Source organism: Micromys minutus, assembly GCF_963924665.1.
Source record: "Micromys minutus genome assembly, chromosome: 10".
NCBI classification, from domain to species: domain Eukaryota; kingdom Metazoa; phylum Chordata; class Mammalia; order Rodentia; family Muridae; genus Micromys; species Micromys minutus.
The window spans coordinates 45,864,196-45,936,284 of NC_137979.1; the positions used below are offsets into that span (position 1 = coordinate 45,864,196).

At 42.5% G+C, this 72,089-nt stretch overlaps 2 protein-coding genes and 1 pseudogene across 3 annotated transcripts; all 3 read right to left on the reverse strand.

The window, feature by feature from the left end:
• Positions 1–17,082: 17,082 nt before the first annotated feature.
• SMARCE1 (SWI/SNF related BAF chromatin remodeling complex subunit E1) lies at positions 17,083–38,508 on the reverse strand. Its single transcript, XM_080922627.1, has 11 exons — positions 38,445–38,508; positions 36,566–36,617; positions 36,345–36,388; positions 33,081–33,185; positions 28,828–28,908; positions 27,941–28,072; positions 27,530–27,701; positions 21,836–22,008; positions 21,375–21,476; positions 20,525–20,738; positions 17,083–18,291 (listed from the first exon to the last, which is right to left on the reverse strand). Exons 2-11 carry the CDS (start codon positions 36,570–36,572, stop codon positions 18,083–18,085), a joined length of 1,239 nt encoding a protein of 412 aa, XP_080778753.1. The 5' UTR covers positions 36,573–36,617; positions 38,445–38,508; the 3' UTR covers positions 17,083–18,082.
• Positions 38,509–44,146: 5,638 nt separating this feature from the next.
• Positions 44,147–52,687, reverse strand: KRT222 (keratin 222; the record flags this gene model as incomplete). Its single annotated transcript, XM_080924416.1, has 6 exons — positions 44,147–44,375; positions 45,110–45,245; positions 45,439–45,515; positions 47,404–47,624; positions 49,414–49,542; positions 52,592–52,687. The coding sequence occupies 6 exons, from the start codon at positions 52,685–52,687 to the stop codon at positions 44,147–44,149; spliced, it is 888 nt and encodes a 295-aa protein (XP_080780542.1).
• Positions 52,688–61,973: 9,286 nt separating this feature from the next.
• On the reverse strand, positions 61,974–62,739 carry LOC308425216 (CD320 antigen-like; annotated as a pseudogene). The gene has a single exon. The product of its transcript is annotated as a CD320 antigen-like (transcript).
• Positions 62,740–72,089: the final 9,350 nt, after the last annotated feature.

Genomic DNA, 72,089 nt, shown 5'->3' on the forward strand with positions numbered 1-72,089 from the left:
ATGGCCAAAGTTAATGTTAAATGATGGAGCGAGAAGCAGACTGTGCTGGTGTGAAGGGAATGTTCCCCACAGCTAAATAGATCAGAATACTTGTTTACCAGGGTGTTGGTACTGTTTGAAAGGATTAGGAGGTATGTCCTTGTTGGAGGAAACATGTTAGTGGTGGGTGGGCTTCATGGTTTCAAAAAGCCTATTCCAAGCCCCCCCCCCCTTTCTGCTGTCTCCAGATCCAGATGTAGTGAGAGACCAAATCTCTTAAGTTCAGACTCCACTTTAGAGAACTTGACCTAAATTTGAACTCAGGTAAACTAACAGGCTGGTACCTAGCTTTAGTTTCCAAGTTGCCTCCCAACAAAACCTGATCCTAGCTCCAGTTTCTAGGCTGACCTCAACAAGTCCTACATCTCCAGGTTATAACCCCAACAAGCCTGACTCCTGCCTAACACCTACCAATTTAGGGAGAAACACACACACACACACACACACACACACACACACACACACACACCCCACCCTGACTTGGCCCGATAGATCCTCAGGGCTCCTCTCCACCAAAACTGTCCTGCGTGTTGGCGGTGGGCTGAGCCCGAGCTAGCCTGAATAAAGGCCCTAGTGTGATTTGCATCAGATGGGCTCCTGTCTGGTCTTTTAGGGTTCACTAACATTTCCTTGGCACTACAGTAGGACTCTTAGCTCCTTCTCCAGCACCATGTTCGCCTGTGTGCCACCATGCCCCGCACTGTGACAATAATGGACTAAACTGTAAGCAAGACCCCATGAAATGCTTTCCTTTTTAAGAGTTGCCATGGTCATAGTGGCCAAGACACAAAGGTACAATCTCAGCCAAAATTGAACCCTTTTGCCCCTCTACCTATAGTTCAGGGCACACTCATCTCACTGATTTTCTTTTTATTAGAACTCAGGGTCATGCAGCAGGCACTCTACTATTAAACCACTTCCTCCATCTCTAATTATTGAAGGTTCTCGAAAGAGAAGGTGATGAGGTTTTGCCTTTTACTGTCTATTGTAGCACTAAGTGCAGGCCCCCAAGACCCGGAGTCTGTGTGTAGCCCCTGAGACCCTGTCTCCAAGTTAATTCTGATTGGTGAATAAAGATGCCAACAGCCAATAGCTGGGCAGAAGAGACATAGGTGAGGTTGAGGGTTTGGAGGGGGCATGAAGAGGAGAAGGAAGAGGAGAAACCACTATGGAATAGAAGAAGAACATGCAGGACAAGAGGAGTGCCATCATGGGTTAGCTGACTCATAAAAACAGGGCCATGTGGGCTGGCCCATTGGAGCTGAGAGCAGCCCAGATGAAACATAATAGTATCAATAGAAAAGTAGATTCTAACAGCATGGAGGGTAAGCAGCTGCCCAGCTACTGTGCTACCTAAGGCATATTAAAAATATGAAGGCTGTGTATGTCTTTCATTTGGGAACATAAATGGTCTAAAGTGGGGAGGAAGCCCCGGGTCAGGATTTCTAATATTTTCTACTACAGCATCACTAAAACTTTAAAACTTAAAATCCTGGAGGTAAGTGGCTCAGGCCACTTGGTATCACCTATATCCTTCAATTCACCAACTCTCCACCCATCCTCCCTCCACCCAACCATTTATTCATCCACCTATCCCTCCACCAATCCATCCATTCACCCACCCATCCCTCCATCCACCCATGTGTCCATCCATCCATCCATCCATCCATCCATCCATCTATCTGTCCATCCATTCACCCATCTACCCATTTATCCACCCATCCATGTATCCACCCATCCATCCATTCATCCATCTATCCATCCACCCACCCATCTACCTATTCACCCGTCCATCTATCCATCTTTTTACCCTCCATCTGTCCATTCACCCATTCATCTATCTATCTATCTATCTATCTATCTATCTATCTATCTATCTATTCATCTATCCACCTACCTATCCACCCTTCCATTGGACATTTTTCTATATTCTGTTTTCTATTTTTTAAGATTTATTTATTTTATGTATGTGAGTACACTCTAGCTGTCTTCAGATACACCAGAAGAGGGCATCAGATCCCATTACACATAATTGTGAGTCACCATGTGGTTGCTGAGAATTGAACTCAGGACCTCTGGAAGAGCAGTCAGTGCTCTTAACTGCTGAGCCATCTCTCCGGCCCCCTGTTTTCTAATATGTGATGTGTATTCATTATTAGGGACATAAGGATAAAAAAAATGATCAAAAATTTCCCCATCCCTGCCATGAGTCAGGCTATGAGGACATGTATTGACTACATCTTTGGGTGGAGGACACAAATATGTAACATCTCTCTGTCGTTGGAAGTAGAGGTTTGACAAAGTGTTTGCATCAGGGTAGCCATTCATCAGCTTACTGTAGTTCCGATCCAGGAAGAGTGTCGGCAGGTGATGAGGCCCGGTGTCTCTCAACAGTGAGCCAGGGCCACTTTTCAGCCACAACACACGGCCTTCACACTTCCAAACCCCTTGGAACTTTGCTAACCCTGGAGGATGTGTATACAGCTTGACTGTCTTTCATGACTCTCAGTACATGGGGGGCTCTTCCCTCAGCTTAATGATCTCAGTGCCATGTTGCTGGAGGACCTTATTTTTTTCCTATTGGCTCCATAGTCTAGTTTCCCTGGGACCCTGTTGCAAAGGAAGCAGGCTGGAGGCATTCCTAGGTTCTCTGTGCAATTGCAATGTCACATTGAAAACCAGCGGATGGTAGGCATGGGTGGTTAGCATGACAGCGGGGCCAGTGTCTTCACCAGGGCTGCTGGAATAGGCTGTCACTCTCCCTTCCTGGGGGGCATCTGCACAGAGCTGTTTTTGCTTTTCAAGACAGGGTTTCTTTGTGTCACCCTGGCTGTCCTGGAGCTCCCTCTGTAGTCCAGGCTGGCTTTGAACTCACAGAAATCTACTTGCCTCTGCCTCCTGAGTGCTCAGATTAAAGGCTCTTGTCAACCACTGCCCAGTGATCCAGTGTTTTTTTGTTTGTTTGTTTGTTTATTTGTTTGTTTGTTTTTAATAGCATCATTAGAACCCAGTTTTGTAGAGGCTTTCAGAAAGTCCTGGGGAGATGTACTATACAAGTGTTGTCTTGGTTCTGTTATGTCAGCTGCTATTTTGTAGGATTTTCCCCTTCCTGGGCCTGAGGCAGAGAAGCGGAAGTGAGAGCAGGAGGGGAGAGTTCTCTTACAGTACCTCTCACCATACAGCAACAACCAAAACCCCCTTGGGTTTGAGGAGCACTTAGGTCTTTCCGGTAGCCTGCTCCCCCCATTCACAGCCCTTCTCATTCGGTCCTTAGAGTTCCCACGGGTGGGAGGTAGACTTCTGACTTAACCCCGGTTTTACTTTTTCCCTTTTCAGACAGGGACATTCCTTGGGATGCAGGAGAGGGTTCAGGTCTGGCCATTTGGGAAGGAGGGGATGATGTAGTCGTTCTGGGGAGATGCTGGAGTTTCTGAGACCCCTCGAAGGATTATAAACAAGAGGTAGCGTTCTCATGCCATTCAGATTGGGCCCAGATAACTAAGGAGGAAGAAAGGTCACCGGGACAGGTTCTCAACTGCACAGAGACCCAAGGCAGACTTAATGCCGAGAGTCAGCTCTACACCATAGCTCCCTCAGGGTGCTTTACAGAAGGCTTGAGAGCATTTGCATAAGGCCACAACCAACTGGATGCTTCTTGTCCATCTAGTCCCCTAGGACATCTAGAATGTCACTGTCTCAATTCTCCACTCGATGCCTATCACAGCTCTCGGAGGCTTCTCCCCAGAGAAGGCAGCCCTTAACAGAGAAGGAAAGAGAATAGTGGTGGAGTGCAGAGCATGCATTAGTTTCATCTACTTGGAAACAAGATGCTGGGGTCAGAGGTCATCATCTTCAAAGGTTACCCTTCCCCTACACCAACAGAGGCAGAAGTCACTGGCACAAACCTGTATAGAACCTTTTTGGTCTCACCCTAAAAACTAACCCTCCTCCCAACCCTGCATGCTTGGTTGATTTCTACAATGTCACGGCCCATTTATAAAGCTCTCTGTACTCCCACTACCTGCCCAGGCCAACAAACTGGCCTGTCATTCCTATGTGCCTTGGTTAAGGGTCCCCTGAGTCTAAAATCCTGACCCTGTAAGACTTTGGCCCTCCAGACCCTTAAGGAGAAGTTTGCAATGACGACTCTCTCCTACCTCTTCTTTTACCCCTCCCCCTTTTTCTTCCCCATCACGGGCTGTCATTCAAGATGGCCTTCGATTGTATGCATGCATCCAGGACTTGCTGTCAGTGCCACAGAGCCAGGTAAAGGGGGAGACTCCAAGCTGCAGGAGCCCTGGGCCCAGCTCCCAGGAGAATCTTGAAGACTGAAGAAGGAAATGGAAAATCTTGGGTGGCTCCCGCATGTGTGGTCCTGTGAGCCAGAGCAGGCAGTAGGAGGACCAGCATCCCTAAGCAGGATGGCTGGCAGAGATGCTCTTAGAACTGAGCCCTTCTGTCATAGAGAAGAGACAAGGAGACTGAACAAGGCTAAGCTGGAAAGGAAAGAGAAGCCGTGAAGGGGAGGAGCCTGGGAAGAGATCTGGTTCTCAGCCCAGACTGAATCCCACCCTTGGAGTAGTCATCCTGCCCAGGGGGCGCAGGGGGCCCAGGGACCCTGACCAGTGACAGGCAGCCCCACATTGATCTTTGTCCAGCAGAGTGTCTGTTACCTATGCTCTCTTAGCCACCTTGACTCCAACCTCCAACCAAGTCCAAGCCCACAGGAAGTAAGAGAGAGCCTCCATGATGTGTCCTTCCTAGCCAGTCCCACCTATAATCAATCCATGTCTCAGACCCATCTTCTCAATACAACCAGGCCACAGCGCAGGCTTTCCCAGGGACACTGGAATGTATAAAGACACTCTTGTCATTGAGTTGTCTCCAACCCCCAGCTCAGCCAGGCCTCCAGATCTTGGTTCAACGTGGTTCTGACTCCGAACCACTCTTTTCCAGTGCTAAGCAGAGGGCACTGCACTGTGAGAGGCTACCCTGGAGGTTGACCCTGACACTACAGTGTGGAACTCTGAGGCCAGCTTGTCATACGTTCCAATAGCTCTTCAACTAGACTAAGAGCAGGGACCATACCATACCGGATCTCATCCGTGCCAAGCAAGGCTCTTGACAACAACGTTGAATGGATGAAAGACGGATGATTAACGGCCCAAAGGAAACTTGTACATTGCCAGCCTCTCTGCCCAACCTGAGCTACCACAGCCGACACAGCGCTCTGTCCCAGTGACTGAGTCAGAAAGTTCCCATTCTGTCTCTTCTCATTTCAACCATAAAAATGAAGGTAGGAAGGCACGGGTCCCTGTCCGATTCCTACATACAGCTTAGGTTCACCTTTATTTAGCGAGATAACCAACTTGTTTCAGTTAGCCCAGGGACTTTCCCAAGGCTGTATGTGGTAAGTGCCCTTCCTCAATCTTAGGCTGAATGGAGTCAGATTTTGTCCAGCTTCCTGAAGCCAGTTCTTGACAAGCTCCTGTAGAGGGCGCTAGAGGCCAAGCAGAGGAGGCGGCTCTTAGCCTGCCTCTACTGACACTTCCAGGTAGGGCTGTGATAGCTTCACCGGCACTACCAGCCCTGGGATTGTTGCTTCTCTCCTTAGCATTTCCACCACGAAATGCTGTCAGAGAAAGGATGCTTGAGAAAGATGCAGTTCTGACGCTTATAAACGTCTCTGGTCCCTCTCTCCCTTGGCTCCTCCCTTCCTTCTTTTTTTGAGACAGGGTCTCACCGCGTAGACCATGATGGCCTGAAACTCATGTAGCCCACAGAGCAAGGTTGGCTTCAAACCCAACAGTTTTCCAGCCTCAGCTTCCAAGTGCTGAAATCGTTATGTATGAGCCACCAAGCTAGGCTCTCTTTCCTTTCTTGAACCGAATGAAGTAAATTGCTTGTAAACAAATTGGTTTTTGCAGGCTACTAGGCTTACACATGTTCTTGCGCTAACTACTGAGCATTTCAGCTGCACCTAGAACAACTTAGACCCAGAACAGGAGTGAGGAAAGTTGATTTTGTAAGCAAGGGAATCTCCTTCATCCAACCTTCTTTAACCCTTTGGGTTCTTGTCTGGATTTCTGTAATATAAAACAGAGACTAACGGAAAAATCATGCAAAAAAAAAAAAAAAAAAAAAAGTAAACGTTTTATAGGACAAAAGGACCTTATAAAGAATGAAAACTGTATAGGGGGGGGGTGCAGTAAAGTAACTGCCCACATGCCACTCCATTGACAGAAATGTTATTATTGTAAATAAGGGAGAGAAATTATCTAGAGAAGAGAGAAGGAGACGTTTGGATAGGGCTAGGGATAGAGAACACAGGGTAAGGAGCAGAGAGAGCAGTGGGGGAGGGGGAGGGCGACCTCACTGCTCTGTGGAGAGTGAGTGGGTGACTGGGGGAGGGAAAACCTGGGGAGAGAGACAGTCAGTCATCAGGGAGGCTTTGATGCATCTACAAATACCAGTAGCCAGGTCTGAGGGAGCCAGAAGGCCTAACAGGCTTCGATATGCTGTAAGTTCTATCAGTGGGGGAGCCATTTCCTTTGGCCAGAGGCCAGGGGATGACTGAGAAATGCTCGTTTTTACCCAACCACCCGAAATCCTTCCATTGTCCACTGTGAGCTCCTTTCTAGATACACTGGATGAGAGGCCTGACAAAGACCCCACGGAACAGGTGTGTGTGTGTGTGTGTGTGTGTGTGTGTGTGTGATAGACTAGTGGGGGTGCAAAGTCTTCCACATCCCACAGGATGGGGTGGCAGTGGGGACGGGAACATGAGAGCCAGGCTCTTGGGGACAAGGATGTTCCCTTCCTGAGCCATAGGGAGGCCTCCTCTTGGCACAGTCGCAAGACTTGGTTCAAGAGGAACGCAGAGTCTATTTCTCAAATTCTTTCCACTAAAATATTCAGTATTTGGAGGACACTATGTTTTAACAATCTTTTTCTTTTTCTTTCTTTCTTTCTTTCTTTCTTTCTTTTTTTTTAAATATAAATACACTGTAGCTGTCTTCAGACACACTCAGTGGCAGCTAAAACTTAAATTCTGTTCTGTATGAAGACCAACCGCTGTCCACAGTGATGCCATCGAGACCATGGGAGTCTAGGACAACCGTTGAGGTAGTGGTAAGTCTCTGTCAGTTTAACTAATGCATTACTTGGTTTCTATAATTTATTCTTCTCAGATTCCTGGGTGTTGACGGTTAACTGTAGCTTCATCAATGTAGCAGCAGCTGCCTGGTCGATGCATTTCATAGATGAAAACTATGACTTAACTTTTCTAGAGCTACTAGGTCACCCGATTAAAAAAGGCAACCCAACGGACCAGTTTGCCTACTGACATGGCAATTCAGCTTTCAACATAAGTCTTATGATTTTGGATAAGTTATTTGACCTGATTCAACCTTGATTTCTCTCTCCGCAGAATGGGAATGATATTTACAGTCCATAGCATGTTAAAGTATGAGGAGAGTTCCAACGGATAGCGCGTAGGAAGCACCCGTAGGGTCCAACAACCATGTGAAAGAGGCAACACTTCCTTTTTCTAACTCCAAGTCGACTGCCCGTCCTGCTAACCTGGTGTTGCTCAAAATTATGTCATAGTTGATTGAGTCCCAAGAGTTCGTTGGTGGCATTTAGCTACGTGAGTGCATGAGGAAGATGCTTCTTGGGTGTTCTCAGGAGCTCTGTGTTGAGCTGCCACCATCATCACTATTGTCCTTGTTTGCTTTTCAATTGCTGTGATAAAACACTCGGAGCAAAACAATTTAAGAGAGGAGAGGGTTTAATTTCATCTTACAGGTTAGGTAGTCTATCACTGAGGGAAGCCAAGGAGGCAAGAACTCTGGAAGAACACTGCTCATTGGCTTCCTCTCTGGCTTCCTCCCAGGTCCATGCTTAGTTAGCCTTTTTATACATTCCAGGGTCGGCCTGCCTAGGAATAGTGCCGCCCACTGTGGACTGAGCCCTTCCTCACCAATCATCACTTAAGACTGTGTCCCACTGTCCAATCTGACCAAGGTAATTCTTTCACTTAGGCTCTCTCTTCCCAGGCGACTTTAGATTGTGTCTAGTTGACAATAAAGATTAAAATAAAGCACAGTCATCATAATCCACAATAGTAGCAATTCCACCTAAAAGTCACCAAATCCTTTGTTTCAGGTAATGGACAAAGTGCTTTCTATACCAACTCATGTGTTTCTCACGGCCATGCTAAGAAACTGATGCAGTGGTTGGGAGTGACACATGCTTTTAATCCAAGCACTCAGGAGGCAGAGGCAGGTGGATCTCTGAATTTGAGGGCAGCCTGGTCTACAGAATGAGTCCCAGGACAGCCAGGGCTACACAAGAAAAACTCTGTCTTGAAAAACCGAAAACCAAAACGACTTCCACCACCCAAATAAACCCCTGACACTACAGTCATTTTCAGACATTTTTTCCCCTTCTCGTACACAGGAGAAAACTCAAACCTGAACTTAAACTAGATACCAAACTGAAATCTGTTCTGGACCTCAGCACTTCACTGCCTGCTCTTCTATAGCTGATAGTGGATTGAGGTTTTATCATTTCTGTTTTGGAAAGCTCAGAAAACTAGTTCCTGGGTGCTTGTTTCCATGGTTTTGATGTCTGTGGATGCTAGGGAGGGAAAGACCACTATCGATGTGGTCACCTGCTCCAGGAGAGTAGTAGGACGCTGTCATGGGGAGGAAACACTGAGAAGGTCCCACAGGTTGGAGGATGTCAGACTCTTGACAAGGATTAGGGCAGTGAGGTGTGAACATGTTCTTGCTTTGGAGGATCTCTTTGCTCCAGGAGGAACAAAAAGCCCTGTAGAACAATTTTAGTTTTTGTAGCTGGTCTTTGCTACTTTGTGGGTTCTTTGTCTCAACCTCTAACATCTCTCCCCCCTCACCCTGTTTCATTTAACACTAGATAAGAGAGAAAGAAGCAATGTGTGTGTGTGTGTGTGTGTGTGTGTGTGTGTGTGTGTGTGAGAGAGAGAGAGAGAGAGAGAGAGAGAGAGAGAGAGAGAGAGAGAGCTCTGAATCTGCTTTCTTTCCTTTTGTTTCTTCATTGACCATGGCTACTAACAAACTGCATTAGCCTGCCTGAATGACCACAACCCACCAACTTCTCAGGGGCCCGCCCCCAGAATTCCAAATATCACGCAATCATAGAAATTATCGCAGCTGGCAAAACCATGCTTCTGTGAGAGCATGAGGAAAATCACAGTCACCTGCTTCGGACAGTTCATGTCCCATGTGGGATTAAAACAAAAGCACATTCTTGTAATATTTCTATTTTTTAAAATAGAAACCAAAATTCCAGGATTCTGCAATTCTTGGCTCTGAAATAGTTGGATCTGAGAGGAATCATTCATATTTATTCCTTGGGTATTGATTTCTCCCTTGTTCAAATTAAAGAACTTTAGTGAAACCCATGTGCTAGATTCCTTGGTTCCATCCTGACCACCTGGGATTCCGTAGTTGAGGGCGGGTCCCAGGTGGGAACTTGCACAGAAACTGCCATCCACTGATATTTAATGGAGGGCTTTGAGGTGGTGCTTAAAGCCTGTCTCAAGAGATAAAGTTGGGGAGAGCTCAAGGAAGAAGCACACACAGATAGGAAAAAGTAGGTCATTTTTACTTCTTATGTTTCTGAGACAGAGTCTAACTATGCAGCCCAGGTTGACCTTAAACTCTAGATCCCCCTGTCTCAACCTCCCACGTGATAAGATTCTAGGCTTGTGACAGTCCAAGAGTGCTGATTTACAGGAAAACCACAATAAGGGTAAACACATAAACAAAACCCACATAAAAAACCTGTGTTACCTATCTTTAATTATCCTAGGCTTTCCGGAGCTGTTGGCTTTCAGTCTCTGTGTGTGCACACTTTAATTTTGGCAGTACAGACAGCCCTGAAGGGCATAGATGATTCAGAAGGGAGACGTTTCTACATGCTTTCCTTTGTGTAAGAAGCTGGTCTCTGGGTGGATTTGTCTGCCTTGAATCTTGTCTCTGGGTGGATGTTTGCCTTGAATCTTTTGAATTATTGACTCATATCTTATGTCAAACTTAGCACCTTGTGCTACAGCCGGAGGCCATGTTCCTCTTTCTCCAGGAAATGTGTTTAATGGGAGTGTATCAACTCAGGCCAAAGATCACAAACACAGATTGCCTTAGCAGAGTGATTCGTTTTAATATTCACTTTAGGATTTAGATATTGAGTCCAAAGGGCTGGGGAGATGGCACAGCTTGATACAGTGAGTCTAGTCGGTGTCTTCCAATATCAGTGTGTGTGAGCTGAGCGGACGAGAACATGTTAATGACATGGAGGCACATGAATATGAAAGCTCCTCCGTGAGTCGCTGTGACAGTTCCCTGAGGAGAAACTTGAAGAAGGAAGATTTTATTATGGTTCACAGCAAGTGTGGTAGGAAGACTTGGAGACAGGAGTGGGAGGGGCTAATCATTCTGCATTCACAGTCAGGAAGCCGTGAAGGATGCATAGCTCCAGTCTCCTATATATTCTGTCTAGGGTCCCTCCCTCAACCTAGAAACTCCCGTATAGACATGTTAGTGTTCAGAGGCTTGTTTCTATGGTGAGTCCAAATCGCATCAAACTGATAGAAATTAATACTAAAGAACAATTTTGTTTGCTGAGAGAGGTGTTTCATGTAGCCCAGACTGATCTTGAGTTGAGCTCACTAAGTAGCCAAGGATGACCTTGAACTTCTCAATTCTACCTCCCAAGTACTGGGATTATAGGATTTGTGCCACCAAATCCAAACCCAAACCCAAAACCCAATGTTATGCATTGGTGGAGATTGAACCCAGGACTTTTTCAGCACTTTTTTTTTTTTTTTTAAGATTTATTTATTATGTACACAGCATAGGCCAGAAGAGGGCACCAGGTCTCATTACAGATGGTTGTGAGGCACAATGTGGTTGCTGGGAACTGAACTCAGGACCTCTGGAAGAGCAGACAGTGCTCTTAACCTCTGAGCCATCTCTCCAGCCCCAACCCAGGACTTCTTGAATGCCAGGCAAACACTCTACTAACTGGGCTACATTCCGTGGTCCCCAAGGAACGATTTCTAAGCAGATAATGTTTCTGCAATCCTAGCAACTTTAAAATAGTATATCTACTTAAGTGTAAGTACACTTTGTAAAACATTTGTGGTTAAGATAGTTTTCTTTTACAAAGAGCAATAGTTTTATATTTGTGATAACTGGAAATTTCCTGGACTCAGAATAAACAAGGTGTGGCTTATTTCAAAATCCCAGCCCTGGAGAGGGGCAGGAGGAGAAGTTCAAAAGCATCCTCTGCTACATAGGGAGCTCAAAGCCAGCTTGAAATATATGGGGTATCTCATAAACCACACACACACACACACACACACACACACACACACACACAGAGAGAGAGAGAGAGAGAGAGAGAGCAGATGAAGACACACACAGAGGGAGGGAGGGAGAGAAGAAAGGAAGGAGAGAAATAAAAAGAAAGGGAGAAAGGAAAAAGTAAATATTGAGCTCTCCATTTTGTTACTTATGAACATCCCTGTCATTGGTTGATGGAAGCACACTCCTTTAATCCCCAGTACTCAGGAGATAGAAGCAGATCGATCTCTGTGAGTTTGAGGTCAGCCTGGTTTACACAGAGTTCTGTGATAGCCAGAACTACACAGAGAAACTATTTGTGATGGTTTGTATATGCTGGGACCAGGGAATGGCATTATTAGAAGGTGTGACCTTGTTGGAGTGGGTGTGTCACTGGGTGGGGGCTTTAAGACCCTCACCTTAGCTGCCTGGAAGCTTCTGCTAGCAGCCTTCAGATGAAGATGGAGAACTCTCAGGTCCTCCTGCACCATGCCTGCCTGGATGCTGCCATGCTCCCACCTTGATGATGGACTGAACCTCTGAACCTGTAAGCCAGCCCCCAATTAAATGTTGGTTGTTCTTATAAGAGTTGCCTTGATCATGGTGTCTGTTCACAGCCGTAAAACCCTAACAAAGACACCATGTCCCCAAAACCAAAACGGAATACAGTCAAAAAGATCTGTCAATATTCATGAAGGTTGGGTCTATTATACAATTAGAAAGCTTTGTGTTGGGGCTGGAGAGATGGTTCAGTGGTTAAGAGCACTTGAATTCAATCCCCAGCAATGACATGGTGCCTTATAACCATCTATATTGGAATCTGATGCTCTTTTTGGCCTACATGCAAGCAGAATACTGTATACATAATAAATTAATAAATCTTTTTTAAAAAACTGCTTTTGAGTCATATGGGACCCTGAGATCTGTATATGGTGCCCTGAGCCAGTTTATTGGATGATTCTAAGATGCTGTGATCTGATGCTTTGGTTGAGTGTCAAAACACTGAGAAGAATGGTTTTTCTATAGTAGAGAAAACCACTTTCAAGGGGCTGGACCTCAGATGTAGAAAAATCAGAGTCACAAGGCAGGAGAAGTAAGAGTATGGTGAGCTCAGGGTCTCACTGGACCTGTCCATTTGTCTTGAAGTTGTTCATCGTTTACTGGAAAGGACATTGCCTTGGTTGTACATCCCAGGTGTATTTGTAACAAGATTTCTTTTTCTTTTTTTCTTTTCTTTCTTCCTTCCTTCTTTCTCTTTCTTTCTTTTTCTTTCTTTCTTTCTGTCTTTCTTTCTTTCTTTCTTTCTTCCCATCTCTCTCTCCCTCCCTCCCTCCCTCCTTTGTTTCTTTTTGGAAGTAATGAGCTGCTTTAAGAGGATAGGTTGCCCTAGACTAGAAGTATTTATTTTAACAGGATGTGATGCCTTTGGGGACCTGTGCATCAAGTATTTGGTAGGAACTGGAAGTGGCTCATCTAAATTTACTCTCCCGAATGTCTTACAGCCTCTCTGGCTTTCAAATGACACACCAAAGGAAGTCGTTATCTGCAGATACTATCTGAGTTTTATGTAAAGAGCAAGCTACATTAGGGAATTTCCCCTCTGTACTTAACATTTTTATTCCTAAGTAAACATTATTGATAGTGAGAATGAAGAAAAACATCCTTTATAGTGAGACCATGTGAGCATAAAATAGGTGGTTTGATATATTGCTGCTGGGGTATGTGTACCAGCATATTGGGTCCGGAGAGAGAGCTCAGTGTTTAAGAGTCCTTGTACTTGTAGAAGACTCAAGTTCAGATCCTAGTACCTTCAGTTCCAGGCCTGATGTTCTCTTCTGGCCTCTGATAGTAACTGCACTCCCAATATTCGTCCCCCTACCCCCCTGTACACGGACACATTACACATAATGAAGATAAAAAGAAGTCTTTTAAAAAGTTAGGATTTTAAATATTGAGTGGGTTTCCTTGAACACCCCAACCACAAGAGAATGCAGGTTAGTCTGGAAAATTGCAATGTCATCTCACGCTCAAAGCTGTGACCAAGCCCTTGTTCTTGTAGAGTAAGATGTGAAATTGCTAGAAAGCAGGTGGGACCGTCATTCTGCAGATAAACAGTGGGGAAGTGGCTCAGCTGGCAAAGTGCTTTTTGTATAATTACATGGACTTGAGTTCGAATCCTTCATGTTCATGCAAAAAAATATGTACCCATGATCTTTTTTTTTTTTTTTTTTTAAAAAGATGGGGTTTCTCTATGTAACAGCCCTGGCTATCCTGGAACTCTCTGTACACCACACTAGCCTCAAACTCACAGAGATCTGCCTGCCTCTGCTTCCCAAGTGCTGGGATTAAAGGCTATGTATCTTTTTAAAAAGAATATTATTTATTTTATGTATATGAGTACACTGTAGCTGGACACACACCAGAAGAGGGCACCAGATCTTATTACAGATGGTTGTGAGCCACCATGTGGTTGCTGGGAATTGAACTCAGGACCCCTGGAAGAGTAATTAGTGTTCTTAACCACTGAGCCATCTCTCCAGCCTCTATTAGCTCATTCCTAATGCTCAGGGGTTGCAAACCCAGGGCCTTGCTGTCCAGCCAGTCTAGTCAAATCAGTGAACTCCAGATTCAGTAAAGGTCTGCTTCAGGAAAAATGTGGCGTGATAGAGGAAGGCATCTGTTGTCAACCTCTGGTCTCCACATGCATGTGTGTGCACACACATGCACACCCATGAACATGTAGACATATGTACACAATGACAAAAGCAAACAAAACCTCTATCGGCCATTTTATATAGTTCAAGATGACAATTAAGACTGCTATAAACAGCTTTAAAGATTATTAACATGCTAAGGTCATTTTGTACTAAACTGTTTTCCTTACCATACCAATGGAAGAAACATTCTCACAGCTTAAGCCAACTTATAATTCAGCATGGAGTTGTTTAAAAAGACTGAGTTCCTTCCAGCTTGATGCAGTAGTTTGCTTTTCATTTGAAAGGCATTAAGCCCTCTGCTAGTTGCCCCAGCAAGGCTGCCCCAGTGGTGAGGGGAAACAAAATCCTCACAGGAGGTGGAGCCAGGTGGAGACTCTCTAGGGTAGAGCTTTCGGGTAGAAGGGAACTGTTTCTAAAACGAGGATTTAACAAATTATGATCTCTGCTTCATTGCCTGTTCACATGAAAAACTCAAGCTTCAATTTACCTGCAGGCAATAGGAGTCTCACACTGTGGCACCAACTGTCTCTAGCACTGGCGTGGAAATGGAGAGGGTTACTAAAGATCTGGACTCAGATTGGCTACACTCAGTAGTTATTCATGACCTCAGCTTCCCTTTTTGGATAGCCCTTGAATCTGTATTTTCTATTTGGCCTTTTTATCATCACATTGAAATGAGATAGCTCTTTGCTTCTCCCCAGTGCACATCTTTAGGCCCAGTACTGGGGAGACAGAGACAAATGGATTTTTGAGTTCAAGGCCAGTCTAGTCTGTATACAAGCCCCAAGACTTGTCTCAAAAAACAAAATATAAATCCATGAATCATTTAGCAAAAGGTGTATCTTTACTTTAAAAAAATCTATCATTGGGTGATTTCTGTCAAGCAAACACCATGAACTACATGCATGTGCACAAGCCTATCCAGTCACACAGCTGGGCTACAGAAGATTGCTGTCAAGTCTGTGACGAGGGAGACACAGCTCTGTGATGCCCTCTCAAAGCCTGGGTTCTCTTTATCTTTCAGAGACGGGAGATCATTGGCTTGGCCATAGAAAATAATTTCAGGACTAGGTGGTACAAAGCAGGCTTTAATAATTCTTATTAAAGATACCTTTTTACATTTTTAAAATTTGTTTTGCCTACATATATGTTTGTGGACTACCTGTGTGCATGGTACCCTCAGGGGCCAGAAGAGGACACTGGACCCCTGTAGCTGGAGTTATAGGTTAAGCTGCCATTTGTGTGCTAGGAATAAAACCTGGATCTTCTAAAACAGTCAGTGTTCTTAACCACCGAGCTCTCTCTCCAGTCTTATAGATTTTATAAGCCATAGAGAAAGATGTTCAGAAAAAAGAAAAAAACCAAAAAACTGAGAATATGTCTCAGTCACACTTCATCATTTTTATAATAGTCATATAGAAAATTTTGGGTTTTTAAGTTATTAGCTTCAAAAGTATGCTAAGAAACCCAATGAATCACAGGGTGGTTCCTGCAGGGCACTGACAGGATTATAAACTGTCAAGGGTGAGAGACAGGAAGTCATGACTGTAACAAAGCTAGAGTGTTGAAGTTCCTAGAAAATGGGTGAAGGAGTTAAGTCCCACAAGGCCACACACTCCAGGGCTCTAGTCTGCTTCACTGCTGTCTTCATGACACAGCCATGTTGGAAAGAAAAGTCACGTCAGCCTGTGTCTTCGCCACAAACATCAACTGTTCTTTCCTTTTTGTCCTGCTCTGTAATTCAGTATAGTGTTACCATATTCAATAACAGAGGCAGCCATAATTCAACAGAAAGCCTTTGTACCTAAACATACAAGAGGTACAGTAAAAATTCTGAGCACCAGGCATTTCTCAGCCCAGGTGTGTGATGGGACCAGTCTCACACACCTGGCTACTCTGACCCAGCCAGAGTCATTTAGAGAAAGGCTTGTAGGTTGTGTAGGCAAGTTGCAGAATTTGACATTTCTACAAAATCGCATGATTGTGAATTCCCCCTTTGGTTTTCTTAGAACCTAGTAAGATTTAAACCTACAAATTTTATGCACTCATAAAGTAGATGCACTAGGAAGGAGAGTAGAGGCTTAAGATATTTCAGCTTATTTTATACTTTGAATAGACTCAGTCTCAGTTACTTGATAGCCTGCGAGGTGCTGGCTATCAGACTTGCTACCCTACGTACTCTCAAACTGAGACCCTTTTCATGTTTGTGTCTACATGTACTCCTTTAACTGAAAAGGTCATTTCAAGCCTTCCTCATGAGGTTGGTCCCATCTCAAACAGCTCCCTTTTGGGCCAGGGACAGAGGCATTCCTCTAGGCAGCCTTGCTCTAGGCCTCCTTTCTCAGCACTGTAGAGGCAGGGGTTGCTTCTGCACTCTTGAAACTGATGTCCCCAAGAACCTGAGCCCTTGAAAGTTTTCTGCTCTTATTTGGAAGCTTTTTTTGCCCCATCTCATGTTCCAGAGAATTCTATCTGTGGCTATTCAATTTGTCTGGGATGAGACATTTTGAAATCTTAGCACTACATGCTCAAAACCCCAAACAGACCCACAGATAGGAAAGTTCTTTGCCAGCATAGTCAAGGCTATACAGAGAAATCCTTAGGGAAACAAAACAACAAAAAATTGTTTGACTCTCAAGGAATTGTAGAATCATGGATAAACTGGCCCATGATGACACCACACATCAGGCTTCCACAACAAACGGGTCATTGCTGTATACAGACCTACAGATAATAAGTGGGGAGCTCAGGCTCTACTCACTTATTAGTCACACCACTCCAACACTGACTTCTTCAGTCCTATCAATACTGAAAGTCCATGAGTGACAGACATTTCACGACTGTGGGTCATTTGATGATGTCCCTGTATTATAGGGACCAAATTATGTCTGTTTTATCTTCTACAGGACAATAAAAACATTGAGACCTTTGTCTTAATTTCTTTATTATGCTTGGACCTTTAAGAAACATATACCACCATATATGCCACTATTCAGTAAAAATCTATCCTAGATTTTAGGAAGCAAACTCTACAAACGATCTTGTTTCTGGTTTCTAGGACCACTAAAGGGCTTATCAAAAAGGTAGGTTCAGTTCTGATCTATGGGATCTCAAGCCTTGAGGTTTTCATCACTGTGAAATATGCTCGAGTGGATGAATGTAATTCCTGTTTTCCTTTTGGAATGGGCCAATCGCTCTGAGGTCTGTAGTCCATTATAATATTCCATTCCTTAAGCTCTGTCGTCTATCATGTCTTTGGAAAACCAATCTGGTAAAAAATGTTTCTTTTCCCCTGTACAATAAGGATGGATTTCCCAGAACACATCCCATATTAACTGCACTGAAAAGCTCTACAATGTGCAGGTGCAGTGCTCACCAAATGAGAAATCCACAGCAGTAACTACTCCCCCTGCCCCCACTGGAGACATCTCTGCACCGTCTGACGTTGTCTCGATAGTTTCAGGCTACACCGTACCCTGTAAGAGAACTCCTGGTATCTGATATCAGGATTAAGGAGGAAATAAGGAGAGCAAGTGAACAGACACCTCATGCTGTCAGGAGAGTTCTCTGTACAAGCACACAAGGCTGGGGACTCGGAAAGCTGTTGTTAGGCTGGGGGGTGGGGGTTTAAAGCTATGGCTTTGGTGAGCACCCGAGTGAGCTGAAGGAAGGCATTTGTAAGAGCAGATCCTGCAGCATCCAAGGTAGTTCTCAAAGAGATGGTATCTTCTTGATTAATCTTAGTTCTGAGGTTTCAGAAGTTGAGAGCTAAGAAAGGTGAGCAGATGACATTAGGCTACGATATCAAAGACCTTCATAGTATAAATGGAAAAGGAATTAACACACACAGCACCTAACACCATTAAAACAAACAAACAAACAAAAAACCACTTTTTTTTTCATTTAAAAAAGTTTTAGGTCACATAAAACAAGGCAATATTACTCCTTTTTCTCGTCCTCTGGCACTGGGTCTGTGGGTGGCTCCTCCACTGTGGCGCTGTTGCTCTCTGAGCCGGTGTTACTGTCACTTGTCCCTTCCACCTCCATGCTGTCACCCCCCTCCTGCCCGCTCTCCTTGTCCTCAGGAGTAGACGTGCCTTCTTCACCATTCTGCTGGCTCTCTGCCGTGTCTTCAAGGTGTGTTTCCTCTGTAACCACACATTTGCCACCGTCAGTTCCAAGAAAAACATTCACTCTAACTATGCTGAAGGCACAAGGTGATCTGTTCAACATGACAGCCACTAGCCACACATGGATAAACACCTGAAATGAACCAGTATGATTCAGGAATACTTACGAATATTTGAAAACTCAGGGCACAAAAATCTATATTTTAACCTACAGTATTATGAAATTTACATACATACCAAACACCGTTGTGGTGAGAATTGAGCTTGTGAAATTAGGAAGTATACAAAGAGGCTGGAGAGGTGGCTCCATGGGTAAGAGCACTGGGCACTCTTCCATAGGACCAGAGTTCAGTTCCCAGCACTCACATGGCAGCTCACAACTATCTGTAACTTCTGTTCCAGGGACACCCTCACACAGACACACATGTATCAAATCACCAATGTACATAAAACAAACAAAAATTAAAATATATAAATACACACTGGATTTCAAAGAGTTGCAAAGATGGAAGTGACCAGGTAGTGTAGTCTGGCAGGCCAATGAGCCCTAGGAACCTGCCCATTTCTGTCTCCCAGCACTGGACCATGGGCATGTATTACCATGCCTGCTTTCTACATGTGAGCTCAGGTCCTATCTACTAAGCTTCCTGTCTGGCCTAGATTGTTAATTTTAAAAATGTTGACAGCATTTAAATTTTTTTTTGGAGACTTGGTTAAAATGTAACATTAAAAGGAAGCCAGAGCTTCAGCTGCTCAGAGGCTGGGGCTAAGTTTGCTTAGGAGTCTGAAGTCAGCCTCGATAACACAGCATAGCAAGGTCCCCCCTGAAATACACAAAACGAAGGCACAGAAAGATGCCGAGACGCTCTGTTTAAAGTTGTGATGGGCCACTTCCTTTAGGAAGCTAAACACAAGGATCTGACATCTCCAATTTTTTCCCTTCAGTTCCCCCTCCTCTTTCTTTTCCTTAAGCTAGAAGACAGACATCTGAGTAAACATCCTACACATCCAGACGCTGTCAGAGTGAGACAAACCTTATTTGGGACAAAACAGACTCAAGACTGAAGACATGGTCGGGTTGCAAAATGAGCAAAGAACCACACTCTGATTTGCAAGCATCTGCTGTAACCACAAAAATGTGCTTCAGCCCCAAATTTATGGTAAAAAAAAAAAAAAAAAACCAAAACAAAACCAAGAACCAAAACCGGGTTCATAAAACCAGAAAGAGGCCCAGACAATGAAGATTAAAACCAGACTGTCTGAAAAGAACCCCCTGAGTTAAGACACTGATGTCTCAGTAAACATGGTCAGGAGTTACTGCTGGAGTACGAAGTCTGCCCATGTCCCTCTTACCAGCAACCGCTAGCGTCCTCTAACTACCTTTGGCTTACTCCTGTTTATCCATTAGGCAGGGTCAATAGTGCCAAAAGGTGATCTCAAAAACTCCAAGATAACCAAGTTCATCAGTACTTGATGTCAATTTTACCTTTCTTTTCTTATATCCAAGCCACGAAGAATGCCTTCATTCAGGTACCCAAACCATCAAAAAGCATTGTTCTAGGCTGAGGTCGGTCAGCTGCCAACATGTAAGGCTTAGACAGTCATCACTTTAGGCTTTGTTGGCCAGGAAGTCTGTTTCAAGTCTCAAACTACAGATACACACACAGAGGTATAGATATGTATTATGCATACATGTACACGTGTACATATATATACATGTATATGTGCAAATATACATGTACATATTCATGTACACATACACAAGCACTCACACACACAGCTGCCATATACAGTGTGTCAACAAACAAGTCTGGCCATCTTCCAGTCAAACTGTAATTACAGAATTATGGAAGTAAGACTTGGCATATTGCTTTTACTTTGCCCAATGCCATCTTAGGACAAAGTCAACAAATCTTGGGACCAATAACACTTAAATAAATAGTAGCTGAGGTTAAAATGTTACTGCCTGTTAATCCTATGTCAAACCCAGCAGCAGAATACACTCATAGAGGCAGGTAGTTGTTCAAATGAGATGAGATGTCAGTGTCCGGAATGGGCAAACAGACAGGGCCCTGCACATCTGTCTGGAGGCCACACCGACCACCAAGAGCTCTGACAGCAAGACTGACACCAGCATGCTGCACTATGGAGCCAGCAACAGTAGCAGTGTGTCTACTATGGACAGAGACAGGGAAGGACTCAAGAGTGCAGTCTCAGGGTCCTCACATGTTCTGGGTGTAGAGGTGGTTACCTGTCTCCATCGGGATGTTCTCCTCATCCTTCTTCTCCTCAGCTTTGTTTGAGACTTGCTGCTCTTCCTCAGGGGCGATGCTGCCCTGACTGCGCTCAGCTTGCTCTGCCGCCTCCTTCTCCCTCTCCTCCTGCCTTCTGCGGGCCTGTTCCTCCGCCTGTGCGATCTCAGCGGCAATCTTCTCCATGTCTACTTCCACCTTCAGACCACACAGCTAGTTGTGAAGAACAGATCAGTGAGTTCTCAGCAATGTTTTCTTCTCAGAACCTTGGAATCAAGTAAGTTGTTTCCAGGCTTGTGTAATATTTATATGAGGGAGAAAAAGAAAGCAGTGCTTTGTCCTGAAGCTACGGGACAAAGAAAGCTCTAGTAGCAATCACACACACAGAGGCAGGGGCTGCTAACACATGACTTACTATTTACCTATCCATTTAATTTATGGCTTATTTTGCTTTCTTGAGCTAGGGTCTCTATGCAGCCTTCAAACTCACTATGTAGACCAGGCTGGCCTTGAGCTTGAATCCTACTTCCTCTGCTTGGGATTAAAGGTCTATGCCATCATGCCCAGCTGAGATTTTATTTTATACAAAATGCAACTGAACTACATCTAATGAAGACATCTATGAACAAATTACAATAAAATGAAAATAATTTAAAACCACAAAGAATTTTTAAAAGCACTGGAGGGTTCTATCCCCTGTGGGCCTAGTCTTTATATGTGTGCTGGTTTATTAAAGGTAGTACAGTTTGTGCTATGGTGTTAGCACTGCTTGACAATACCAATACTTAATAGAAATACTGAAAAACAAACTGGCACATGATAAAAGGAATCAGTGAATGGATCGGGTACCCTCTTAAGTTCATTGTTAAAGGAGTCTGTGCTTTCCAGGAACTTCCTCTTCTTTTCCTGGTGTCGTTCCTCTATCTGAAGAAGCTCAGCTTCTAGTTTCCGCTGTGGGTGTCAGACCAGATAAGTACAGTTAAAAGTTTTCTCTATGGCTCTTAACCACTGAACCATCTCTCCACTAATTTTGCATTTAAAAAAAATTAAATCTAGCTATGTTTTTAAAAATGTAACATAGAGGAATGGCTGTGATTAATAAGATGTTAATGAATAAATTTTGGGGAAAAACATTTTATAGTAATGCATCAAAAGGGCCCTTAAATTCTTCAGTTTGCATCCATCTCTTAACAGATATATTTGCCACCCAGGGTTCCATTACAGCCTCTTTCTCAGACCATGCCCAGGCGGCACTACTTCACAGGGGCACTTGTGACTGTAGCGGTCACATCAGTGGTTTCTGAACTCACCTGATGAACCATTAAAGACTGGACCTGTCGCTTGAGGACCTGCATTCTAGCTGTTGTGACAACCGACCGCACATCAGGTACCACACTCTCACTGAGGATCTCACTGATGAGGCGGTGGTTTCTCTGGAAACGGGCAGTGGCTGTATGTTTCATTGAAAAGCCATCATCATAATCTGGAATGAAGGAAATGTCCTGGAAATTAGGTGACCAGTTACCACAACTATGTTAACAAGTAGTCACTTAATAAGCGTGGTCCTCAGTGCCCTAGCAAGTGGGCTTGTCTAACATCAGGGGCATCTGGGCAGGCTACAGTAAGATCCACACAGAGACGGAAGATACAACCTACCCAAGTGTTGTTCTCATAAAGTTACTAAGGCGGTGATTCTCAACCTGTGGGTCTCAACCCCTTTAAGGAATTAAACAACCCTTTCACAGGGGGTGCAGGTTGCATATTGGATATCCAGAGTATTTATATTACAATTCATAACAGCAGAAAAATTAGTTATAAAGTAGGTACAAAAGTAGTTTTATGTTTGTGGGGCACCACACCATGAGGAACTGTATTAAAGGTTTGCAGCATTAGGTAGGTTGAGAAAATGTGTATTAAGGGATGATGTGTGCCTGATATTTGGTTAAAATACAAATAACGTATGCTCACATCTTTTTTAGACCTGGAATCCATGTAAAACTTGCATGTAATAGAACTTGAAATTCTGCCAAATGTCCTGGTAATTATCAAAGGCACTCAATATATGTTACACTGTAACTAGGAAGTATTTTTATCACAGTTGTTAAAATTAAGGAAAATATCCATTTGTAAAATTAACTTATTACCATCTTCTCTAGTAATATTTACTGTTTTCCAGGTTGTTTTTATGCTTTATCACATTAAAAAATGGTAAAGACCCAAACTAATCTTACAGAGAAAACACAATGTGATGTCAGGGCTGGGAGATAGTGTTTGCCAGGCAAGCATGAGGATAGGATCTAAATTTGGATCCTAGCCACAAGTATCCAGTAAAAGATGGGCATGGCAGATTCCAGAGACTCAGTGGTCACTTAGCTAAAACAGCAAGCTCTAGGTTCAGAGAGAGAAAGAGACAGACAGAGACAGAGAGATTCTGTCTAAAAATAGTGCAGAGAAGCAATTCAGGAAGTCATCTGAATGTCACCTCTACATTCCCCATGGACCTGGACAGGGAAGTATGAGTGCATACACCAGACCCAACCTTATCACAAAAAGAGATGAGGAACACACCCCTCCCCCATCATAGATACTTGATTCTAAACTTATTTTTAATTTTGCCAGTTTATACATGTACATGGATGTTATTAATGTGCAAAGATGCCATCCAAACTTAGGTACATACAGCACACATTTGGCTTATATGTTTTTATGTATGAAGGTTGTTATTTTTGGGTATGATACATGCATGTGGTCTTCGGGTGTACACACGTGTACACACATGTGGAGGTCAGAAAAGAATAACAAATGTCTTCTTATCTTTTTGCTTTATCCCTTTAAAGGCAATACCCCTCACTGAAGTAGAAGCTTACCATTTTGACTAGGTTAGCTGCCCATGGAAGTGGGGTGCCAGAATCAGCCTGTTTCAGCTCCCAGTGCTGGTGTTATGGGTATGTGCCAAGCCAAGCAATTTACATGGGCACTGGAGATCTGAACTTAAGTCCTTGTGTTCACAGGGAAAGAGCTCTGGAGTATGTGATATTTTTGATACAAAATTTCACTATGTAGCCCATTCTGGCTTGGAACTCAAGCACCCTTTCTGCCTTAGTTTCTCAAGAGTCATTTTAAAAGGTCTCACTATCTTGTGTGAATCAAGGTCGGTTTTGTGCTGGGATGACAAGTACGTACCACCACACCCAACATGGATGCTTATTTCTAGTAACCCCCGAGTGTTTCCTTTATCTTGTTACCTCCATATGCACAGCAGCAACCTGTATTAGTATTCGCTTAACAGCTTTCTTTGTATTAACTCATTAGACAAAACAAGTTTTTCTTCCAATATAGATCAAAACAAAGTTTGTCTCTGAACCACCTAATCCTCTTTTTAAAAAATGATTTGTTTCATGTATGAGTGCTCTATCTGCATGTACACCTACATGCCAGAAGAGGGCATCAGATCAGTTGTGAGCCACCATGTGGTTGCTGAGAATTGAACTCAGGACCTCTGGAAGAGCAGCTGGTGTATCAGACAGGTGCAGGGACCATGCTATAGGACAGAAATCCTTCTACAGAGGCCTGCATGCTACACATGATGGTCTCTGAAGAATCATTAACAAAGCCCCCGACTATCTTGTGTGAATCAAGGTCAGTCTTGTGGAACTTCTGACAGTCCTCTAAAAAGCCAGTGGATGCTGCCCTCATGGACGTGGCTTGTTTCTTGGTTTTCTGTACATTTTTATCTCTCAAGTCCTCCTAGTGGTGTACAACCCCATGTGTATGTGGAACAACCCTTTTACAGGGGTTACATAGCAGATGTCCTGCATATCAGATGTTTACATTACAATTCATAGCAGTAGCAAAGTTAGAGTTATGAGGTAGCAATTAAAAGAGTTGTATGGTCGGGAGTCACCACAACATGAGGAACTGTGTTGAAGGGTTGCAGTGTTAGAAAGGCTGAAAATTACTGTCTTAGAGGGTCATATTCTATTAGTATAGCTTCTTAATTATTACATTCCATGCTACTACTTATGTAAGAGCTACTTAGTTCCTGCTGTTATATTTTGATTAGGAGAATTTTAATTTTCTACATATGGCTTCTATGTTCTAACCTCCGTGTTTACTGTCTAGATCTTCATTCTTCCAGTCATTTGCAGCCTTGGTCTTTTACTGTTTTAGTCATGTTTTTCTTAGACCAGTCATTTTATCCGGGCTGCATAGTAACAGTGCTAATTCTGCTTAACACTCAATTTCTGTTTCTAGTACAGTTTTTATTATTCTATTGCATTTTTTGAAACTTTTGCCAGTAACTCCAATGAATCCCTTTGAAGCTCATTTTTTAAAAAAGATTTATTTATTCATTTTATGCATGAGTACACTGTCACTGCCATCAGACACACCAGAAGGCTTCAGATCCCACTAAAATGGTTGAGAGCCACTATGTGGTTGCTGGGAATTGAACTCAGAACCTCTGGAAACAGCCACTGCCCTTAATCGCTGAGTCACCTCTCCAGCCCTGAAGCTCATTTATTACCTCCCTACTCAGGTGTTTATTGATGTCTTCTGGTGTCATTACTCCTCCACTATCTCTAAAATTCTTCAGAACTTCCTCTGGTATTTTCCAAGTGGGATCTTAACATCCTTCTGTGTTTGTGGCTTGAAGTTACTTCTTCCAATTCTGTCCATGATCCAGCAGGACACAGAGCAAGGTAAACATTTACACAGCTGGGTATGTGGATGAGCACGCTCCTAGATGGAGGTGGCTATTTTGGGACCTCTTGCAGCTTCAGACTACTTGGCTGCTGAGGGCCATATGCACATAAGAGTCCTAATTCAAAGGTCTGGCCATCTGTGTAACGAGCACTCATGAGTGAGCTGATGAGTGGTACCCTGAAATTCATACTGGATTTTGAAATAATAAGGTTTTTATAATGCACACACTCATTAACTTTGCTCCTAAGAGCCTTTAATTCAGCAAATGTAGGTAATTGATACACCGGATAAGCTGATCAAGACCATGTACAGCTCTTCTAGAGGACCAGAGTGCAGTTCCCAGCACCCTTATTAGGCAGTTCACAACTCCCCGTAACTCTAGTTCCATAGGATGACACCCTCTCGTCGCATCTGCAGGCACTACACTCACAGGTACAAATCTTGCTGCACACATTAAAAAAAAAAGACTGGATGTAACTGAAAGGTATTTAACTTTTTAGAAAATAACCTGGGTGTGGTGGCACACACCTTTAATCCCCATATTTGAAGCAGAGGTGGCAGGAAGATCTGTGAGTTTAAGGCCAGCTTGAACTGCATAGGGAGCTCTAGGACAGCCAAGGCTATGTAGATACCATATCTAAAAACAAAAACAAAAACAAAACAAAAGCAAAAAAACAGAGCCAAATACTAACAAACAAAAAGGAAAGAAAACCCACCAAAAATACAGTAAATCATATATTTCATCAGGTTAGAGTGTGCTATGGTTTGTACATGTTTGCCCCAGGGAGTGGCACTATTAGAAGGTGTGGCCTTGCTGAAGTAGGTGTGTCACTGTGTGTGGGCTTAAAGACCCTCATCCTAGGTGCCTGGAAGCTGCAGGCAACCTGCAGATAAAGATGTAGAACTCGCAGCTACACCTACACCATGTCTGCCTGAATGCTGCCATATTCTCGTTTTGATGATAATGGACTGAATGTCTGAATCTGTAAGCCAGCCCCAATTTAAGAGTTGCCCTGGGGCTGGAGAGATAGCTCAGTGGTTAAGAGCACTGACTGCTCTTCCAGAAGTCTTGAGTTCAAATCCCAGCAGCCACATGGTGGCTCACAACCATCTTTAATGAAATCTGATGCCCCCTTCTGGTGTGTTGGAAGACAGCTACAGTGCACTCATAATAAATAAATAAATAAATAAATAAATAAATAAATAAATAAATAAATAAATAAATAATTCTTAAAAAAGAAAAGTTGCCCTGGTCATGGTATCTCTTGACAACACTGAAACTGTAACTAAGACAGAAGTTGGTACTGGGAACGGGGTATTGCTGTGATAAGCCTGACCATGTTTTTATTTGGAAGAATGTTGATTTTGGGACTTTGAAGGTAAAAAGACTTATATTAACTGCACTGACAAAGGAAGTCTCAAGAAAGCCCAGTAGAGATTTTGTTCTCTGGTTAAGTCTTATGAAGAGCATTTTGAACAAGCATAGAAAGGTTAGAAAGGAAAAATATAAAATATATGTTTCAAGTATTAAAGGGTACCAGGAAGTGAAATGGAGCTGAATCCTATATTCTAGGAGAAACAGAACAAAGAATTTGGTGTTAACCTCCCATTCAGCTAAATTTAGTCTCAGGCATGGTGGCACACACCTTTAATCCCAGAAGACAAAGCCAAACAGATCTCTGAGTTCAAAGCTAGCCTGTGACAAAGCAGGTTCTAGGTGAAGAAAGGCTTAAATCCAGGCATGGTGGTATAGACCTCTAATCCCACCAAACATTACAGGAGACAGAGCCATGCAGATCTCTGCCTTCAAGCTCAATCTAGAGAGCAAGCCAGTAAGCAGCACTCCTCCATGGCCTCTGCCTCCAAGCTCCTACCCTGTGAGTTCTTGTCCTGATGAACAGCAATGTGAAAGTGTAAAAATACACTCTGCTTCATGGTATTTTGTGCAAGAATAGAAACCATGACTAAGACAAGGCATGTCAGCAAAAACTTATCCCAGAATTTGGAAGCTGAGACAGGTAAATTTGGGCAACACAGTGAGACCCTGCCTTGAAAATTCAAATAAATCCTTTATTCTAATTATAAAGACTTTGAAAAGTAACAAATATAGCTTTTTTTCCCCTTGATAATTTGCCATCCTGTAAAGAGTGTATTTCCCCATGGGAAAGACACATACACAAAATCTTATTATTGAAAAGACTTAAAATTACGCTTTTCTATTTAAAAGAATAAAAGCCTTGAACTAAGATTTCTTTTCTAATTCAGAGAGCACACACACAAAGCCCCACTTTCCACCTTACCATCTGGATCCTCAGCAGGCTGAATGCTCATGTAAGGCTCTCCTTTCTCCATGCGAGACTGTCTCTGTCGACTTTCCTCCTCTAATGCAGCTTCCGCACGACTTTTTGCATTAATGTAGGCAAGGTAGGCAGGGGAATTGTGATAGGCCTTCATAGACTCGTTGTACTCGATCTGCAATGCAAAGGGGTTGGCTTATAGTGGACATTCCACTCCACAGGCCACCTGGGTGCCTGCAGTGTCACTTGACTGTCAGAGGACAAAGGTAAAACGGTGCTGGGACAGCCACCTCTCTTTCTAAAACAGATGTGCCACCCAGGTGAGTGAAGCTTGGTGGACAAAACTTCAGTGCTGCCTCAGCTGTCTGGTCACTCTGTTTCTTTTACAGATAACAAGCCAGGGCAGTCTCCTACCTTTTCTGCTTCGTATTCGTTTAGATACTCTTGCTTCTCTTCATCAGTGAGATCTCGCCACATGCCACCAATGATCTTGCCAATCTCCCACAGCTTCAGGTCAGGGTTGGAAGCCTTTACTTGGTCCCAGACCTTAAAAAGTCAACAGTTGAAAATTCAGTATTAGTGCCTAACATAGTCACTTAAAAATACTCTAATATGAGAACGTTTCAATACAAACAAAAGCAAAGAAGACACTATCAAACTTGTATATAGCAATCAGCCTGCTTCAAAACTGTCAACAGCTGGCTTACCTCATTTTGTCTTTACCTCACAGGATCTCACTCACCACTGTCATTTCCTCATAAATACTTCAAACTGATTAAGCTAAGGACATCTGTTCACACTGTATTGAATTAACTGAACAATTAACTCTGTCTCTAATTGTTCAAGTGAATTTATAGTTAATTTGTATCATACTATCAAACACATATGTAATAATTATGACCAATATTTTTACTATACTTATTAATTCATTTTGTACTCTTGGAATTGAATCTAAGGGGTCTTACAAGTGTTTTACCACTGAACTGCCTTCCAGATTTATTATTTTTAATAAAAATAAGACATTAATATATATAGTCTTACACTCTCCTTTCTACTTAACATTCTTCTCATGCCTTTCAATATTCTCAGAAAGATATCACTTTCATGGCTGTAGACTAATCTGTTTACAAAAATCTTAGTTTATTTAACCATGCTCCTGAGTTCTGGAATTCTGAAATGAGAATGAGCTACTTAAAAAAATTACAAGTTATTACATTTTCCCCTCAAATATGTATAAGGAAGACTTCAAGCCAGCCTGAAATTGCATGTAAGGCCAGTAGGAGAAGCTCTCTGGCACCCACCTTTCTGCTGTACCTCATGTAGGGCATCAGCGGCTTATCTGGTGGCTTTGGAGGCTTTGGAATTGTAATGCCAGAGGATGCCTGTAAAAGAGTGAAATGCATTCATTACTCAGCTCTAAGGACTTCACTGCCACCTGTAAAGAAAGTCCCTTAAAAATTCTAATGCGCCTTTCTTCTACTCGTCCATGGATACAAGATTCTTATATTTCCTCCAAAGAAAATAGATATCACTGCAAATTCAGAAATGTTTATATCAGAAGAAAATAACTTTAAACACATGATATTTAATGTTTTACTTATTAGTTTATTGCCACTGTTTTGACAAGCTGGCTGCAAGAATAAAATATTATATAATCATCCATCCATATACTGAAAATAGAGCTATATGCCAAACACCTCACATTTAGGACATTACCTGGTATCCTTTTATTTTGCTTAGTACCATTACACATACAGTTAATCCTGGTTTTTCTGTAGACTCTGAGCCCTTAGCACTTACCATACACACACTGCCTACAGGGGCTCTTGGTATCATGTCAGGAATGTACCCTCATACAAATAACACAGACTATCTCCCAGGTTTTAAAAAAAAAAAAATCACCAATAAGAAACAGATAACTAAAAATCTAGCAAATTAAAAAAAAAAAGAAAGAAAGAAAAAATTCCTTTAGAAATAGAGATTTACTTCTGTTAAATTTTTAGTCTCATGGTTTTGTTTAATATTTTTGCAGTCTTGGGACCTATTTTCTTACAGGACCAGGTTGTGTGAACTCAAGTCATACTTTTCTTGTCTTCAATGCTATGGCCACAGAAATAAAGAACTGACTTAAGCACTTAGCACTGGGGCTCTGGGCCTTGCTATGCTACTTCTGAGGCCCAGTCCTCAACACTGCTTCTGTGGAAAAACAACAAGGACAAGGAAAGGCAGGCCATATGGAAAAAGAAAACTACAAGGGACTAACATTTTTTCAGAAAGGTAGTGAGGAATTTGTTGGTGAGAGAAAAAGTACAAAAGGAAGCACCTGGACTGTTACGTACTAGGTCCTGTCTGTGTGAGGAAACACAGGCAAAGAGACAGCAGGTGACTGCAGCAGAGGCCTCCATTTAAAGCTGCTACTCCAATGGCAACTGGTTTTGAACGTTTCATCTCCTCGTTTTATCAGTGCTTTGATGGAGGAGCCTATCTCACTTAGCTCTGACATCACTAGGGGAGGACTGCTTTGTTCTGATCAGCAAAACACACACTGGCAGAGCCTTGCTGCTCTGACTCACAGTTGGATCTGGTCTTACCCAGCAGTGGGCAATGGAATAGATGAAACCTGGAGGCAGAAACTGCCACAGTGGTTAGAGCAGCCACCAGGGAAGCAGGCACCAGGTTCGCAGAAAATTTCCAAAGAAATCAGTCATTGGTAACTTTACACCACGAAATGCCTGCTTCTCAACACAGGAAATGCTTAGAAAATATTTTCAATCCAGACTCCATACAAACTTTTGGAACACAAAATGGGTTAAAAAAAAAAAGTTGTGTCAATATTTGAAGGTGTCAAAACATTGTTAACAGTTAAAAATTCTAATGTGTACTTTTTAAGTCTTAAGCATAAATTAAAACATTTAAAAAACAAAGTTTAGTAATATTTCCTCATATGTTCCAAAGAACATTAATAGATTTGCTAATTCACCCCCTTTCCCAATGTACCCAAATACTGAATTCATATTACACTATCATTTACAAATAAAAAAACAAAACAACACAAAACAATGCCCCCCCCCCATTCCCTAAGAATAAATTCCAGTTGGTTTGAGGATCTTTATCACTACACAGGAGCAGTTTGCTTAACATCTCAGACATCTAACTGCCTCAAACATTTCTCCGAGCACCTTGTTAAATCCTTTCTTGTTAAGGCTCAACTAGCTTCTGTTGTGTGTGCTGTGCTACTGAGTTTGAAAAACTGCATTGGCTCATTCACTAAGTGGCCCAGGAACAAGATTTTACAGAGTTCAACTTTACTTTGTTGATAAGGATCTTTTCCTAGTTGCTATCAGGAGACCCACCCGAAGTACCACTTCTCCAGCCATTGGATTTCTGTCTTCCCATTTCTATGAATTGGAAGTGGGGAAGCAAATACTTATGCTTGTTAAAACTGTTCTTATCTAAGAATTAGATCCTAGGCGATCTGTGGATAAAGACCACGATCTTATTGGTTCATCTTGAATAGCACAAAAGGGATTTTTGTTGTTGTTTCTTTCTCAATTCTTAGCTGTTTCTCTGGTAAGGTCTTATTTAATAATTTTCTACTAGCAAGAAATAGTTGCTTTTAACATTCTGTCTCAATCTGTTTACAAACCTGTGTGTCAGAGAACATGAAACATCACCTGAACAGAATGATCAGGTGTGGGCTACACTCAAAGCCTCTTAAATCCTCCAAAGGTCTCAATCTTGTACCTACAATCTTGTGCTTTATTTTCTGAAAACTACCCATGTGGAATGCTCTTGCTTAGGGTTGCACAGAATTATTCTGCCAAATCATGGTGGCTATTTATAGACAACAACTTATTCAAGAGGAACATTACCCACTTGGGATCATTCTCTATAAACAACTTTTATAAGCTAGTAGTCCCAAAACAGTAAGTCAGGATAAAAGAGAATGCAAACCCCTAGGCTTCTAGCAGTTTGCTCAGATGTCAGTCTGGTGATCAGAGGACAAAATACCAAACTTCTCAGCCTAACCTATAGTGAAGGCTTGAGCTCACTCTCAAAATTTTCTGAGTTCTTCTGTTCCCAAGGAAGGAAAGGGTTGAAAACAGATAACCAATCTAGGCCCAGACAAAGAGTGTCTCCTTTTTTTTAGTTTCCACTGTATGATCTAATTTTGTATCAACAGAGAAGTCTCATAGCTACATATAAATTAAGAGCTGGCTGTACATACAAACCCCAAAGTTACTCTAAGATCACACTGACTACTCCTGTTCCACTAGCATGGCCACCAAGAGCTTTAAAACCACATAGAGCCATCTTCTAACTCACTACCCATATCTAAATGTCTGCGTTAACACAAATGATCCAAAACTCACTGTGCCTACTGTGTGAACTATAATGTTCTTTATCATCTGATCACCTTGCCTCTCATCCCACTTGGGAAACAACACATTTAGACCAGGGAAAAACATGTACTGCTGCACACAGAAACTGTGTGCATTGCACAATGCACACATAAACACATTTTGTCAGAACCCTTTTTAGATACTGTGAAATACGTATGGCACATAGAACTTGATATGCTTATGAGGTACAAATTATGCAGAAACAATGAAAAAAATTAGACAAACAAAACCTATCCAGCTAAGCAATATGCTTACCAGGACAGACACACAGTTTGATAGTGACGAGTTTTCAGCTCTAGCTTTACTACAGGGTGAGAGGGCTTTTTTATTTATACAGAAAATGAAAACCAGATACTAAAAAGTTAGTTTACAGCCATCTGTTTTGTATATATTCTCACCAATACCACATTCTAATGGAGGTATTTGACTTTTGGATTTATTACCTTAATTTCCTTTGCGTTTAAGATAATTTAAAATAAAAGTTTTGAAGTATATCATCCAACCTTGATTATCTTAGTTGAGTCACTGAAATGAAACTCCCCAAGCTTTACGAATCATCTGTCTTCGATGGTTGGAAAGCTGTCTTATCTAAGGCCTGGAGTTAAGACTAGTCAAGTGTTATTCCAAAGTTCCCTGAGGTGACAGTAAAATCTTTTTCTGTATTAAACTGAAAAGAAATGAGTCTCAGATATGCCAATTACTAAATCCAAAAGACAAACAACTAAGTGTAGAAGGTTGACAGGCAGGTCTGCCAAAAGCTTTCTAGTCCAGACAAAGCCATGCCTTCAAAGTCCTAGAGTTCCTTATGAGACTATATCCTTGAGAATAACGCCAATTACCTTCAACAAAGAAAGATACTCTTCAAGTCATAAAGTATTTTAACCAAAAGAATTCTACATTTGTTTACATATATAATATGAGCATTAAGTGTTCAAGGCTTTATCTCTACTGATCACCGAGTAGAATGGGATTTCTTTTCTTCCAGGTACATATCCAGACTGCGCTTTCTTTTTCAGTGTAAGACTGTACAAAATAGTTGAAAAGTCAGGTTAAATTTTTGAAATGGCTGCACTTCAAAAGAACCTAGCTCTGGAGGCATTTCTGGTCAATTCCAGTTGTTTGCCGGAGGCTGTAATAGTTGATTCTCCTACCGTGACCCGGCTGTTGGTGCCCGGGTTCCCTCCCAGCCTGTAGTTGTTGTAGGCGAGATGACTGTATGGATTGTATCCCACAAACCCTGGTGTGCTGGGCATTTGCTGATGGAAACAAATGAGACAAAAACACGAATGAGAAATGAGCTCAAACGAGGGAAACACAGAAATGAAAAATGATCTGCATATGGCATGCAAAAGCAACCTGAATTTAAACAAGCAATGATGTGTTGTAATTGGTTTTTTATTGATACTGTTTTTTTTTTTCCACTGAGAAACCAGTCTGCAAGTATGCATGTGCATGCGTGTATGCATGTTTCTTCTCTTTCCTACTTTTCCTTGGTTGGGGTTAGGGATGCTTGAGAGATTGAGTATGTTGTGTTTTGCTCTGAGGAAAGCATCACACTGAAGCTGCAAACATCTACAACTATTTCATGGTCAACAGTATGAGATAATTTAGCAATCTGTAATGCTCGACAGGAAAGCTTCAAGTATGATAAACTTTAAAGTCTGAAAACACTGCATGCAAACAAAACATGACTTATTTGACAGTTATGTGGGTGCCACCAATGCACTCATTTACTAAAAACAAAACGAGAAATGGACCTGCTTTTCCAAGACAGCTTCAAATACTTTTAAATGTGACAAATGAAAAGAGACTCAGATCAGGAAGCCAGGAATTGCCAATAGGATAGAGTATGTCAATGGATGTCACATGCATGATTTCAAAACAAGGACTTGTAAGAAATGCATAGATTTCATACTGGGGTGCTATCTGATCTTTAACCCAGTCATTCTTTCATAGACTTTCTCTTCCATCTCTTCTTTGATCCATCTTCCATAGGTAATCATGAACAGTTTATGCATTTAATTTTAATGGGAACTACTTTTTTTTAGTTGATAGACTTGAACTTTCTTTTTCATCTGATTCCCTGAAGTCTCTCAGTCTTTCCAAATACAACTGCTCACTGCAGCAACAAAATTCTTGATATATATATATATATATATATATATATATATATATATATATATATATATATATATTTTTTTTTTTTTTTTTTTTGGTGAGTTACATGTTGATATAATCACAAACAGGTTCTTGTGTAATTGTGGCCTTGTGGTTAATACAATGACATCCAGTGTTCATAAAATCAAGGCAAAATGCATAAAAAGAATGTGGTAAAGAAGAGACCAAAAGTGTAGTTGATTTAGTGACACTCAGTCATAACAAGTGATAGCAATGCCATTTTTACATGCAATTAGCATAACTCCTCAAGTCTACAAAAGTACACTTGACACACCCCCACTACTTTAGTTGTCACAAAATAATTGCCATTTCCTAAAACATGCCCTTGTATATATCCTTAGTATCCAAAGACATTCAAGCAGGCAGCACATGTGATACTTTTTAGAAGAAAACAAAGTGATCAATTTATAGCCCAGATAGTTAGGAGAGACGCTGATTAAGCATATTTAAGTAGCAAAACACAGATGAAATCATAAAGGCACAAGAGAAGGGCGTGTTCCAAGTGGAGTGGTCCGAGCGGTGGCAGTAGAAGGGGTGAGTGGTGGTAATGGTGGCAAAAGCAATGACATTTAAGAAGAAAAGACTAACTCATCTCAAATCCATTCTGCAGGATGTCATAATGCCTAGTTTCTGAATTTTGTGTATAAATGTGAAATTATGATGGGGGTTTAAAAACAGATCCCTTCCTCTGTATAAAAACTTAGAAGGGGATCTTGGTTTTTAAAATATTTTTATTTAAAAAATAATAGCAAGCTTGTTTACTATACACTACTGGAGGTAGTAGTATTTATATAAAAATGACACCTCCAAACACTGATTAAAAATAATATAAGCAAATAGGGGAACTTTAAAAAAATGAAACTAGTATATTGCAATCACACCATTTCTAAAGTTGAGGGGCCTGCTTATACTATTGAGGTAAGACTTTTAATTGCTCAACTCAACCTGTACACAACCATGAGTATAATGTGATGGAGATGGTGGTAAGAAATGTTTTTTAAGAAAGAAAAATAATGAAGCACAAGACTTTACAGTCTACTGGAAGCAATTTTACAGACTGTATATTACATGAAGTGAACTTAAGAATGTATGATATGCTCTTTAAAAGGAGCATCTAAGAAAAACAAATTGTTGATAAATGTAACTAAAACATTCACCTATGCGTTAGTAAATCAGACTAGTTACCTAGCAGAGAAAACAAAAAAGACACAGGAACTCATTAGTAATAAAAGCAGACTAGCCTGACATTAGTTGGTTGAGGGAATGGGAAAAGCTAGCAGATATTAAAGAATTAGTTTTGGCTGGGCATGTTGATAATCCCAGCATTTGGGAGGTCAAGGTAGAAGGATCACCATTTGGAAGCCAGCCTAGGCTACATAAAGACCCCGTCTCAAAACAAAACAAAATAAATCAAAATAATCCTGATTGAGATTTTGTAGGATATGGTTATGTTAAGTGGTCTTTTGTTGTTTTAAAATGGTAGGAAAGACATTTCAGCCTTTCAACAAGGGCCTGTACAGTTTGCTGTTAAATTGGAATTGTGGATTGGACAATTATTTTACATGCTGTTCAAGCTGGGCAAGAGCTTGCTGGGTAAAAACAGTTCACAACCATTAGACACCTTTAAGCAGATCAGTTGACAAACCAACTAGAACAAAATTTAGGAGCAAGATCTGACCCAGGGGTAATGAAAGCCTTACTTGAGCAGCTGAAAATAAGGTTTATGAGTGTAGTTATCCTTAGAATAAGAAACTTTATTTAATGTGAAATTTTTATATAGATAAGAAAGTTTAATTTAAAAAATCTGTGCTGCTGGGGTTTCAACTTAGGGCCTTGCACATGCCTGGTGAGTGCTGCCACACCCCAGTCCTTACAGTGAGAGAAAAATGTAACCAGTTGAAGGTTAGGTTTAAAAAAAAAATGCCAGGATGAGCACCGATTCACTGTCAACTGAGTGGCCCTTTACCAGGGGAAAGGCAAGAAAGGAGTGTCTCACTGACTTCCTGCTAGGAAAAAAGAGCACAGGAGGTTGGAAGCTCACAGTATGTACTTTTAAATGTTGGGTTTGGTTCAAGGTAGGATGAAAGGAGTTATTTTATTTACTAGGAAGTGCTGATTTTTAGCTGAATTTTCTATCCTGTGGCTGTGATGACTGAGTGACTGTCAGTGGAAGACATCTGGGTTTTTCTATCAAGGCCAGACTTGGCTATCACATTAACAAGAAAATTAAAACTTACTGTTGCAGGAGCTGGGGTGGGAGGTGGGGCATAAGATGGTCTTTCTGTTTGAAAGAAAATAAATAACTTCTTGTAAACAACTGAGATATAATACTATGCAACAAAACTACCAATGGTCCTGCTTTGAAGAAAAAAAAAATGAGAGTATTTTGGAATTCCCATTTGCTAGGGCATTAGTCTCGTATTAACACAGATTGATAAATATAAAAATTGAAACTTACTTGACATTTTGGAAGATTAAGTTCTCAGTTCCTTAAGAATGAATCTGAGACACTAAAATAAAAAAAAAGAAAAAAAAGAAAAAAAAAGAGAATCAAAACTCAGCAAGCATAAGAGAATGTTTTCCTAAAGAATAGGGTAGTTTGGTATTTCTGAACAAAATTACTTCACTATTAATTGCTAGTAATCAAGCCTTTTGCATATTTTTAACTAGTTCTTAGAGCCATTTGATTGATCAGAATTAAATGATGAAAATAAATTACTGGGAAATTTAGAGTTATATTAGAGATGGATTTTTAGGTTTTTGCTTATGATAGAGAGCCACGTCTTGTATGGAAAACATTTTGCTGATGCCATGCAAACGATTACTTAGACTGATTAAAAAAAAAATAATGACAATAGAATGTGATGTATTATCAGGGTGACCCCAACAAGGCCTACCAGACAAATAACCCTGGTCAGAAGCTCTGCCTTATTTAGGGGACGTCTTTTATTGAAACAGAGCAATGTCTTATTCCTAGAGACAGTGTGAAAGATAACTCACTATGATAACAAACTTTACATTCTATTTTGTTGGTTAATAGTTTCATTAAGGAGCTGGAACAATTTCCTGAGGCCACTTAACAGGACACCTGTTGTTCCTTTACAGCCCATTTCAGAAATTATCTCAGGTAACCGTTCGATAAATTATCTGGACAGAATTAACTGCACAGTCTTTGTGTTCCTACATGGCTTACAAAGATCAGTGGCATTTCCCCTCACACGACATGTGAATGTGGCTAGGTTTTGTCTTGCAAGAGAGGGTGGTCTAATTAATTACGGTATTACTCAAATGTAGCTCAGTTCTTCATAAATTTGGTCCTAGTATTACCAGCTCAAAACATGGACATTATCTGAGCTAGCTTCATTACTTAACACATACCACAAATGGTAATGCATAAAGAGATGAAAATTCATTTTTTAGAAAGACGGTGAATACACTTTCTTTTCTCTTCTAGTTTTCATTTTAAGGAAGTGCCTCAAACCATCAAGTTAAAGAGTTTCTGATGTAGGAATAGCTAATTTTCTTTCAACCCATCTCTCCTTTCTTTCCATCAACACCTAGTAGGCCTTGCTGTGGGGAGCCCCGACAGAAACTGTGACAGGGTCCTCGGCATCTTACCCTTCACTGCTAATACTTACAAATAATTGCTCTTCCGGGCTAAGAATATCAACTCTAGTAGTGAGTGGATCTAACCATAGTGCCTGGCACGGAGCTCAGTATCTGTTGAATTAATTACCTTAAGGGTCAGGCTTTTAACAAAGTCTTGCTCACTAGTCACAACGACCCTACTAGATACGTATGGCTTGTCCCCATTTCACAAAGGAAGAAAACAGTCTCGGGGCTATTATATGTCTAAGACCATAGGCCCAGAACTGCCAGAGATGGGTTTAAACCCAACCCACACCGTCTCACGCTTCACCCCAGGCCACCCGGGTAGTCTTTAGGTTGCTACCTGAACACCCCCCCTCAAAGGGAGCCACCTTCCTGGTGGGTGAGGACCCCCGCTAGCCTTGCCCAGAGGGCTCCCCGAGGTCCTTTGAGTTTGTGGCGGGCAGAGGGTGTGCTTTCCTGGAAGCTCCCCCGCAGGGGGTTGTGCACTGGTCCTCGGCCAGCATCGGGAGTCCATCGTAAAGAGACTAGAGGCGCCTCGGAGGAACTGTCCTGTATGGGGCTCCCCCGCCGCCGCTAGGCCTCACGGAGGCCGCACAGGCTCTAGCTCCCGCCTCGCAGCCGAGGCCGAACCCCAGCACCCCGCGGGAACTCCGGGTCCCGCCAAGCCGAAACACCACAGCTCGCCACCCTCCCCGACCGGGTCGGGCCCACTGGGAAACACTCACCCGCGGGCCGAGAAGGCGCCCGCAGCTCCGGCTTCGCTTCCCTTTGTCCCGCGCTCGCCCCGCCCCTCGCGCCGGAGCTTCCGCGCTCGCACTTTCCACACGCTCCGGGAATTTTTTTATTCTGCCGGCCGCGGCGGGCTCTCCTCAGACGAGCAGCCCTTCCAGTGAGGACGCGGCAAGGCTCAGTGCGCCAAAGTTTATTTTTTTCAGGCCCCTCGGTTTCCCCAGAAGTCTTCCAATTTGGATCCTGTCCCAGCCGGGCGCCGATTCGTCACGGCGAGGAGGGCGGAGAAGGTTGGGCCGCGTTGCGGGCCCTGGTTCGCGGCCCGGCGGCAGGAACTGCGCAGAGTGCACGCCGGGGCTTCACCGAGGCGTTGGGCGCCGCTGCGCGAGGCGGCCGCCGGGGGAAGGCTCTCCGGAGCCTCTCCCGAGAGAGGGCGGGACGCAGCTCCCGCACACCCCACACCCTGGCGTTTCCCTTCGCTTTGAGCCTCTGTATTCCGCTGATGGACGTATGGATGGAGGATGGGAGGACCCAGGTCGCCGCGTTTAGGTCCTTGCTGGCGCCCAGCAGGGCTCCCTGCCTCCGCCTAAGCGAAAAGCAACACGGGAGTTTTGTAGTTTTCCAGATGCTTCTAGAGGTTGAGTGATGGCGACGGGTTTCTGAGCCTAGGGTCCTCAGATGTCAGCTCACTCCTTCCAGCTCTCAGACTTGTGACAATTTGCATCCCTTGCCAGGAGGGACAATTCTACTCACCCTCCCTTGTCTTTCAATAGTCAGCTCAGTGTTTCGTTGTGATGCCCTCCTGGAACTTTCCCAGGCCCGTCATGCGGCTGATACCCTCTCTATGGGATTGGCCCATCTGCAATCTTGGAAAGTCTTGAAAATGAATTTTCAGGCATCTGGACTGGACAATGTCATGGTTACCAATGATTTCTAAGGGCTAGACTTAGGTGTTCAGTGAGTGTGTTCAGCCTCCTTTTTTTTTTTTTTTTTTTTACAAATTACAAGTATTTTGGCCGGCCATACGAAGTAGAGAACACTTAGCTAATGTGGGGGGGGGGGTGTCACATCACGGTGGAAGAAAAATGAGCAGACCATCTGTGGTTAATCTAAGGACAATGTTAGCAACTAGAGAAACTGGCTGAATGCTGGGATTACCTGTTGGCCCTGATCCTGGTTGTGACAACAGGAAGTCAGGTATCTTTAGAAATCTGCAGAGCCAGGGATAAGTGATGTCCATTTCTTCCATCGTCCAATATTTTCATACTCATGAGGTGAAGTTAATGAAATGAAAGAGCATATTGAAAGGAAAGACTAAAGAAGAGTTTTTTTTTTCTTTCTGATGAATGCATAGCATAAGGGAATGTATCTGAAAATGGTGTTTAACACAAAAGGCGTAGAGGAGACGAATGTAGGATCCACACAGTTACATCAGGGATCCAGTGTCTTCTGTCTGCCCAGTAATTTCCCTGCCTCAGTAACTGTGGGATTATGGAATGGTAGAAACGGGTACAGTGCTCTGGGGCATGTGTGCACACACATGCGTGCTACAAGGTACCATCCCCAGCCAGGCAGTTCTCTGAAACTCAACGGTGTTGGCATGCTGTGGTGGGACAGGGCTGGTGCAGAGGTGGTTTAAAAAAAGAGCGGATGGAGTTGTAAGTGGACAGCACTATGGGTGTTCTTTCTTGTTCTTTTCACTTGTGTGGTGCTGGGGACTGAATCCAGGGTCCTGAACATGCTAAGCATATGAGTTACACCCTCAGTCCTCTGGTGTGTCTTTTATTCCAAGGGAACCTTAATAGGTTTTCTGACCCAAAATCAGACCTGTTTCCCAACCCTTGCTTCCTCTTGATGGCCTGTTTTTCATTGGTTTGGTTTTTTTCCCCCCTTCTAGCTTATATGTTATCTGTAGATACCTCTTTTATTTCTTCTTTTTGGCCTCCTGTTGGAGTGAAAGCTTCTTTGTAATGGGGACATTCGATATGTTTTTTAAAATTATTTTTTGAAATTAAAATATAATTATATTATTCTCCTCTTCCTCTTTCTTCCAGCCCCTCCCATATTCCTTTCCCTACTTCCTATCAAATTCACGGCCTCGTTTTCTTTGTTTTATATGTATATAATATAAAATATAACACACACGTGTGTATGTGTATATCGCATAGCATAACTATGTGATATATGAATACAATCTGTTCAGTTCATTTAATATGGTTTCAGAGCTGAACATTCAGTACTGAACAATCAATTAAGGGGTTCATCCTTGGAGAAGACTTTCTCCTGCTCTCAGAATTCCCTGGCTGCCTGTGGTTCTCCGTCTAGGGGTGAGGATATTTGATATCCTGAACGGTGGTTGATATACTTAGGTACTTATTATTACCCGTAAAATTAATGGATGTTTATCTCAGTATCCTCATCTGGTCCTTAAGATTTCAAAAATGTATAAAGGGGACTGTTAAAATGGCTGAACTGATAAAGGTACTTGCTTTATAGCTTGACATCTGAGTTTGATCCTCAGGACTCCTATGGTAGAAGGACAGAACCAATTCCTGCAAGTTCCTCTGACAGCCACATGATCCTTGGTCCACGTGAACATATACATACAAAATAAGTAAATAATAACAAGCCATATACATACAGTAGATAAATCATATTTCTAAAATAAATTATTTTAAACTTTAGTATAAAAATTGTTTCTCTTTCTTTAGACATTACTTGTACTTCAAAGACCATCATCTCTCATACAGAACAGTCCACATTGGTAATTTTCCAAGAAGGAGTCATTTTTTTTCAATAATTGAATTTAAAATAGCTATTGTACTTTGAGCTATTGCTTAATCATTGTCAGCTATAATTTTCCTCACGCATCCATTGCTCCCAGAGACAGTTTTCATTTAAGTTGAATTGTACATTTGAGTAGTGCCTTGCTAGACATGTCCATATGCATAGTACTTCCAGCAACTGTGAGGCAGGGAAGGCAGGAACTAGAAGCATGCATGGCCTCCACGTTGTCGTCAGAGATGGCTGTGAAGCCTAGGAGACATAGCACGGCCTCTCCTGGCTCATTACTGGCAGAGCCAGAGCCACAGTCCTCCAACTGTCGTAATTGGAATTCATCCTTATTTTTGTATTTTGTTCTGAGCTCATACATTTGAAATATTTCCAGGAGATGAAGGAGTATTCATTTCTATTCCTCTCTAAGAGAGAATAGTGATTTGCAGACTTTCTGTGAAGATCACAAAAATTCTGCTGACTGTAGGGCAGTCAGTCCTGCAGCACTTGGCAAATAATGTTGTCTCCTATTATATTTTCCCCAGAATTATAGGCTTTTATAGTTATGGTTATGGTGTGTGTGTGTCTGTGTGTGTCTGTGTGTCTGTGTGGTCTGTGTGCAGAATCTTACTACGTAGTTCAGGATGGCCTGGAACTCAAAATCTCTCCTCTGCTCTCCAAATGCTAGAATTGCAGTTTTCTTCCTTCCAAAGGTGAGCTAGCTTTGTTTGGCTCAACTGTGCACAGACACCTTTGAAGTACGAGAGCTCAGATACAAGGAAGCCTTAGAGTTCGTGTTTAATGTTTTTATTATTATTATTATTATTATTATTATTATTATTATGGTCGTATCATTTACTTTGGTAAATCCATATTCTGATTTTAAAATGCCACAAAGCAAACAAAACGTATTTACAAATTCAAGCACTGCATGTTACACACATGAGAGCTGTACAGTAGAGTTTCTCTAGCAAGCTGTTAATTCACAATGCCTGGCACTAACACTGCAGTAGGTTTCACTCAATGTATCACTTTATTATAACTGTTGTGTGCAGTAACCAGCACAACAGCTTTTATGATTGCAGTCAAAGCTTTTAACAAAGTTGCAGCATTTAATGATGAATAAAACTCCCCCCCCTTTTTTTTTTCCTGAGGTCCAAACCCAGTACCTCCTGTGTGCTAGGTGAAGCTCTGCCACCCTGCCATACCCCTAGCCCTAAAGAAACATTTTATGCATAGAGTGCAATTATAGGTCAGATGCTTATTCAAGAATAAGCACTGAATATACTGTTGTAACCTTGACGAACAACAGCATTCCTTTTTACTAAGAGCCAGGCTGAAAGCAACCTGGAGTACTGAAAAAGGCGAACATTAAACCCCTGGGTTATATTTCAGTTAATTAACGAAAGTTCCTGGTGGCTAAAGCATATTTACTAGTCAACATATGTGTGCATATATACACACATGTAGAGAGAGAGGGAGGAGGAGAGTGTGTTTTGAAGGCCCCACTCAAATGCTAGTATAACTGTAGCCCTTAGATGATACTTCAGCAGCAAACAAACAACAGTGGGGAATGGTTTGTATTCCCTTTTTGTTATTTAGGGGAAAAAAAAGCCTATAAATGTTTTAATGTGTAAAACAGGTATTTATTATTTAAGGTCTCAAAGTAAATGTACCTGCATTAAACAAATTTAGATTTGTTTAAAAACATTGCAACAGGGCTAGGAAGATGGCTCAGAAGTTAAGAGCACTGACTGCTCTTCCAGAGGTCCTGAGTTCAATTCTTAGCAACCACATGGTGGCTCACAACCATCTCTAACAGGATCTGGTGCCCTCTTCTGGTGTGTCTGAAAACACATACAGTAAATAAATAATTTACAAAACAAAAATGGGGAAAAAAAAACCCTTCGCAACAAATTTTCACTTATTCACAAATATATGTTACTTCTTTAGTACAGTTTGAACAATTTAAAAGAAAGTTCTGCAGACACTCTTAGCTCAGAGAGCAATACTCTGCTGTTAGTTCAGCGATGACTGCAAGAACTATTTCTCCGAGTTCATAGAATCTCTCCTCACAAGTAGCAAATGCTACTCACGCTTCATTTTACAGCTGGAAGAACAGATGTGAGCAGTTGGGTAATTGTTCTAGTAACTGGAGTCACCACCTTTTCAGTGTGCTTTACAAGGTTTGTACAGCTGGAGTGTGTGTGTGTGTGTGTGTGTGTGTGTGTGTGTCTATGTATGTATACAACCTTTATCTTTCAACAAACTGACTCTCCTTATACTGATTTCTTAAAAGCCTTAAGATACAGAGGAACCCAATTTTATTAGTCATCAAAACAGCCTCGGGGTGTGTTCATTACTCCACTCAGAATTGCTCATGGGTGGAACACTTCATAATTCCCAGGGTTCTAATGATTGTCTCAAAAGGAAAAGGCCTAAGTGAATGTCGAGTCCCCTCCTTAAACATTCGTTCCTAACTGCAGCCTTTTTAGAAGTAGAACGATCTAGGTTCGGCTGGTCCACAGAGAGTAACTCACTGTAGCTCTTTAGTTTTCAAACAAGCAATTCTATTTTCCTTAGGATGTTCTGCCTTTGGGGAAAATTACAGACTTACTGAAGCCACCTTAACACTTAAAGTCTCTGATAAAACTTGCCAGAATAAAGACTATTTAGATGACAAATAAAAAGATACCACACTGGATTTCAGATTTATTTTTAAGCAACCCCTCTCCAAAAAAAAAAAAAGCTCATCTTTGGAGTCCTAGCCAAGTCTCTCCTACTTATGTGTTTTTTGAAGAGAGCCACAGCCCACAGCATCTTAACATTATCCATACATATAAAATAACTTACATTTGGGATTGGGGGTCTGTATGGCCTACTTAGGTTCATCCTACTGTTCTTGATAAGCATGATCTCTGGATTAGTTGGTTGCTGGTGGGGGTTTGATGGAAGGAATACTACAGGATCTTCTCATGATAAGCCTGACTTCGATATCTGGCATGTTATCTTGTCCACCGTCTAAACAGCCCTCATCGGTGGCTGCTAAATGGAGATCAAACCGGAGAGAAACAGACTTTTTCCTCAGTCGGGGGTTATCTTTAAAGAATGAACCTTCCCATTCTTTTATAACTTCGTCCACTTTCTCTGTCCTGAAATGACAAAATAAACCTTTTCTTAATAGAAGAAATAGACACAAGGTATAGTTCATATCCATGAAAAAGAAATGTGTGTAATCTATAGGTTGTAGGATTTTTAACAATTTAGATTATTTTATTTTATGTATGTTTCTTGTCTGCATGTATGTATGTGGACCACTTGCATGCCTGGTGCCCACAGATGTTCAAAGAAGGCCTCAGCTTCCCTGAACCTGGAATAGCCAATGGTTGAGAAGCAGCAAATGCTCTTTACCCCTGAGCAATCTCTCTACCCTCAGGCTGTGGAATTCTAATTGACATATACATGGTTTTATGGTTTAACAACCATAAGAATATGATTTTCAATATAGAATTATGTGGAATTTCTACACTTTTAAAATTGTTTTTTTTTTAAAGAAAGTGTCTCTTGATATAGTCCTGCCTGTTCTAAAACTCACTATGTAGACCATGCAGGCCTCGAACTCACAGAGATCCTCCTGCCTCTGCCTCCCAAGTGCTGGGATTCTATACCATTCTTAAGTTTTAAGTTTAGTTTTAGAAAAGAAAAAAAAAAGTGGATTCTTTACACACTGTTCTTTGTGTTGCTATGTGTGTCTATTCATGTTTGGCTGAAAAATCACAGTGTATTGGAGGTGTTTGAAATATTTAAAAGAGACGGCTAAGACTGCTCAGTTGAAGTGACTTTTCTCACACTTAGTCCCATTCCGTAGTCAAGCAGTTGTACTTACTGAATGGTGCCGTGGGCCTCTGCTCGCTCCTTCACCACGTCTCCATTCACTACTGCCTGTTGGGTCACTGTCTCCATGTTTTCATTTTCATACTTATGTGAGACTTTTGTTGAAAAAGATATTTCATTTATAATGGCTGTGAAAATGTTATATGAAGTTCCGATGTTGAAACAGAAAAGGAAAGGAAAGTACATTTCAGTATGGGGGCGGGGTCACAACACTAAAGAGCTGAGCATATTCCTCTTTTTGGTGCTTTGGAGATAATTTCTGTATCATCTCCACGAGAAAAACATCTATTTTCAAATTAGGTTATTGTGTCAGAAACTCACCTGAGGGGAGAAGAAAGCCAACTTTACTCTTGGTGGGCTTTTCTTCTTTTTTCTCTCCTTGGATACAACCATAATATCTGAAATGGAAAGAGTCATAGAAACAACACTGCAGGTAGCAAAAAAAAAAGAAAGAAAGAAAGAAAGAAAGAAAGAAAGAAAAAGAAAGAAAGAAAGAAAAAAAAAAAAAGAAAAAAGAAAAAAAGAAAAAAGAAAAAAAAAAAACCAAACAAACCAACAAAAGGAAACAGACAAGAGAATGGGTAAGTTGTTACGGTCACACAATGGGAACACTGTTCAGCATTCACAGTGATGAGCCAGGCCATGCAGCATCCCAGTGAGTTTCCCAGGCTCAAGGAAGTGTGGAGGGAATAGGGGATCGTTTTCTAAGAGTTAAAATAATACACAGACCAATTTTCTACAGTGTTTACAGATGTATCTGTGTTACCAAAGGAGCTGGATAGTATAAGTAACAAATTCTGAGCCAGCCTGACCGTGGGGGCTGTAGGGAGAAGGGGATGGGACAGGATTAGATGCCCAGAAAATAAAACAACTTCAGAAACATGTTACTTCTTAGATTGGAGAAATTAAGAGAAGTATGTTAATAGGTCAACTGTCATAGGGTTATAACACATAATATTTAATAACATTGCTCATTAAATTTTCTGGGTTTTGTATAATAATATTGCTTACTTGTATTTTTCTGTATTTATATTTTAAGCATAATAATACCAATATAGAAAATTATAAAATATTAAAAACCAATTTGTCAATATCTTGAATGCTGAGAAGTTAACATCTACCATCATTTAATAATATATTACATACACATCATACATAAAATTGTGTATTCTTTTACACAGCACAACGTGCTAGACAGTGCTTGTAGCACAACGTTAACTCATTAAATCCTCACAGCGATATTGTGATGTAGACAGTATCATTCCTATTTTGTTGAGAAAACAGAAGCACAGTGAGGTTAAGTAACCTGTCCAGGGTCCTTCAGCTATTGAGTGGTATATTTTGAATTCAGTTTACAATTTTTAAAGATTTAACATATACAAGGCTAACCCTATTCCATCTGGTGCTGCAGAGGAGTCAGGATTCTGAAACGAGCAAGAACAAAGATTTATTTTTATGGGAATATAAAAACTTGGGGATAATGTCCTTGTTTAAGGGTCTAAAAACCTTACTTATAAACGTTGTAAAATATAATGTTGAATAAATTAGAATTCCCGTTGCCATCTTTTTCTCTCAGGATTATTCGAAGCCTTAAAACAGTGACTGGAGTGAGTACGGCTTTCCATGCTTGTGTAATAGAATCAAATTATTTTTACTTTCACCTTTTGTGAGACGGTCTCTTGTAACCCAGGCTAGCCTCCAACATGCTATGGAACTGAGGATGACCTTGAACTCCTGGCCTTCCTACCTTAACCTCCCAAGGGCTGGGATTCCAGGCATGCACACCTAGATTACGTGAAGCTGGGGAACAAAATCAGCGCAAACTCGGGGTTTCATGCATGTTGGCCAATCCCTGTTCTGGCTGAACCCCATCTTCCAATTATGGTGTTATTATTTGAGTGTTTACTGGGGTGGGAGTGGGACCTTGGGTAGGATTGTGGCGATAAAGTGCGAGTCTTCAAACTTCCTTGGGGTGATCTATAAAAAGCAAAGACTAGTCCTAAAAGGGAGAAACAGTGGAGGAAAGTGGGAAGACTGAGAAAAGGCATTTTAGTGAGCAAGAAGTGTAATAGCCAACTCTGGTTATTAACGTGTCCGTTTTAGCAGCAGACACAGTTTTTCATGCACTCCGGAAGATGCGATAAGCCTGCGTCATTACAGGAGCTCAGTGAACAGGCGGCGGCGGCAGTGGTGGTGGGCTTTATTTTGGATTTGATTTCTCTGATGGCATCACCAGTGCATCTGACTCCAAGTCACCCGTGGCATTAGTGATGAGGATTTAGGTACCTGATCTCTTCCTGTTCTAGCAGGCGGCGGTACGTGGCTATTTCCTGCTCCAGCCTCATCTTCGTGTTGAGAAGCATCTCATGCTCTTGAAGCTGCCTCTCGATGCCACGCCTCACTTCCTGCAGCTCCTTCTCTAGGCTGCCAATCACCGACTCCAGATCTTGCAGCTGCATCTGGTAATGCTGCTCACTGGCCTGCAGGGAGTTTTCAAGGCCCCTTTCCTGTTGACAGACATCCTCAGCAGTGAACCAGAAACAGGACAAGAGCTTTTGAAGACTCATCTGCAATGTTTTCACCTGTTCTGGTCTACTTACTTACTACCTATTTATTTATTTGGTTTTATGGCATAAGCAATCAAAGCGTGGGTCTTGAACAAGATAGCTGCTGAGTCACACCTGTAGCCCCACCTTTTTTGTTTGCTTGTTTTAATTTAAAGGTTATAACTGTGCTTCAGTTATTCAAGGGGACCTTTTCTTTTTGATATTTAGATTTTTTTCTTTTACATTTCCTTATTTGTGTATGAATATGCCACATCTGGAAATCAGATGACGGCTTTCAGAATTGATTCTCTCATCAATTCTCTCAATCAACCCATGTGGGTTTGGGATATCAAACTCAGGGCATCAGGCTTTGTGGCAAGCACCTTTTTCTGCTGAGCCATCTTCTGGCCTCTTTTTCGATGTTTGAGACAAGGTCTAATGATGTAGTCTGGCCCTGAACTTGGAATTATGACTGTGTGTAACCAGGTCTTGTTCATTCTGTAGTTTAAGATGACTTTGGACTAAGGTCAATCCTTCCTCCTTAGCATCTCAAAATTCTAGACTATAGATGTGAACCCCCACATTTGATTTCTATCTTTTTTCTTTTTTTAAGATTTATTTATTTTGTGTATGTGAGTATACTGTAGCTGTCTTCAGACACACCAGCAGAGGCATCAGATCCTATTACAGATGGTTGTGAGACACCGTGTGGTTGCTGGGATTTGAACTCAGGACCTCTGGAAGAGCAGTCAGTGCTCTTAACCACTGAGCCATCTCTCTCCAGCCCTTACCCCCTTTTAAGGGAATAATATGTAGTGGGTGAGTATGATGATGCTTATCTGTAATGACAACTAATCAGGAAACAGAGGTAGGAGGGTCACCAGTTCAAGACTTGATAGGGGAACTTTGTGAGATGATGTCTCAACAACATCAAGGCTTAGGTGCTAAGAATGTGGCTTCGTAGTAGAGCATGTGTTTAGCAGGCACAAGGCCCTAGGTTTAGTCTTTAGTACTGGAAAAAATTTAAAACATATATAACTAGATCGCTTTCTGTATTGCAAAATAACCTTGTAATTATTCTTTTGGCAAGAAAAAAAGAAGTCCTTTACCCTGGGATCAACTTACTGTTATTCTGAATTATTTGATTAAAAAAATTATTGGAAACATAATGAATGTCAAAGGTGAAACCGGCTGCTAGGGGCCGACGACTTGGCTCTCTGGATAAAGGTATTGCCACTAAGACTAACAGTCTGAGTTCAAGGCCCTTCCCACATGGGGGAAGCAGAGAACTGGTTCACGAAAGTCCTCTTCTGACTTCGACACGTGCACACACTAAACAAACAAACGAAAGAACAAATGAGCAAGCAAACGTACTTTCAAGAATGTTAGAAAAGTGCTTAGCTATTTTTCCATTAGAATCTCAATGTCGTGAATGTAAGTAGCTAGTGCTTAGGAGACCGTAAACAATAACAATGCACAATTCATTTTCTCATATCAACAGTCAGGGAGGCCCAGACCCACAAGCAAGTACAAGTTTAAACTGAACCTCGAGTGAGCTGATCACAGCCGTTGTGTGGGAAAGAGTGAGGATCCGGGACAGCGTCCAGTGGCCTCCACTGTAAAGTTTGATGTCTCTGCTGCACACACGGCAGGTGCTCTGTCAGCAAAGTATCTTCCCAAGCCCGCTCCTCTCTCTAAAGCACAGAGGTTCTGGGGTGCAAGGAGCCAGGTGCCTTGGGACCGTCCTTACCACAGCGTGGAGGGACTCGATCTCCACTTGCAGGTGGTGGCACTGCCGACGGGCCTCCTTGAGTTCAGCCTGAGCTGCCTTCAGAGCTTCTCCGTCCTTGTCCATTTTTTTGGTTATGTCTTCCTCTAGCTGTAAGAAAGCCAACAATAGCAACATCGAACAACAAAACAACCCCCCCCAAAAAAAAACACACACACACAGAAAACCCCAACCAACCAAAACAACAACAACAAAAACAAAAACAAAAACAAAAACAAAAACAAAACAAAGGGCACTCTTGAAAGGGAGGGGTTCCAAAGCAATCATAGAACAATTATATAGGAATCAAATAACCTTTTTTTAATTTCTATTAGATTACAAATGTGTATTCTGGGCTGGAGAGATGGCTCAGCGGTGAAGAGCACTGACTGCTCTTCCAGAGGTCCTGAGTTCAATTCCCAGCAGCCCCATGGTGGCTCACAAGTGTGTGTTCTGGTGCTTCATTACTAATCAATCAAATGCTCGAGCCAGTCAACTGTGCTTTCAGCCCCAATCTTCTCTGCTATAAAATGATCTCAAAAGTTCCTTCCAACTATGTCAGCCTAGGAAATACAGAAAAAAAAAAAAAAAAAAAAAACAAAAAACCAAACAAACCCACATCTATTTTAACAGAAAGTTTTTAAGACAAATTTGTGACCTCCGATTCTTTCACTTTTTTGAATGTGTTACTAAGAAAGATCGTTTGAAATTTAGTGATTGATGTTTTGTAAGCTGCTTCATAGAAATAGATGCACAGCCGTATATCCTAAAGGGGTCAATTCTGCATGTATGGACTAGGAGCAGGCGTGGATAAAAACATGTATTGCTATACTAGTTAACCGGTAACTTAAATTGTCCTAGGCATCAATGTTCTTAAATGAAGTTCTGCGCTACAGAAACCTTTTTTCTTCTTTCAAAATGATGTTTTTAGGAGGGATCTTCAGATTGGATATTTGGGATAATAAAAACAATTCTCTCTCTCTCTCTCTCTCTCTCTCTCTCTCTGTGTGTGTGTGTGTGTGTGTGTGTCCACACAGGTCTGTTTGTGTGTATGTATAGCTTCTTCTATCAGCTCCTTCTTAGTGTTAACTTTAAAGTCAAGTAACCAACACGTATGGGAGCAACTCCAAAACAGAAGATAAAGACTTTTGGGAACCAGATAAGGCTTACGAGGACCACTGGTCCTTTGAATTCCCATTGGGGAACTGGCAGATAAACTGTGCATTAGATTCCCAAGATGGTCCCTAGATTCCCTAGTGAGCCACACCTCTCCAAGTTCATGTCCTATGACTCAACTTCTTCAGGTTGAATCAGGCTGTCCTGAATCTCGCTGTGACCGGTTGGCTATGGAAGAGGCAATGCTGTGCAGATTCTAGGCTAAGCCATAAGAAGCCTGTCCGTTTCCACGTAATGCTTTCGGGAGCCCCAGGTCATAATTTTAGAAACCTGGATACGTGGTTAGAGAGGTCATATAGGGAGGGTAGGTGGAGAGGGACCTGTGGCCACATGGGGAAGGCAGGCAACAGCTTCACAGGTCTCAATCTAACCTTCTGGCCATGTCTTGCCAAGGTCCCAGACACATTAGCAAGTCACTCTGATTATACCAGTCAGTAGGGCACCAACCAGCTTCTCACCCTCCTCCCCAGAGCCCACCCCGCCCCTCCGGGCTTCCTCATCCCACAGAATTACAAGACAGAATACACTGGTTTAAATTTTATCTTGTTGAGTTTTGGCGCAGTAGTTGCTAGCCAAAGCAACTGTATGTTTCCTTTATTTACTTGCAAGGTTCTAGGGCTTGAACCCAGGGACAGTGCAGTATGTTTTGGTAATAAAATAAACTGACTTTGTGAGTTTATTTGGGAAAACCCATTTCTCTCAAGAACTTTTATGTTATAAACGTTTTTTGTTTTTTGTTTTTTTTTAATTCAAAGTCAGTTTAGTATTGGGACTTGTAAACTCAACTTAGATTTCTACTTTGTAAAATATTTATTTGATTTACAATTGTCAAAAGTTGTGCTCTTTTAAATATTTTTTCTCTATTATGTGGAAGAACAAACTTCTGCATCTACACCAACAGCCCTGGGGCCTTGTTTAATCTACGGAACTAGAACTTATTATTCTTTTTGAAAACTGAGAATATTACCCACAGGAAAATTTTATAACGATATTGCAATGAGTTGTTAACGAAACAAAGTCCTGTGATTTTGTTTTTTTAAAACTACCTTTTTTTGTTTTTGGCCCTGTTCTTAAGCAAAACCTTTGCTGTGTCTAGGTACTGGGAATACAATTTGAATTTGGGTATAAGAGCTAAGCTAATAAGAAAAAAAATCTTAAATTTCTGAAACTTTGTTTCCCAAATATTTGCTTTTAAATTTATTTAGGTCTGAGACCTTAATTATTAAAGGCAAGTATCACTTTAAAACTGAGGATATGGAATTTGAATTGAGCCTTGGTCTAAGTTGGCTCTGTTTCATTTATTTATTTTAAAAATCTTGTAAGCTGTGTGTTGGAAGTAAACAGCTCTCATAACCCCAAAGCAAAAATGGGGACTTTTAAGTGTGGAGTCACCCCGTACTCAGCTGGGGGATTTTGATTGTCAGAATTTGTAACCTTGGTTCTGAAAGCCGTGTTCGCATGCTCAGAAGACTCTATTTATAACGATCAGTAGAAAACCGAATGCTTGGAAAAGATCATAGAAACCTAGAAATATTTCTTTTCTTTCATCTCCTCCCAGACTGCAAGGCAAGCAATCTTGATTATCAAGCTTACAGACGTTGCATCTAGAATTAACTTCATAATATCTTTGAAGAGTTGTTTGGAATGCTTCCTGGGGGGGGGGATCTAAAAAGGTCAGAGAGCACCATTTTATTGCTTTTTGACTCCATGTTTTAGTAATGATGGTCACCTTATGGTCTCTATAAAATCCAATGCATCAATCAATCAATTAATCAATATTTACTAAATGGTCATTCAACAGCACAGCCAAAGGGTTTTCTCCCTGCCTGTCACCCCAGACCCAGTACAGAAACACCTACATTGCCTCCCCAGTAGATGCTGCGTGGAAAAGGATATACTGTACCTCAGAGAGGCCGGGACAGGAATCGGGTAGACATGAACTGTCTCCTTATCCTGAAGGTGCCTGGCTGAATGAAATCATTACCTGGATCCGTGTTGACAGCACCGTCTCTATCTGATTTCTGGTGAGGAGCTGTTCATAGTTTGCCCTGATCTCATTGAGAAGCTGGGACAGCTCCATTCTTTTCCCATCCTCCACCTTGGCTAACTGGACCTCAGCGACGGGATGAGTCGCTGCGGCAGAGCCTGCCCTGCCTGCGTCGCAGGAGCACACAGCCCTGCGGAGCCTTAAAGATGCAGAGATCCATTTCCCCCACCAGAAGCCGGGTAAACTCTTGGCTTGCTAATTAATTATGCAAATATGAGAAGCTGTTCCCGCCCATTGTTGTTGGTAAAGCAGAAATCTCCATGTCTCCAGGAAGAGAAGAAAATGTCACCCACAGGGTCACTACAGGGTTTCCTATGCAAGAGAATGCTTTGCCTGTGGGGGCGGGGCGTTCAGTTATTTTGTGGTAGGAAATGGGTTCAAGACGTTAAGAAAATTGTAGTTAGCCAGTCACAGTGGACGGGCATGTTCTCTTAGCACTCTGGCAGAAATATTTTGAGTTCAAGGCCAGTCCGGATTTCATGGTGAGACCCTGGACGGGGAACAAAACAAAACAAAACAACATCCAAGTGAACCACTGTCCAAACCCCAAATAAAACAAAATTTTATTTAGCTTTCCCATCATATTGAATAGGAATTAAACTGGGGAGGGTGGGGGTGGAGTGGTGGCTCAGTGGTTAGAACACTGCCTGCTCTTCCAGAGGTCCTGAGTCCAATTCCCAGCAACCACATGGTGACTCACAATCATCTGTAGTGGGATCTGGTGCCCTCTTCTGGTGTGTATTTTTATTTAAAAATAAAAAAAAATAATTTTTTTTAACGGAATTAAACTGGACTCTAAATATGATAGTATTTAAAAAAATAAATGTTTTTATTTTTAACAAAATGCTAAAGAAGAGGGAATGTGGAAGAAAACAAAGGGTTGAAGGAATACAGGCGACAGGAAGGAGGCAGGGGGTCAGTTCAGAGAAGGTAAGGTCGTGGGAGGTGGCGAACAGCCAAGGTGGAGGGGACACGTATAAACAGGTCAATGTCCTATGGATGGAAATGCTGAAACTTTTTTCCCCCAGTGACTTTGTATGCTAAATTTGAGAAAAGTAATTAAAAAAAAAAAAAAAACAAAAAAACAAAACAAAAAAAAAAAAAACCCACCCAAATGCTACGGAAAGTCACCTGAATGTCATGTACATGTCAAGCATTCTGACAGCTACTCTCGGATGAGGTTGATAATTTTCATTAGCCATATTTTTCAAAGGGCAGTGGACCACCAGCCCAAGAGTAGAGTTTGAGGAATGGAGGTGAGTTCCCGAAGTCACTCTGATAACAGATGAAGCAAGGCTGGAGACAGGCACGGGGCAGGGTGGGAGTTATGAGTTCATTCCTGTGCTTAGATGACGTCCCAGGTTTTGGCACCAATGTTAGAAAAAGGATGAAGAGAGTGGGGGGGGGGGTATGGCCCATGGAAGTGCGTCGAGGCCTGGGGGTAAGGGGGATGCCTCTGGGGGACCCATGTTGGGAATCCCTTCCCTGAGGGACCAGCTACACGACAGTATAGTACAGAATAGAGTTTATTCAGGTCATGAGAGAGTTAAGAGGGTGTCAGAGGCAGAGAGAAGAGAGGAATGGAGGAGCAGAGGCCGGCCATGAGCACGTGGAGGGAGAGGGGGGAAGGGAAGGGGAAGAGGAGGGGTGGGGGGAGAGCAAGGTTGCAAGAGGCCAAGAAAGCCAAGAGCAAGAGAGAGAGGAGGAGGCAAGCAGCTCCTTTTATAGTGTCAGGTCACAGGGGTGGAGCATACCTGGCTACTGCCAGGTAATTGAGGGGTGGGGTTTGCAGAACCCCAACAATTCCACCAGTGTTGTGAAATTGAGCCCTACTGTGCCTGCACCGGGGCATCCACCGAGGGAGACTTTCGTTACTAGCACATACTGACTGTTGTGCTTCCTTCTCCATTCTCCTCTCACCTGGATTCCCAGTCAAGATGGCAACCTTGCTAGGTGCACCGGAAATATTTTTTAAAAGATTAATTTATTTATTTTATAGATTTATTTATTATGTATACAGCATTCCACCTGCATGTTTGACTGCAGGCCAGGAGAGGGGCACCAGATCTCATTATAGATGATTGTGAGCCACCATGTGGTTGCTGGGAATTGAACTCAGGACCTATGGGAGAGCAGTCAGTGCTCTTAACCTCTGAGCCATCTGAAATATTTTTGAGAATGGACCTGTTGTTTACAAAGTAAATGAATCAGATCTTTGTTCTAGAACCTAGAGGGCGTTTGATATGCTTTTTAAAAGTGTGTGTGTGTGTGTGTGTGTGTGTGTGTGTGTGTGTGTGTGTGGTTTGACATGGGCATAGGTGTGGAGGTCAGAGAATAACTTTCTGGAATCATTTCTCTTCTTCCATGATGCAGCTCCAGGGATCGAACTCAGGTTATCAGGCTTGTTGGACAGTTTCTTTATTGGCTGACCTGTCTCACGAGCCCACTTATTGCTTTTAAATTTCTGCATCCACTCCTGAATTTAAGTTGAGTTTAATTTGGGGGCTGGAGAGGTGATTTAGTGGTTAAAACCACTTGTTGCTTAATTATGAGGACCAGAGTTCGAGTCCCAGTCTCCATTTTGTGTGGCTCACTAACACGGATAACTACAGCTCCAAAGGATCAGTGCCCTCATCTGATCCCCTCAGGTATCCAAATACACACATGTTCGTACACTCACACAGACACACACGCAGACATGTATGCGCAAGTGTAAACCAAAAACTTAACCCCATATATTGAAAGTGTAATAATATAAAATATTTACTCTTCTTTTCTTTTGATAATGTCTATAAAATCTGAGGAGTGTTATATATATCTCATCTCAGTTCGAACAAGTCACCTTTAAAGTATTCAGTAGAGGTCGGGGGTGGGGGTTGGGGGGATGGTCCAGCAGTAACATGCCTACTGAATGAATCTGTGTTTGGATGTTCAGTTCTTGCACAACAAATGAGTGTAGTGTCTTGGTCTTCAGGTGGGACCCCTAACAAGTGAACGGGGGCTGTTTTAGTTTCTGCTCCCTGCCATTGGACCCCCCACCCCACCCCTGCTCCCCCCCTTTCCCGTTTGGACTTGCTCAGACCTTCTGGAACTGGATACCCCAGGGTGAGGTGGTATGACGCCGCCCATGCCGTCACTGTGACCGAGCCTTGGACAGAGGCCTGGGGGATTGAAAACATGGGTTTGAGACAGGGTCCTATGTAGCCCAGGCTGGAATTGCATTTTCTATTTAGCCTAGATGCCCCTGGTGCTAGGTTTCTATTATCATACTCAATTTGTGTGGCCCTGAGAATCATACAAGGTAAGTCCCCTACCCACTGAGATACACCTCCAAGTCGAGCCTCTTGCTTTAGCATTTAGACACTCTCTCCCACGCATCATTCCACATGTGAGAGCTTGAAGGTTGGTGGCAAGGAGATAGCAGGTAGGTTGTTTGTTGGCGTCTTCTGTCCATGCCCCATGTACCCCCATAACCTATTTGGCTCTTGTTCTTTTCCTGGGGTACAATCTAGGAACCAGGGCACAGTTTTCCTACATGATTATGTCCCCAAACACCCCTGGAGTTTGGTTGGCTTGCAGTTTCTCTGGTGCAGGGGCAGGATCTGCAGCCTCAATTTTAAGGCTCAACCTCTTCCCATCCCCTTGATCTTGTCTTCTTTTCCCTTAGTGTGGGAGGGCAAGTCCTGCTTAGTACTGGATACTCAGCTGCATGGTCTGGCTGAAGCAAGTACCCTGGTGTCAGCACTTCCTAGCTTTGGGCCAGGTTCTGAGACAGCAGAGCAGGAGATTGGTATATCCACGGAACACGTTTCTGGACCTGAGTTCTCTTCACTGAGATGAAGACCTGGGAGGTAGCATGGTTTTTGTTCAAATTTCCCCAAAGAGACTGATCACAGAGTAATAATGTTTTGCAGGAAGAGAGAAACTCAATAGAACATCACTCTAAATTCCCTTTTCCCTGTATGAGAAATGCTTTGCCTTAAAAAAAAAAACTGCAACATTAAGATTGTAACAGATGGTAAGGATGTTCTGAGTATCTATCTCATCTGTGGTAGCCAAGGGGATTAGTTAGCGTCATCATTTATCTTGAACCAAGTGATTGGTTGGATCAGGATTTTCCAACTTCTAAGTAACTGATCTGCGTGTTCCACTCATACCCGTGTCCCCTGACTTGAGTGGAAACACCCTTTGTAGAGGAACTAGTTTGTATCGTCTCTATTCTCTATCTCCTTGAAAGAGCCAAAGGCAGAGAATTACTAGGAGAAAGACAAGTAGTTCAACAATGTCCTGTTCCTCATGTTTTTAGTATTTAAGAACTCCAAGCCCCAGAGACAGGCAGCTGTCTTTCATGTTGGGGATTTTTTTTTTTTAAACTAAACCACATGGTAGGAATTTGGCATTAAGTTTTAAAGTAAATGACATCACTTTCAGCCTATGCTTATGGAAGCCTGTGACAATCATGAAGGGGAATTTTGCTTTGAGGAGGCACAAAATACTGAAAGGAAAGTAAGAGGTCAATTTATTTTTATATGATACATGATTATATACAAGGATGATGACTTTTTTTGAAACTCATGAAAATATTATCAATGAATCAATTTATTTATTGTATATGAGTACACAGTAGCTGTCTTCAGACACATCAGAAGAGAGAAGAGGGCATCAGATTCCATTACAGATGGTTGTGAGCCACCATGTGGTTGCTAAGAATTGAACTCAGGACCTCAGGAAGAGCAGCCAATCTATCTACCTCTACCCCCCCTCTTTCTCTTCATATATATATATATATGTCTCTCTATACACATCATCATTATCTATCTGTATGAATATAGTTAAACATTTATTTATTGGGTATAAGCACATGCGTCATGGTGCATGTGTGGAGGTCAGAGGATAATTTGCTTGAGTTGGTTTTCTCTTTCCACTCAGTGGGTCCTGGAAATCGAACTCAAGTCACAAGACTTGGCAGCATGTGGCACCTTTACCTGCTGAGGCATCCTGCTGGCTTTGTGGTGTTTTTCGTCTATAAAGCAGTACAGATAGATGAACAGTTATACAAGTTCATACTTGTTGGCTTTTCCTCCAGGCAGTTTTGTGCTTCAGCCTTTCTTTAGATAGACAGGTCCACCCACTATCTTTTAATTTTTTGGCAATAATCTCTCAGGGCTTGGGTATTACTTGATTCACAAAGTATAATTTCATTAGCGGCTTAAGATACTTCTTAATCAAGCCTATATTTTTAATAGGATTAAAGATACACAATTAGCCAGCAAATACAGGATTTTTTTTTTTTTTCTTTTAAACTTTCAAAGTAATTGCTGTGGATGAGAGCCCCTCCCCCCCTTTTGAGACGTAGCTGAGTTCTGCTCACAGGACGGAGCTTGTCTGCACATGGTGTGGTTGGGCTTGTTCTGTGTGTTAGTTAAGAAGACACTTTGATGGAGATTTTGCAATGAACGTGCTTGTTTGTTAGCACAGCAGGTGTTTGTGTGTGAGAAAGGCTTCCACGCATGCCGACGCAGCCTGTACATTTCCTTTGGAGTGAGAAAGCAGGGAACCTGTCATCCACTGAGCTCATCTCTTGTCCCTGTAGCTCAACGGTAAAAAGCAGGACAAGGTCTCCTCTGGCATTTCCACTTCCCCCTGTGTTTCTTCCTATTGAGCAAAGGCAAATACTTTATTACCGGATGAGCTCAGGTTGGAACCTTAAATCACTTGTGGTCACAGAGCAGCACAATTATGTTCTATTGTTAGCTTGATGGACTAAAAAACTTAGAATCTGGTTCCTCTTCTCCACCCTGTTTCTCTCGGTAGCCGCCTTCAGAAACCTGGTTTGTGTTTGCTCTTGGTTTTGTTAATTTTTAATTACAGGGCAGTTAGCTGGACAAGGACTTAAGTTTCTTAACTTTCCCCTTCCTCTTTGCGACAATTAGCCAATCAGGTCAGATGGTGGAGTCCAGCTGTTGAAACACAGTTACCAGTTGCTGGAGGGATGAACCACCCAGAGCCATGTTGGTACCTTTGCATTACTATCCCACTTTGAGTTTCCTCGTGCCCCTCCCTTTTCCCCCAAAACATTTTCCTTGCCAAGGTACTTTTACTTTCTACCTTCCTCTGTGGCACACTGAAGCTATTTGAACATCATGAGCTTTAGATTAAAACTTGTAACTAAAAGGACACTCCTGTGCACCAGGTCCATATAGACACAGACTTATCCTCCAGTCTGACTCCTGGAAGAGAGACCTTTGTTGGGACCTCAAAAGGCAAGATAAAAAAAATGAAAAACAAACATTAGAGAGAAGAACCTCTCACCCTGGTTGGTGCCCTGATTTCTATGCCCAGACATCTGGTATACTCATGGCTGGCTCAGCCATGTGGTTTTTCTCTTTTATCAAAGGGTAGTACCTGGACAAGGATTTATGTTTCCTAACTTTCCCCCCTTCCTCTTTGTTTGACAACTAGCCAATCATGTCAGATGGTGGCAGTGAGCCCTTACTAATGGGGTTGAAATACAATTATCACTTGTATTAATTTTTTTTCTTTTTATTTTTTCTTTTTTCTTTTCTTTTCTTTTTTTTTTTTTTTGAGCTAGAGAGACGGCTTAGCAGTTAAGAGCACTGACCGCTCTTCCAGAGGTCCTGAGTTCAGTTCCCAACAACCACATGGTGGCTCATTTCTAACAGGATCTGGTGCCCTCTGCTGGTGCACAGACAAACATGCAGGCAGAACACTGTATGCATAAAAATCAACATTAAAAAATATAGTTTTTTGGTGTGTGCTGTGTATTTGTACCTATCCATGTGTATCTATAGGTCCATTCTGAGTGTGTGTGTGTGTGTGTGTGTGTTTGTGTTAGAATGTGTGCCTGTACATGTGGAGGGCAGAGGGTAATGCTGGGTGTCTTCTTCAAACGCACCCTGTCTTTTAGCTTTTGAGACAGGTTCACCACACAGTGTGTCTCATGGACTGGACAAGGCTGGCCGGCCAGTGAGCCTCAAGGATCCTTCTGTCTCTAGCTCCCGGGGTTGAGTTGTAAGCTACCGGTGTATGTGACCACTTTCAGTCTTTTCTGAGGGCACTGTGGATCCACACTCAGCTCCTCGTGCTTCCTAAGCAAGTGCTTACGCTGTAGAAACTGGTCTGATTTAAAGGCCAAGGTAGGAAGTGTCAGAAGAAACAGTCTTCAGGGGCGACAGTTTGTTTCATACAGGGAATCCGAAGCTAGGACCTGCCACAGGTTGATCATGTGCATCTGTCCTGAAAATACATCTTCACTATATAGTTCTCTATCTCTCTATGTGTCCTGTACTATCTGTGACTCTATCGTTTATCAATTATCTCTCAACTGATCTATCATCTATCTACTTACATTTTGTTGTAAGAGTAAGTAAAAACTCAAAGGGGTAAAAAAAAAAAAGAGTAGTTTTTTTCTTTCTGTTAAAAACAAGGGAAGAGTAGTTTCCCTAACTCCCAGAACAACTGCACACACACACACACACACACACACACACACACACACATGCATACAATACACACACATGCACACACATACACACATGTGCACACACATCATCATCATCATCATTGTCACCAACAATAGCAACAAGGCATCCCAGTAGCACTTGGGAGGCAGAAGGCTCTAGTCTATCTAGGTTATCAAAGACTACATAGCAAGACCTTCTCTCAAAACAAACAAAATTATGGAGCTGCCATCTTTTCTGCTCCCTTTAATTTGATCATTTACACATGCCTTGTTAAAATTCTTTCTTGAGCCTTGTGAAGCGTTAGTCTTTGGAAAAGTCAGACACAGGCTGGGGAGATGACTCAGTCGGCAAAGTGCTTGTACAGCAAGCCTAGGGATAGAGAGAGGATGCTCAGCGCCCACATCAAGAGTGGGGTGTGGCTGCACGCCCCTGTCATGCCAGGGTGAAGGCAGAGACAGGTGGATCCCCAGTCTCTGGTCACTGCAGCCAACTGAGAAACTCTAGGTTAAGGAAGAGACTGTTTGGAAGAAGAAAAATATGGCAGAGAGCAAAGAAGACACTGGGCATGAAAGCTCTGCCTACATGTCTCCATACAAACAGACACACACACACACACACACACACACACACACACACCGGAACAAATGAGCAAACACACAAAGAGGTTGAGTATGCCTTTTTGGAAGATTGATTTTAATAACAGGAAATTCCACTTTTTTTGTTTTTGCTTGATTTATTTATTTATTTAGAGACAGGTTTTGTGTGTGTGTGTGTGTGTGTGTGTGTGTGTGTGTGTGTGTGTGTGTGTGTGTGTATTGGCCTGGCTGTCCTAGAACTCACATGTAGACCAGGCTGACATCGAACTCACAGAGATTTGCCTGCCTCTGCCTTCTGGGTGCAGGATTAGAAGTGTGCACAACCACTCCTAGTTAGGAAATGCCTTTTTAAATTTTTAAAAAATATTTATTTACTTTATGTATATGACTACACTGTAACTATCTTCAGATACACACTAGAAGAGGACATCAGGTCTCATTACAGATGGTTGTGAGCCACCATGTGGTTGCTGGGAATTGAACTCAGGACCTCTTAACCACTGAACCATCTGTTCAGTCCGGTAATGCCTTTTTTAAAGGATCTAGGAACTATCTCTTTGGGATGTAAATATCCAAAAGATACTAAGCAAGTTGAAAAAAAAGCCCAGCATCCATGGGTTCCTTGTTCCCAAACTATCTCTTGTTATAAAGGTAGGAGAAGTTTGTTTGTTCTGTGTATAAAGCCTATTATTAAGTCAGACATCACCCCAACTACCAATATCTAGGATAAGTCTGTGTGAGAAATGGTCCACAGAATCATCTTACTAGAGAATTAATCTTTGCTTATTTTGAGAGCATAACCTTGTAGGTTGTATCTAATTGACTGTGTAACCTGTTAACTTTTGCTTTGTGCTTGTGAACTCTTAGTGAACTGTTTGCCACACACATTAATGGATTTTTTTTTTTTTTTTTTGGAGTGGGTGAAGAAGCTTTAATAGCTACCCATCAATATGAGCAGCAGGAGTGTGTAAACCAAGGTGGCCCCATTTCTTGGAAGCTTCCTGGGACCAGCCCCTCAGTCCTGGTTATGGCAATTTTCCAGCCAGCTCACCACACGCAGAGGGAGTATCTGAGGACCCCCAGTCTCTAGAATTACATCTGTAGAAGCTAAAAACTCAAAGTTCTTTGTGGCCGGAAGAGCCCGGGTCTGGAAGCTGAGAAGCCAGCGGCTTCCTCTATGTTCCATTGCTGCTTTGTCCCAGTCGGACTGTACTCAGGGCCTCGTGTAACCGTGCGTCCTCAGGTCAGAGAGGTTTTCCTTTCTGACAGCAGCAGCGACTCCTTCACGGCCATCAGCAGCCCTAATGGGGGCAGATAACCCTGACCACCAGTAGCAATGTGAGAAGGGTGGCTGAAACCAGGATTACACTCATCACTCCAGCAGTTGTAATAACCCCATAGGCACTTGGGTTTTGGGATGGGTTCCCAGCGGAGGCAACTGTGACATTCTTGAAAGAGGACTCATTCTTCACAGTCGTAGAAGACCTCGTAGTTGTGGCATTCTCCTCCTGGAATATCTGGTCAGTTGTCACAGCCGAGCTCATCACTGGAGTCAGGACAGTCTGGGTGGCCAGCACAGCGCCACGTGTAGGGGATACCGGCATCATCCACTAAGCAACACAGCTCACGCTCCTGACCGGATGGGCGGCTGCAATTGAGATTCTTGTCAGATCCAGCAGAGCAATCACGGATGTCTCAGGAGCAAGGACGGGCAGGCTGTGGTTAGGCACCGCCTATTCTGAGCACATGGCCCAATCCTACACTCTTCCTCGTCACTGCCTTCAGAGTCGTCCTGGTCCCCATTGCAGCGCCAGGAGAGGCACACACAGTAGCCACTGGTAAGACACTAGAAGGTGTCTGTCGGGCAGGAGACAGCTCTAGGGCCCGAGACTTGAACCAGAGTTTGGGCTGGAGTCGGAGCGGCCTCTAAGCCTGTTCTGAAACCAAAGAGCAGCCGCAGCACCAGGCCCTGGGCGGCTGTCCGCCCAGCTCCGCCCCGCGCCATCCAACCGCATCCAGCCACAGGTGAACAGTCAGAAGGATCCTGGCTTAATAAAATTTGTTTTCTCTTTTGTGGAGAATCTCATTTTCCCAATCGGTTCATGGGGGGGGGGGCGTTTAGTATAGTATTCTGTTATTAGTGAGTTATTTGAAATATCTAACACTTCCCATTTGCAGTTTAAATGCCAGATGGGAAACCTGAAGATTTACTTATTTTCAAAATACGTGTATGTGTCTGAGTGCGGATGTGCGCATATGAGTGTAGATGCCCACAGGAGCCAGAAGAGGGCGCTGGAGTCAAGGCAGTTATGATCTATCCACTCAATGCATGGATTTTAAAGTTGAATCATTGTCCAGCCGTACAGTAGTATTTTAACCAGAAGGAGGAGAGTTTACTTTCAAAAAAAAAAAAAAAAAAAAAAAAAAAAAGTCAAGGTAAAGTTTGATAAAATAAAACAGATCCACTCACAAAGTTCTGTCATCATCCCCACCCTCTCGTTCTAAGCCAATTTATTTCTCTTATTTCTTTGAAACCTGCCTTTTAAGGTTAGCATTAGTTAGTGTTGTGAATAAATATCAGAGAAGACTTTTATTTTAAAGTTTATTTTGCATTTTTACTTTGTGTGCATGTGGGGGTTGTTGCTGGTCTTTGCTACTTTGTGGGTTCTTCTTTTTCCTACCCTTTACCCTCTCCCCTTGCCCCTGGTTTCACCCTCTATCACTAGATGTGTTTGTGAATGAGAGAGAGAGAGAGAGAGAGAGAGAGAGAGAGAGAGAGAGAGAATCTAAATTTTTTTGTTTCTTTTTTTGAGCACGACTACTAACAAACCACAACCATTTCCCCCAAATGACCAACGACCAGCCACTTTCAGGGCCCTAGAATTTGCACACCCTCTGAAAAGTTCCTAGAATTCCAAATGTCTACAGCTGGCAAAACCATGCTTCTGCTAGAGCATGAGGCAAATCATAATCAGCTGTTTCATTCAGTCCAAAGCAGCCTCAAATCCCCACACCTGGGATTAAAAGAAAAACACTTTCTGGGTTTTTGTTGGTTTGTTTGTTTGTTTAGTCTTTCAAGACAGGTTTCTCTGTGTAGTCCTGGCTGTCCTGGAACTCACTCTGTAGATGAGGCTGGCCTCAAACTCACATATCCACATGTCTCTACCTGAGTGATGGGATTACAGGTGTGAATCACCATGACCAGTTTATTTCTGTGCTTTTTAAAGAAACCAAAATTCCAAAATTGTCACTACAGGGGGTGGGGTCCATGTACCACTGTGTATGTGTGTAGGTCAGAAGATAACTTGAAGAAGTGTGTTCTCTTCTTTTTTATTTTTTTCACAGTTAAAAAGAAGTTGTGTTCAATTCTGTTTTTAAAAAAGAGGAGGGGGAAGGAAAAGAGTACTGTATGAAATTCAATAAATAAGAAAAAAAGTTACAAAATGATGCCAACTTTTTCCTTAATATACAAGAGAGAAGACAGGTTCATTTGGGGTGGAGGCTCTCCCTTCTCTTTCTCCCTGGGCCAAGGCCTGGGATATAGGAAGGCCTGTCAGCAGTTGGGACTTGAGAGAGATGCAGAAATGGGTAAACCAAGGAAGTGGGGAAACAAATGAAGGTGAATAGCAAGAGGAAGACAGGAGGGGTCCCTGGCTGTCTGCCTGCGCCTCCTCGACAGGTTAGAGGGAAGCCTGGTTTCTGAGTTGTGTATCCAGTTACTAGTGGTGGGGTCTGGCCAGCAGAGAGCTATCCCCGGCCTACCCTGTGACCTTGGTGCCCAAAAGAAGACAGGCCCTGGCTTGACAAAGGGTATTTGGGGGTGAAGTATGTGGCAGAGGCCCAAGACTTCTTAATATCCTTCAGTGGGGGTGAAGTTCTGGAAAGCTTGTGCTGGAAGCACTGGGCAGTGGACAGGACCCCTGAGCTGTGGGAGAGGGAGACACACAGTGTGTTCTCTCCTTCTTCTTCCTTCTCCTCCTCTTTCTCCTCTTCTTTGTCCTCATCTTCATCTTTGTCTTCTTCCTCCTCCTCTTCTTCTTTTCTTCTACTTCCTCTTCTTTTTTTTTTAAAGATTTATTTATTTAGTGTATATAATGAGCACACTGTAGCTGTCTTCAGACACACCAGAAGAGGCTATCAGATCCCATTACAGATGGTTGTGAGCCACCATGTGGTTGCTGGGATTTGAACTCAGGACCTCTGGAAGAGCAGTCAGTGCTCTTAACCCCTGAGCCATCTCTCCAGCCCCAAATCTGTTCTCTCCTATCATGTAGGGGACCAGAAATTAAACTCAGGTCATCAGACTTGTGTCCCTTTACACACGGAATCATCTGGCTGGCCTAACAACCTTTCCTTAAAAAAAATACTTATAAGTTTTAATGCACATTAATTTTTAAATGAATAGGCATATTAATCAATCCATGCACGCACCATCCATTCTTCCATCCATTCACTCACCTGTGCACCTGCTTGTCTGTGCATGCATCCATCCACCCGTATGTGTACTACACCTTGGTCATGTCCATCCTTCCTTTACTCTCTTCTACCTCACGTATTGCTGGCTGGTCTCACACTCAGCTATGTTATGAAGGCTGATCTTAAATTTCTGATCTTCCTTCCTCTTCTTCCTTGTGCTGGGATCACAGGGATGTGTCCAAAATCTGGCTCTAGAGCAGCCAGTCTTTTACTAGTGTCCCTTTATGTCTTGCCCTAATGGCGTGGATCGGTGTTGAACCCACCCTACACTTTTTTTTTTTTTTTTTTTGGTTCGGAAAGTATCCACGGCAGGGTCCAAGTTTTCCTATCGCGTGTGTGAGCAGAAGGTTGCTCACTTGGGCATCGCCGCTGTATAATTAAGGTTGCAATGATAATCTTTCCCTCTTGGGCGTGAGACCAGATTAAAGCCATGAATCCATCAAACCGGCAATTATCCAGTCTGTAGCAGCTTAATCGTGTCGACAGACCATCTCGTTTTGCACAAATAGAATACTTGTGTTCCTCTAAATAACTTTGAACATTTGGAGAGAGTGCTAGGGTGTGTAGTTTTCCAACTCTCAAAAAATGTCTGGGACCTCCCGAAACAGCCAATGGACAAGCAACTCTGGGGATCAGGGGAAGCGCCTCCCTCCCCCCCTCCTTCCTGTCAAATCTTCAGTGTGAGAGTGTGGACATAGCAGCTTTGATCCTTTAGCATGTCCTTGAGAGTTCCGCTCTCTTTGGTGACTGTGGCACTTTGATTAGTACACAGTGGACATCGAGCTCTCTGTGGAGTGATAATCTAGCAGTCAACTGAAGGCATGCCATGTTATTAGTTCATTCAGACACATGCAAAAAGTATAATGCTTTTTCAGATGCCCTCCGCCTTTCATTGCAAGCTTTTCCATTTTTTTGGAAATTTCGAACATCACACCAGCCTTTCTGGAATGCAGTCCAGCTGATACGAGAGCAAAGCCCTTGGAGGGACGAGCTGAGTGGATGAGAGTCCACACACTCAGCCACACCCTCCCCAGACAGTTTTCACACTGCTGCCAGGAGAAAAATCCATTATGTGGATCCACCAAGCTTCGGCTCATCCATAATTGTTTTTCTCACGTTTCGTAACTTGCTTGTGGCTCTGTGCCGTCTGTCACCCGCTGAGTCCAGACATGGGACTGGAGGATTTGTTGGCCTACAGGTGCCACAAGCTCGATCTCTTTCAAAAACCACGATCTTTGAGATGTCTGCAAATTACCGCCGCGCACCGCTGATGCCGCCACTGAATGAGATGGTCTTTGCGTTTCTTTCAAAAATTGGGAATGGTTCTTTTAGGAAAGCAAGAACTGCCTGCCATTAAGTGTGGGCTTTGTGGCCCCACTGCACAGGCTGCGAGCTTGAAGAGGTCGCTGGGCAGCTGCTTTGTCAGGTGGTTTAGTTGCTGGGTCTCAGCTTGCTCATGGAGAAAGAAGACACCCCATTTCCCAGGACCAGAGAGAAGGTAGACTCAGCCGATGCATACGAACTGCTCAGAGCAGAGAGTCAAGTGCGGTAGCTCAATTAGAAAGGAAGGAGGGTAATAAGTATGGAGCAGAGGGAAGGTCAGGATGTGCCCGGAAGTTGGAGCCCTAGTACAGCAGGGAGAGAAGAAGAGTGGAATTAATCAGGTTGGTGCCAGCAGGTGAGGTGGGCCATGCACTCGGGTGTGGGAATGAGAGAAAAGTGAGCTCTGATCTTAGGGGTGTGGCAGCGCTGTGGACCGCGGCCTGATGGGAGCGGGGACAGATTGTAAGAAAAACCCTCGCCACGGGTTTTCACTGCAGTCTACCGGAACCTGCGCATTTTTTTTTTTTGTTGCATTGTGACGTCAGCACATAGCACATACGCATCGAGTCAGTTCCTTTTCTCTGGTTGTGATAAAACACCAAGACCAAGGTACTTTTTGGAAGGAAGGGCTTACTAGGGCTTCCCGTTCCAGAGGGCTTAGAGCACATCGTGGTAGCAGATGGTGGCACCCGGCAGCTGACATGGCGACCTGGAAGGCCGAGAGCTCACATCTCAAACAGCAAATAGGAAGCAGAAAAAGCTGAGAGTGGTATGAGGCTTCTGCGGTCCCCAAGGGACATTCTTTCGTCGACACCATAGTTCCTGACCTACCCAAACGGTGCCATCATCTGGACAAAGTATAGGAACATCTGAGCCTTTGGGAACATTCTCGTTCAAGCCAACACACTGATATGGAAGTAAAAAAAGCCTTCGTAAAGTAGTATTTTTGTGGCTGTTGTCTGTGTCGTTTATCTCTGTATGAAATAATACCTGTATTCATTACAATTTAGAGCTTACATTTCTTTATTTAACTATTTACTTATGCATTTGTGTGTGTGTGTGTGTGTGTGTGTGTGTTCAGGTCATCAGCTTGGCCGCAATCACCTGTACTCACTGAGCCATCTTGCTGACCCTACCAAGGAATATTTAAAATACTGCCTACTACCCCTGTGTGGCCTGTTTTGGTAATTTCTGTTCCATTCCATTTAAAAATGCTGATGGTGTCCCAATATTTTAAACTAAGAGGTCACAAGCAGCAGCCGGAAAAACAACATTTCAACTTGCCCAGCGATTTAGACCTTACCCAACCAATTTTTTTGTTTTCAGTTAAACATCAGATATTTAAAAATATGATGTGTTCCTTTTTCTTCTTTCTGTCCTTTGACCCTTTCCAGTAAGTACAGCTGAAAGTGTCTACTTGTATTCTGAATCAAATGATGTCTAGAGGAAGCAACTGAATATAGCAGAGTGATAGTGGCTAAGAAATGCATTATCTATTATTATAAGTATGCATTTGGAAGAAAAGCATCGTGGTGCCTGCATCCATAGATTAGAGAAACGGACCCAAGGACAACTTCTGATTTTAAGTGATGGTGACTTCTTAATTACAGTGTTTAACTCATATACAAGCTGTCCTTTCAGGCCATGGCATATATTGTAACTCTGAAGAATGTGAAGTTGAATAATGAAAAGATTTCTTATGCTTACCCTTGGCCTGGGGAGGTAGCTTGGTTGGGAGAGCGCTTGCTTAGCATGTAGGAAGCCCTGGGTCAGACTCAGCACTGCAGAAAACCCCAGGGGTGCTTATCAATAATCTAAGCCTTTAGGAGAAAGAGGAATCAGAAGGATCAGAAATTCAAGGTCATTCTCAGTTTCTAATTGAATTCAAATAGGTCAGCCAGGGCTACATAAGGCCCTGTTGAAAACTAAGTAATAATAAAAAACCCTTATTCTTGGCTTTACTTCCTTTTAAAGATTAGTTTTTAAAGCTTATAAATAAAAAAAAGGTAATCAAAACTAGTCATGTTTTGGTTGCTTTAGATATTTATAGAAATTGTAATATCTGGAATGCTTCTTAGAACTCTAGGTTGCGTGGGGCTGGGGAGAGGATGGCTCAGTGGTGAGGACATCAAAAGAACTGGAGCTCAGTTGCCCGAGCCCACATCAGGCAGCTCGTCATGATTTGTGACTCTAGCTGACCTCTTCTGGCCTCTGCACCTGCACTCTCAGATGTGAGCACACACACAGACACACACATACAGAGACACACACATACACATAAACACACACAGACAGACACACATACACAGACATACACAGACAGACATACACACATACACATAAACATACACAGACAGACACACAATAAAACACACACACACACACAGACACAGACAAACACACAAATATATACATACACAGACACACACAAACTTGAAAACAATATAAAAATAAATCTTCAAAAAACTCAAGGGGCTGAAGAGATGGTTCAGTGGTTAAGAGCACTTCTAGAGGTTCTGCGTTCAATTCCCAGAAACCATATGGTGGCTCACAACCATCTGTAATGGAATCTGATGCCCTCTTCTGGTGTGTCTGAAGACAGCTACAGTGTACTCGTATATAAAATAAACAAATAAAATCTTAAAAACCAAAAAAAAAAAAAAAAAAAAAAAAAAAAAAACCACAAAAAATTATTAAAAATTTGGAATTTAGCTTTTTTTTTTTAAATATCTCTTCTATTCATTTTTGCTTTTGAACTAAACCACCTCCAGGGACTACTGAGTTTGACACGCACTGGGCACATGGACTTGTTTTTTAGTGTAGGGCTCCCAATTTCATTCTGTTGCTGTGACAGACACTCTTACTAAAAGTAACCAAGAAGAGGAATGGGCTTATTTTGGTGTGAAGGTTAACAGCCCATCGCTGAGGGAAATCATGGCAGGAAGTTGAAGGACAAGTCATGGAAGGTTGCTGCTGGCTGCTTCGCCTGCTGACCCACCCTTAGCTTTCTTGTAGTGCCCAGCAGCACCTGCCCAGGGAATGGAATGGGCTGGGCTCTCCTACATCAATTAACAGGCAAGACAGTCTCTACAGACATGCCCAGGGGTCAATCTGATGTGGGCAATCCCTCAATGGAGACTCCCTTCTCAGGTGACTCTGGAATGTGTCAAGATGACACTTTAAGGTAACTAGGACACAAGGGAAGACAGAAGGGTAGTGATGGCCTAGATCTGGGTGAACAGCCTCTTGTCCCTGGAGCCATGGTTGAAACTAGGGTCTGTTTTTTAAACCAAGAGTTAGACACCGCTGTCACAGAGCCCGGATGGGCTTCTGAAGCCATACTTAATAGGTAGGCCCAATGGAAGTTTGTTCAGCCTTGGTAGTATGGTGTAGTATTGTTGCATCTAATTAAAAACACAAATAAGAGCAATGAATACTGGATTTGCCCTGTCCCCTTCCACTTCTTCTTCATCAAACTTGCAGCTGCTTTACCAGCCCCTTCCTTGGCGCAGGTTGCAGCTTCATCCTCCAAGCCTGTTTGGAAGTCCAGGAGCTACACAGAGCCTGCTTTTCTGTCCTTTGTCCTCTCTGGGGTTACTGAGTCTCCAGTGTGCTGATTTGCAATTTCGATCCCCAAAACTGAGTTTGGGAGTTGGCCTTAACTTTTCAAGGAATGCTGTCTGGGAGCAGAAGTGGTGTTTGTCCAAGAGTAGAGAGATGAGGAGGGTTGTCTGGGAAGGTGAGCAACAAAAAGTACTTTGCAAGAAGAGAGCACAGGATGTGCTGACATCTTCTTTCTATTCCAATATCCATCTTCCCAAGTATATCAGAGATAATCTTTCCCATCAGGACTCACATCTGGGGAAGGCTGAGTGTAGATTTTACAGGAAGAGGCCATCTCAGGCATCTACATATTCATAATGAGCTGAATTCATGAACGAATATTGTTGCCAGAGTAGAGTAGGCAAATTCTGGTTTTCAGAGACTAAGAAGTAATTGTGAACAGTTTAGCCGGCTTTTTACTTGGTGACATCTGGAGACAGTTTTGATTGTCACAACAGAGAAGGGAAGTACCTATGATTGGCTTCTAACAACTCATAAGACAGCTACCCTACCCCAAGGACTTAATGACATTTCGGGAGCCAAGACTGAGACACTGTTTAGAACCCTGATACTTGGATATTATGTATTATACACGTTCTAGGATACTGCTATAGCCAGGATGTCCTCTCCTAGACTTCAAAGCTAGCAGGCTTCATCACAATGACAAACTACTTGAGATAATTGTTAAAAAAGAGAAAAATGTTATTTATTTATTTTACCGATTGTCTCAGGGGACCAAACCCAGGATCTTACACATGCTAGCCTTTTGCTCAGTCTCCAATCCATCTTCAGTCTGCTTGACATGGTTTCAGAGGTTCCACCATCTGGTAGACCCATCGCTTTGTGTCTTTGGCGAGGAAGGCTTGCTGGAGGTTAATGGTGATGGTGTAGGATGAAACAAGTTAATGTGAAAGAGAAGAGGAGGAAGAGGCTGCAGGACCATCACTTCCTTTACAGGATGTCACCAGTGTGCCAGTGATCTCATTCTTGGTTCCAGGTCCTAATAATGCCACCTTGGGGACCAAACCTTTGACACACGGGCCTTTGAGGGGAGATGATCTAAGATCTAGGATGTAGCATCTCACTAGGCATCACTAAGTGTTGCCAGGGAGCTGGCTTAGCTGGACAGCGCTGGGCATCTCCAACTATCAGGTACTGTAGGAATTGCAGCCTAGGGAAGAACTCCTGAGGAAGACCAATTTCTCTAGGATTATACAGAGAACTTACAGACAGTCCAGGAGTGAGGTTCCTATGGGACACATGACAACTTTGTAATGTGTGGCCAGATAATAAGCCTGTCTTGGTGGCTACCTGGACTTTCCAAAAGATGAAGTTGCTGCTGTTCTGGATCCTTCCTTACTGCTGTTGAAACATGGGATACTGAGTGAGTGGGTGCCCATCATATGGACGTGTGGGTGCTCCTCATTAATAATCTTAAGTCTTTAGACTATAAATGGACCAGTGAGGTGGCTCAGTGGGTAGGTAGTAATAGGCTCTTGCCACCAAATGTGATGACCCGAGTTCAATCCTGGGGACCCACATGACGGACAGAAAGAACACCAGCAAGTTGTCTTCTGATCTCTACATGTATACTGTGGCACATGTGCACCACCCCCTTAACAAACAAACAAACTTAAAAAGATACAATGTCAGCGAAAGCAGATTCATAAAGCATAGTAACTAGGGATAAAAAGTGGCCAGAGAGATGGCGCATTGGTTAAGAACATTGGCTGCTTTTCCAGAGTCGAATTCCCATCACCCACATGGCAACTAAGTACTCTCTGTAACTCCAGTTCGAGAAGATCCAGTACCCTCTTCTGGCCTCCTTGGACACCAGGCATAGACAGACATCCACGTGGGCAAAAAACATACGTATTGGGCAAAAAACATATACGTATACGTTATTACTATTTTTAAAAGGCAGGACCTTATTCAGGTTGAAGTGTGCTGTCT

Bases quoted from the DNA above. Each gene is read 5' to 3' on its own strand.
- SMARCE1 (XM_080922627.1), bottom strand. The intron at 22,009-27,529 runs GTAAGGTGGAAA...CCTTCATTCCAG, and splicing joins GCCTGCTGAGGATCCAGATG to ATTATGATGATGGCTTTTCA. The intron at 18,292-20,524 runs GTAACCACCTCT...GTGTGGTTACAG, and splicing joins GAACATCCCGATGGAGACAG to AGGAAACACACCTTGAAGAC.